General features: G+C 38.1%; 1 long non-coding RNA gene across 1 annotated transcript; it reads left to right on the forward strand.

Moving 5' to 3' along the window:
* Positions 1 to 17,693: 17,693 nt before the first annotated feature.
* Positions 17,694 to 42,835, forward strand: LOC309843872. Its single transcript, XR_014300388.1, has 3 exons — positions 17,694 to 17,874; positions 37,376 to 37,517; positions 42,631 to 42,835. It is a non-coding gene; the product is annotated as an uncharacterized lncRNA (long non-coding RNA).
* Positions 42,836 to 72,089: the final 29,254 nt, after the last annotated feature.

Raw genomic sequence — 72,089 nt, forward strand, 5'->3', positions numbered from 1 at the left:
TTGTCCCATGATTGTCATAAGGTATATTGGAGTTGAACAGACTGAAATTGAGAAAACCTGGAGATTACATGGAGAATATGAGTGTGGAGAAGGCTCATCCTATTCCCTGTGGGGATACATATGTGTGCATGAATCTAGGTTGTTTATTTTTTGAGAAAGAATAGGTGCATTTGTATCTATATGGGATAGTGAGTTGTGCTGATCGGGAGATGGTTTGGGAATTGTATTCTTGGAGATATGCTATTTCTCACTCTCAGTAACCTGAAACATCTCTAGTAAAACACATCTAAACTCATTAAAATTTTAAATAAAAGTGTTTTTCAGTAACTTTCTTAAACCTTATTATTCCATATTTTCTTCAACTAAACCTATCCTTTGACCAGTTATATTCATTTTATCCTTCTCCTTTATTTATAGTCTTTTTGCTGTCCACAGAGCCCTCATTTTCTTTCTTTCTTTCTTTTTCTTTCTTTCTTTCTTTCTTTCTTTCTTTCTTTCTTTCTTTCTTTCTTTCTTTCTTTTGAGATAGAGAGAGTCAGAAAGAGCACACGAGCACATGTGAGCAGTGGGAAGAGGGGCACAGGGAGAGGGAGAGAATCTTAAGCAGACGCCACGCCCAGGGTCCAACCCCACTGTAGGGCTTCAACTCACATCCCTGAGATCATGCCCTTAGCTGAAATGAAGTGTCAATTACTTAACCAACTGAACCACCCTGGTGCTCCCCCTTTTATTTTAATCTAGTTCTATTTCCTCCTTAAGCCTTCCTAAATTATACCTCCCCTTTCCCACCTGATAACTCCCATTTATATTTCAAGACACAGTCATGTTTTTGCTTCTCGATGCTTCCCTATCATTTGGGTTTCCAGTTCCCTCTGCAGCAGGGAGAAAAGGCAGGGACAGTGGAAAGATGAAACTGACATGCGAATTATCTCTGCCTGTGGTAGTAAGTACTGTTAGTCATTTCTGGTTTTCAGGATTCTTAACTTAATCACACACACAAAACTCCTTTGATACGCAAGGTAATACAGTTTATAGGGTTTGAGACTGAGGCTTAGAAATCTTTGGGAGACATACCGAGCCTACCACACTTACTCACTAGGACATACGATTATAAGGAAGTAGTGCTGTACATGTCTCTATCCTACATGGTGGTGGGCAGAGTGAAGGTGGTGGACAAGATCCCTATCTTAGGATTGAACCCCAGCTCTCCCTGATGTTAGATCACTGAATTTAGTTTCTTTGTCTTTTCACCACCCCAAGGGAGCCCTGCTTTCAATCCTTTTATCTGCCAAGTGACTTCATTAACTGTAGACTAACTCAGTAGTTCCCCAAAGTGGCTGCATATTACAATCAGCTGGGGAATTCTAAAAAGTCTAGATACCTGAGCCCACCTCCAGTCATTCTGATTTAATTCATGGTGTGTGGCTAATACATAATTCTCTTTTAAAGGACCCCCAGTGATAATGATGTGCAGCCAGGGTGGAGAACTATGAGCTCTAACCAAACTATAAAGAGTTTAGAGTTTCTTCCCCACTCCTTTAAAAAAGAAAGAAAGAAAGAAAGAAAGAAAGAAAGAAAGAAAGAAAGAAAGAAAGAAAAGCCTGCTATCTGTGTAGGTACTGGGAGTTCTTGTGAGAAGCTATCCAGCCTCTAGAATTGTAAAGGAATAAATATGTGTATTCATAAGCCATTAAATTGATGGCAATTTAACATACAGCAATAAGAATAGGAAACAGCAATAGGAAACATACATTGATAAAGCACATAATTAGGGAACAATGAACAAAAGTTTAAATATATTTTTCTAGTATTCTTTTCAGTCCTGATCCTGACTGATCAATTCCCCCTGTAGGTACTTCAAGCACCATGACCTCTCACCTAACACACTTATTCAAGTTCTAACTTTTCCTTTATTGAGACGATCATTTCTGACAAGACTTTGGACTCCATGAGGGTCAGGACCTTGGGTGTTTTGTTTTTCTCCAGGGTCTAACAAAGAACCTGGAGAATAGCAGACCTTCAACAAATATTTCAGCTAAAGAAGACAGAATTGGGTGTGTGGGAATCAGGAAATTTATGGACAAAGCAGCGTAGGGAGATGAAAGATCTGTCAGGGTTCCAAGGACAGTGTCTGGGTAGGAGTGGAGGAGAGGAGGCTGAGTAGCCTGAGAGTACCACGGGAATGTACGCATTGGCTTCAGGAAACCCTCAATCCACCTTTACATTTGGAGGTGTGTGTGGAATCCCAGGGAGAGGAAATGCAGAGTGAGAACTCTTTTTTTTTTTTTTTTTTTTTTAAGTTCCCTTCCTGATGTTTTCTGTGAGGAACTTTAAGTTTTATGACTTCAGTGCTTATAATTTCATAATTTTGTCACAACAGTCATTAATTCAATCCTAGAATGGAAAGAGAACATTATGATTAAAGGTATTTTTGAAGTTGAAATTCTTAAAAGCTGTCTTCTTGACACTTTCTCATATTTTTATAACATCAGAAATTATGATGTCCTTCCCTAGGTCTGTGCCTTTCTGGGTAAGTTAAGAATTTTCCCAGACTTTTCTTTAAATTCTTAATAATTTTGAATCAAAATATAAAATATAACATATATCTTCAAAAATATTACAACCCAAATCACCATCATCAGAATGATTCTGACATTTCTTCCTCATTTTTCAGATGTAGCTAAAATGTTTGGTTCTTATGAAAACCTTGCATTTCTTGTTTAAGAGTTTCTTTACCAGAATGAAGTTGTGATGTGTATCAGCATTACTATATATACTTAACAGCTCACTGTTCTGTAATTCAAAAGACTCAATTAAATGAACTGTTATTGAATGAAGACCTTAGCCATGTCAAAATTATGCTAGCCTTTATGAAACTGGACACTGATCCTACCATATGGGCATTTCCAGTAATTATAAGAGCAGCTTATACTTAAATTTTTTTTCAATCAATGATTCTCTTTTTCTCGCATCTATCTATCTATCTATCATCTATCTATCTATATATTTAATTTTACGGCAACCTTGGCAGACTGGACACAAGAGTTAGATTTTACTAATGACTAGTGTGTAGCCTAAGGCAAACCACTTGAATTTGGATCTCAAATTTCCTCATATGTCAAAGGAGGATAGTTACACTTATCTTGCAGGGTTTTGTGATAATTAGACTTCAACTATATAAAGTGCCAAAGTCCATGCTTACCATACGGTAGGTAATCAAGAAGTAGTTGTCATTATTATCCCTCCATTATTCCTTTTAAGGAAAATAATTCTTCCATTGGTTGAGTATGCCTTAATAAGGCACAATTTTTTTGGCACTCAGAATTGACTTCTTTAGGAAGTAGGAAGTTTCTTATCATGAGGTATATTTAATTATAAGTTTAACCACACAGGGCTTTGGTAGAGAAGATTAGGGTGTTTACTACTTAGCAAGTCCCAAATAGGACCTTTATTATCCCTTCGAATCCTGAGTTTCTCTTACTTGACTCAAGGCATTTTTCTAGTAAGTGGTGAAGTATGTCCCAGAAGTAGGCTGAAACTGTATCCAGTACAATGTGCATTCTACTTATGAAACAGTAGCAAATGTAGAAGGCTCTGTCTCTAAGGGAGATAACCAACAAGAATATAGCAGTCAACTAAAAAACAATCTTAAATAATAGGTTGCATTTGTGTGGTACACATTCACATTTATCTTCAATATTGTTTTGCTTTTTAACATCGTGAACAATAGGTAAAGTAATTTAAATGCTTTTTTTCCCCAGAAAAGATAAATGGCATAGAAAATTGGCATGGAATGGTCTCGAATAACGAATTGATTTTCTAGTGATGAAACTCCAAATTATAGATAGAATTGGGACAAAAATCTCCATCTCTCTCCTCTGGACAATGACTGCTTCTTTATTACATAGAGAGTAATAGCAAATAGCTGGCAAGTGGTAGAGGTGACCTTTCCACCTGGGTCTTCTGAGTATGGATTCATTTTCTTTTGGCCTTACCACATCACTTCCGAGTATTCGTAAATGAATTCTTAAATATTCCTAAGTGAATGACAGTGGCTTTCTTTATAGAAGAGTTCAGCAGGTAAATATATAGAGAAAATTCTCTGAATATGCTACAGGGCAATGTAAACATAAGGAATTAAAACTTCTTAGTAATATGGTTGTACCAGGCTTTACAACTGTCTGATTCGTGTATGTAGCACATCTTGGATTTATTTATGCCGCTTGGGATTCAATGTGCTTCTGGATCAAAATACTCCCGTTTCTTACTAGTTATAGAAACAATTTCAGCCGTGATTTCTTTGACCAGTGTTCCTGCACTGTCAAGATTCTCTTTCACTGCAACATATTAGAAGCGTATTGAAATTTATATCCTCCAAGTCTCTCAATCTCTTTCATTTTTTCATTTCTAACTTTTCTGTGGCATATTTCATGTAATTTCTGCAGATGTACTTTCAGACCAGATCCACTCTTACCTCAGTAAGTATGACCCAATGACTAAAGACACAAAAGCCCAAGATGGATCTATCCAATTGGCTGAGCCTGGAACACGTGATCACCATCTACCAGCCCCGAGGGCAGCAAAGGATTAACCAGATGGAATATTAAGCAGTTACAGGGCATTTGTGAATCCAGATCTTGCCTCCCATTGAGACTGATAAAGTGAGGAACCTTTTTCTTTTCTTTTCTTTAATTTCTTTCTTTCTTTCTTTCTTTCTTTCTTTCTTTCTTTCTTTCTTTCTTTCTTTTTTTTTTTTTTTTAACTTTTTATTTTTTATAAACATATATTTTTATCCCCAGGGGTACAGGTCTGTGAATCACCAGGTTTACACACTTCACAGCACTCACCAAAGCACATACCCTCCCCAATGTCCATAAAGATACAAATGATCTTTCTTTCTTTCTAAGAAGAAGGCTTGGATAACGGGAAGGTGGAAAAAAAATTAGACCCGTGTACAGGTGTACAGTGTCAGGTCTCCTGAGTTCACTGCTTCAGTTATATACACAATGGGACCAGGGATTTTGTGTTCACATGGAACTGTGATTCCAAAAGTGTGCTCCACAGGAGAGTAGACCCAATCGTTGGTGTTTCGTGGAATTTAGAGGGGTTCCATGGCCTTTGTATGTTTCGGAAACACTGCAGCCTAGAGCTTATACTTGAAGCTCCGCAGAGGACTTTTACATATGGCAGGTTCCGAGAAGTCCTGCAATAAAGAAGCCCATTTGATTCTGTTAATTGGGTCTCACTTTTATTTAATCGTGAAACATTTTTATTTCTGTAGCACTTATTATCTTCCCTAGGACGATCATTGAGAATTACTGGACTAGAATAATAAGCGTAAGGAGGATACATTCCAGGAGCAAAACCCGCACAGCCGAAGGCTCAGGCTCTAGAATGCGTTCATTGGCAGGCGTAGGGTGGAGCGGGGTCCAGCGTTCACGGAAGAGTTTTGGCAGCTCGGGCCCGTGTTAACGGCTTTAGTCCTGTCAGTATGCAATCCCTTCCTTCCGGATAAGCACACTTGCATAAGCGTTTTAAATGATCTCTGCCTTTTGACTACTGGGGAGCTCAGGCTATCTCCTTCGCAAATAACCTGGCAGTGTCAGTGAGTCACAAACATGAATGCATATCAGCATCGCCTGAGTCATCTTGTTAAAAATGTGAATTCTCCAGTTCCACTCCCGAGAGTCTCCATTAGTAGACCTGAGACAGGTTCTGGGCCTGTGTGTGTATGTATCTCCCACCTACTCACATAGGCCTTGGGGAGTTAATGCAGCCGCTCCCTAGATCAGCCACTGAGAGCCACTGAACGCCACCCAGCTTTTCCTCCTCTCTGACTTCCTTTATTTGCTTCCAAGGTTTCAGGCCCCATTCCTCTGATCATATAAAACTAATTTTCCTAATTTTTTCCCAGTAAAATTTTATGAGCCATGGCAATCAAATACTTTAGTAAGATCCTAATATACAGTTCACAATGCATTTTCATTATTTTGCAAATGATAATTACATAGCTATAAAGTTTGTTGAATATAATTTGTTTGGAGTGCTCCTGTGTAATTTATACCTAATGGTTCCTCTGTCTTTTCAGGATTTGTTGACATATTTATTTCCTATTCCACTGTAGTGTCACAGAACAAGTCAAGCTACCTTTGGATTTATTAAATAGTGACTTCTTGGATACTGTTTTATTTGGACAAAGCTTTAATTATCACCATTATTCTTCTATTTAGCCCTATTTAAATAATCCCAAACATTTTGGCGTGAATGTGAGCTAATGCCTGTAATAGTCTCTGCACTCTTACACAGCACTATTATTTTTTTTTGTCTTTAATTATTCCCCACTTCCAGTTGTAACAACCCCTCTATTGCTTAAAATAGAATTCCCTCAAAATATAATTTTACTTAACTTTAAAGAATGGGCTTAATATTTCAGACAGTTTCAAGGGTACATCTAAGGTAACAAAATTGCTCCATAATGTAAGGTATCATTATTAACTTTTGAATGCACTTTCTCATGAGTATTTTTCAGATCCTACAATAATAATATGGTGACATAGGGAGATAATATGATCTCCATGGAAAAGTGAAGGCTCCTTCAGGTCAGGAAGATTAAATTAATTGGAGATCACATATAGCCAGAACAAGAACTTAGGACCCCTTAGATCTAGTTCAGAACTCTTGTCTGAAATTATTGTCAAGGATTGGTGCCCTCAGGCTGACTTTCTGAGGAAGGGCCCTCTCTAACCTCTGTTGGTAGCAGAAAATTCTGCTTAAGAATTCCTTCTGTGTGGGAAGGACACTATTTCTTATTCTTGTAATGCAAGCTGTATATCATAGGAAAACAAAGAAAACAAACAATATGTAATTGAGTAGCTAGGAGAGGAGGTTAATTGAGAAAGATGATTGGATCAATTTTGAAATCACCCTGGAGTGTAAAAACAAAAGTCAACTCTATTATAATTCAACTCATTAAAATAAAGACTTATATATGTCACAGAATGCCATTAATTGAATTTATAACATTTTTTTCTCACACAGAAGTGTCACAGACCAAAAATTCCAGTGGGATCTAAACAACATTAAGGATCAGTTTTAGGCTCATGTTCTATGAGCATAGGTGTTTGAGGAGGAAGATATTTATTAAGGAATATTTTTTTTTCTTTGCTTTTGGAAATATCCAAATGTTACAGGTCTGATTTTTCAAAGAAGCTGAGACAGAGTTTTTTTTACCTGTCAAAGTGACAAGCAATAATGGCGGGGCCTTCACATTCCATCCTGCTCAGGTGGCAGATGTGGGCTCCCCTGGGAAGTCCCTGATGTTGGATGAGGTAGCTCTATGGGTCTCTGAAGGAACTAAAACCAGAGACTCCACACTCCACCCCCGGCTCCTGGCAATCCCTCTTTCCTTGAAGGAGAATCTGGGAGGCACATTTTTTTTTTCCACTATGTTCCATACCTTGGACAACTTAAATTGACTTCTCCATATACTTTCAGAAAGCAACTTTTGTAGGACACCAGTGAAATTCTGTGCCTTATGAGAATTTCAGGCCTATAATGAATAGTTACTGCCTCCTTTCTCTACGATCCATTCTAGAATTCTCCTTACCCTCAGCTACCACCTCTGCTGACTTCTGTGTTTTACTGTTATTGTGACTCATGGCTTCCCACATGAGGAGTCTAAGCCCCCATCCTCAATAGACAGAAGCCCATGAGCTTCAATATCAGACCATGGGTACTACACAAATTCATTTACAGTCACAACTGGGCAAAGCAGTACCAAGAGTTGCCCAAGTAGATCACTTAGATTTTACTTATTTTCTTCCTGGCCTTTAGAATATATCAGCAATCCTCCGTCCTCCTGATAATCCAGGTCAGTTACTGTCATTCTTGCTAAAATAGTTATTTCTCTTCTTGCCTCTAGCTTCTAGATACAAGGAGTTTCAAGTGACCGGCCAGCAGCTATAGCTTACAGTTCCCTGGTACTCTTGCTTTGTCCTTACGGGAAATGTGTCTCTTTTGAGTACCAGAGCTTCTAACTGAGGAATCAAGAGTTGTGGGAACAAGAAGCATGTAATCTCCCAGCAGAATATTGAAAATAATGGTGAGTAGGGTGATTCCTGCTCCCATTCTTGGGTTTTAGACTCCTTGCCCTCTTTCTACTAAAGGCAGTGCCGTATTGAGATCTTTGAATCTGTGCCTACACTGCAATTCTGGAGGAAGGCACTATCTGTGCATATGGTACCTCTGAGCCATGGAGCATTTCAGCTATGCATTCAGTAGGCCATCCAGTGCTCTACCAGCTTTTGGGTGGTGTGACTGCCCAATGACCAGGAGGCCCTGTACTTATGGTTTCATTGTTACACTATGCCTTTGCTGGGGAGTGGCCTGTCGGGTTGCATGCTAGTAGGTAAAACATTCCACAACTCTGGAAAACCGTGGTGCTGACACTATGTGGGTAGTGAAGCAAAACCGTACCCAGAATAGGTACCAATATCCATGGGGGAAAACTGCTGTCCCTTTCAGAATGAAGAAGAGGGCCCTGTGCAGCCAACTTTTCATCAAGTGGGCGTTTGGCATCACCAGGAAATACTGCTCTATGAACTATGGTCAGGAATTTTGTCTCTATGAGAGCCCTTAAGAGGCCCATAATATTAGGATGGCACTAATAGGGTTTTTTAGAATGTCGGAGTTACTATAATTCTTTTGCTGAGGCTTGCCCAAACCGTAAATAACATACTTTCCCATCACTGATAAATCCATCACTGTATGGTCAGCTCTACTCTATGTCCGATGCCGTAGGGCTGTTCACATCTTAGCTTGGAACATCTCCAGAGACCTTTCCTTCCTTAGGTCCCAATTAAGCCGAAAAATTTTGCATTGCCCCATCTAAGGACTAGAGCGGTATTATAGGTGCAGACTGTATTGACCCCAGAACCCAAAGACTCCCGCCAGACCTCTGAATCTTCATAGGGTTTATTTCCCAGTCTCTGGAGCTCATGTGTTTCACAAAGACCTATGGGATTCAGGCAACCTTGTTTTATCTGATCAGTGTAAAGCTATCAGTGCAATAGATCAATGTGATATTTGGTGGGACGTCTGTTGTCTGGACTATATTATAAGTAAAGTAGTTAATCTAGCCCTAGAGGAAACTATAAATGTATATTATTGTTTATTCTATGGAAATACAAGCTGTTTATGATTATCTTTTCTGATCAAGATAGAAAAGAACACATTTATCAGGTAATGACTGCAGGCTGTGTGTCTCAGGCTGTATTAATCATCTATTACAAAGATATTACATCGGTACTGGGATTCTGTAATTGGGCACATTGCTTGCTTGAGAGTGTGACCATTTACTACCATCCACCAGGATATGTCTGGTTTCTTAGGGGCCAGACTTTTGAAATAAAGGTAGATATAATGATTACCTACTCATCATTCTTTAGATCCCTACGGTAGCACAAATTTCTTACCAGCGAAATACTTATGGTCTTTGATAAATGAAAGTATTTGGTCCTTCCCAAGAACATAATCATCCGGTGGGCCTTCCAGTCACACATAATATGTGCATCTCAGCATGCCTGACTCCCTGAGGGTTTTATCCCCTTTTCTCCAGCATCTTCCATGTAATTCTGGCATTTCAGTCTCATCTACCATGAGCCATCACTTTCTCCATGGTTTGAGGGGTCCTGCTTAAGATGTGTTTATCGTAAATAGAAGACAAACAGATTTTCTTTTGCAAGTCAATATGAAAATCATTTTTCAAAATAGGTTGGTTAAGTGTAGTTACATTGATATAATAAGATGTTTGGTGCCAACTCTTATTTTACAATTAATGTGATAATTGCATTAAATTAATCATTTAATTTCTTTCTTCATTTGGTGGACCTTCTTTTATTTTCTAAAACTTTGATTTGGAAATTTGCATTTTGTTCTAATGTGCACTTTTATACCTCTATGATGTCCTCAACTTCCTTTTTTCTTACTTGATATTTTACTCTGTAGTGTGTCAATTTTAAGTGATATTCTTTGTCCCCATCTCAACTTTTCTTTCTTCCCATTTTTCACTTACATTCTGTTTCTCGGGATGTAGCCTTTCTCAGGATGTAGTCTTTCCCCTTCATGTTTTTATTTTTGTTTTAATCTTTCTTTCTTTTTTTGAAGATTATATTTTAAAGTAATCTCCATGCCCAATGTTGTGCTTGGACTCACAACCCCAAGATCAAGAGTTCCAGCCTGCATGGACTGGGTCAGCTGGGTGCCCCTTTGTTTTAGTCTTACATCAAAAATCATGTATTTTGAATTCTCCATTTCAACTTGTTTCCTTTAATTTCCCGAGTTATCTTGGGGATAACTGAAGTCCATCCATTACAGATTCCTCAGAAATGTGAGATCTTGCAGTAACTGAAACTGGTTTCTGTTTGTTTTTTCTTTTATAGTCTTGATATTTGAAAAACTGGCTGGATATAAAATCCTTGTCTTGTGCTTTGTCTTTCAGCTTATTGAAAATTATGCTCTGTTATTACTCCTGTGAAGTGAACTTTAACCTATTTCTCTTACTCTTATGAGTAACTAGAACTTATTATTATTTCTTGGTCCAGTGGCCCTGGGAATTATTTTAATTGACTTAAAAACCAAGAATTAATCCTTTTAGTTCAATGTTGACAGGTAGATGGTGGGACATTTCAATGTATAGATTTACATTTTCTCAGATTTATATAATGTCTTCTTGAATTTTTTTTTCCCTGTTGTTCTGCTCCTGCACATGTTTTTAGGAACCATAATTATATGCATATTGGGCCTTTTGGCTTGTCTTCCATTTTAATAATTTTTTTGAGATCCTTCATATTTCTTTCTTATTTTATTTTCTTTCCTGTATGTGTTTTACATTTTTAATGAACTTGATCAAATACTAATTCAGCTTTATTATAATTTATTCTTTGTCATATGATTTTGTCTTTTTCTGTTTCCTTTCTGAGTTAAATAAATCTCATTAAATTTGCTCTTTTTGCATATCTGTTTTCAATTTTCATTTCTGAATTTCTTTCTTTTTTTTTTTTTAAAGATTTTCTTTATTTATTTGACAGATAGAGATCACAAGTAGGCAGAGAGGCAGGCAGAGAGAGAGAGAGAGAGAGAGAGAGAGAGAGAGGAGGAAGCAGGCTCCCTGCTGAGCAGAGAGCTCTATGTGAGGCTTGATCCCAGAACCCTGGGATCATGATCTGAGCCAAAGGCAGAGGCTTTAACCCACTGAGCCACCCAGGAGCCCAGTTTTTGAATTTCTGATTATAGTTTTCTTTTTTCCTAAATAAATTGGTATCTTTGAATGCTGGAGGATATTTAATTCAGTTTAGAGTGCCATGCTACGTGTTATTTTGCTTTGGAGTTTTTTATAGGGAGAATATTTCTGAAATGATATTTTGTAATTTCAAGTTTTATTACAATAATTATGAAACCTAGGAGAGACACTACATAAAATGGGAGTAGAATGCCCATTCATCTTACCTACACTTCCTGGATGTATTTGAGGATTCCTTTTTAAAAAGGCTAACATTTAATTTATCCATTTTCTACCTATGTTAGGAATTATGATTGACTGAACAGATAAATTAATGAATTCATAGTAGAATGTCTTCAATCAGAATTCCTCTCCAAATCAGAAATTGCAATTCTTCTCCAAAGGAGAAAGCTCTCAAATCAATAGCCTACTTTCCATCTTGTGGAAGAAGGAAAAGAAAGCAAGGTAGACCTAAACCTAGTAGAAGAAAAACCATAAAAAAAGAGATTAGAGTGGAGGTAAATAAAATATAGAATAGAAAAACAATAGAGAAAATCAATACAAAAGAATGACAAGAAGGTCATTCTTTTAAAACATCAACAAAATTGTCAAGCTTTTAGCTAGACTGACAAAGAGAGAAGATCCAAATAATTGAAGTCAGAAATGTTTATTTTCATTGTTTTGACTCATCTTTCATTTACAGATAGGGATAATATGGCCAACTGCAAGGTTCTTTTAAATTCTTTACACTAGAAAGAAAACAAACAAAATAATTCTTATTAGCCAGAATAGGGAGAGTTCAATGAAGACCCAGGACACTCAGTGACGACCCCAAAAGTTATGCCTTTTTTTAGTAGGGTTAAATAAGTCATAAACCAAAATCATCTAGATCTTACCTAACAAAGCTTAAAAGCAAGTCATGAAAGGATTACGCTGATAACTTAATTGCTTGCCAAAATAAAATTTGACAATATGTAGGAATATAACAAAATGCAGAAAAGTAGACATTATAATACTTACAATATTCCACATCCAATCAACAAATTTGAGATATGCAAAAGAAATAAGAAAACATGACTCATGATCAGGAAAAAATCTGATCAATGGAAGCAAACCCAGGAATGACCACAATAATGGAACTAGCTGATAAGGATTTTAAAGCAGATGTTATAAATACATAAAAAGAGAAGGTAACTTGAATGGAATAAATATTTTTGCCTCTTGTATACATTGTCTTTACACTTTCTTGGTAATATCCTTTGGTGTAAAAAAGTTTTTCATTTTGATGAAATAAAATTTATCTATTTTTTTTCTTTTGTTATTCCTGTTTTGCTGTTATAGCTAGGAATCCCTTGCCAAACCCCAGTTTGGGAAGACTTATTACAATGTTTCTTATAAGAATTTTATGGTTTAGCTCTTATATTTAAGTCATTGATTATTTTGAGTTCATTTTGATGTGAGGTGGAGACCAAACTGTTGGAAGTGGAAATCTAGTTGTCCCAGAAATATCCATTGAAGAGACCATTCTTTCCCCACTGAATGGACTTGGCATGCTGGTCAAAATCAATTTCCCATATACTTAGGGGTTTATTTCTAGACCTTTCATTCTATTTTATCTTAAGTGGTATCCTTTGGTCTGTATGTCTACTTTTATGCCATTTGCACAAGGTTTCGATTACTCTAGCTTTGACAAAACATGTGAAATCAGAACTTGTGAGTCCTCCAGCTTTGTTCTTCTTTGTCAAGATTGTTTTGATTATTCAGGGCCCTTTCCAATGCCATATGAATTTAAGATTGGCTTTTCTATTTCTGCAAAAAAAAAAAAAAAAAAAAGCCATTGGAATTTTGATAGAGCGTGCATGGAATTGGTCATTCTCTGGGAGTTGTTTAGTTTACTGCTCTATCCCCAGAGTTGTGAAGCTTTAGTTTGGGTGCAGCTTGGTATTTAGACAAAGATTCAAGATAAACCCTCTGGGATTTTGATCCCTTTTGGAATTCTTATCCTACATACATATCTATCTTCCAGTATTTTGCCTCACAATTGTCAGCTGGATCCACATCCCTGAACTCTGATGGTTTTTTAATTCAGTGTGACTGCCAGTGAGCCTTTGTTCTGCATCTTTGGCCCTCCTTGTAGAAAGTGGCAGAAAACTGGAGCCACCATAGGGCTCACCTCCTTTGTTTCCTTTGTCTCAGGGACCATAGCCCTATATGATCTGTTGTCGGATATTTAAAAAGAAAAAAAAAAGTATATTTCATATATTCTGTCTAATTTCCTAGGTTTTTTTGTTGTGTTTATTTTGTGTGTGTGTGTGTGTTGTTTGTCTTTGTTGTTGTTATTTTGTTTTTGTTTTATTTTTGTTTGTTTTTCTAATGACAAGAGGGTAAATCTGGTACTGGTTCCTTCATTAAGGCTATAAGTGTTCAATTTTTTTGAAATGTAGCTATGAGATTTCTCTCATGTTTTCTGATTTGTGGTTTATTCTTTATACTTTTGTAATTGTAACAGCCTATAATTGACAATAGGGGTAACTGGGTGGCTCAGTCAGTTAGGTGTCTGTCTTCGGCTCAGGTCATGATCCCAGGTTCCTGGGATTGAGCCCCATGCCAGACTCTGCTTGGCAGGGAATCTGCTTCTTCTTCTTCCACTCCCTCTGCTCCCCTTGCTTGCTGTCTCTCTCTCTCTCTCTCTGTCAACTAAATAAATTTTAATAATTTTAAAAAAGATTCTTGACAGTAAAGATGACATCTTATACATCATTTTATTCCCTTTGCCTAGTAGAGGGCCTGGCATATTCATTCCCAATGAATGTTCGCTAAATCATTAAATCAGATGCTTTATCTATCACATGTATGCAATATTTTATTATCCTTAATGGTATTACTATGTGCTTGTCTCCTTGACCGCAAGTTTGGTAGCATATGGTTTTAATCTGATGTGTAAGAAAGACTTCTGTTTTTGGTAGAGCCTTGTATTTTAATGCTGATTTTTCCACATATTTGCAGTGATTTGGCAAAGTCAATAATCATCTGGGTCAGGTGTGTGTGTGTGTGTGTGTGTGTGTGTGTGCATGTGTGTGTGTGTGTTTTAAATATCTATGAAAAGAGAGTATCCCTGTACTGCTTACCACCTGAGGTTGCTGAAAGGACCAAAAGTGATAATAGATATGACTTCCCTTTGTGGAATAATATGTAGAAAATTTTAACCTCACTAAAACTTGAACCCTACCCATTAATTTTGTTATCTTCCATATCCATTCTATTCCAGAATATTGATGGATTCCTTACACATATTAAATGCTCAATGCATGTTGAATGAATTTGAATGCATGTACGGACATTGATGAAATTCAAACAAGTTTACTGTCTTTCGTGTTATTAGTGAGGATAACGCAGAAACTAATACTTCCCTCAACTTCCAAGGCTATCTTGAGAAACTGTAGAAATGGAGGTTCAGCTTCAGTTCCTGAAACAATCTCCACAGCAGTGTATACCAAATGAACTTGGCACATGTTGTGATTGTTTTATTTGTTTTATTTTGGTGGGAAGCATTGTTAATTAGAGCATTGCACAATTGGCCATACTATCTCTATCCCTAAATGAAAGATGAGTCAATGAAAATCAACACTGTGAAAGTAGACAAGACTTTACAATCAAGCTTTTTCAGCCAAGTCAGAGGAGGTAAGAGTATCCAAAGGGAAGAGTAATTAGATCCAACGTGGGAGGCGTGTACTTGAGAGACAAAGCTGAAATGGCAAAGACTGTCAAGGTGAACTGCTCAGAAATGTCTGATGGAGTATAATTGTTTCTTATTTTACCCAAAAGGGTATTTCCAAATTGCTGACTTGACACCTTTCTCTTCTTCATTGGAACATTTCAATGACTCTTACTTTTCAAACTATGCACAGTTCCCTGGAAACTTTGTACCCTATTGACTTTTATCAACCTTCCAGCTGGTACTATGGGGACATTTATCAAATGCCTGCTGTTGCAGAAACTGCTTTCGAATCATAGCAGGTCAACGGTAGGAGGGGCCTCAGAGAAGAAATTGTCCTGCCTGCATATTTTCCATTAAGGAAATAGATACCTAGGAAAGGATTCTGACCTCCACAGTGTCTTTGAGGTAGTTACTGGCACAAAGAAGACTTTGTTTTTCCACCATAGTACCCTACCCATTTTGTGATATAGGATGACACGGGGTCAGCTCTGCAAACACAGACATTACTTTCTTCACTGTCTCTTTTCCTCTTTTCTTTCTTCCCTCTCTTTTCTCTTTCTTTCCAGTTTTTATTTATGTCCATATCACTTACCAGTTTTCAAGCCTATGAGAATATTTTATGGGTGTGTGTGTTAAACCCATTACTGAATTTTTCTGATGTTATTTTATATAACAGTGTTTTTAAAATGGAAAGGTAAAAACTGGCATCCAATTTAGTGTCTCTCTCTCTCGCTTTCTCTCTCTCTCTCTCTCTTTTTTTTTTTTTTTGGACGGAGCAAGGTTGTGAATTGAAATCTCATAATAGATGTCTAAAGGACCAGTTCACTCGAAAACTGAAGTGCCCTTTTCTATTTTCAAATTCACTTCACTTTGATATCAAATGAAGCCCATTTGGTATAGAAAATTAAAGTAGCTGCATTTTTCCTCAGCACAGAGAAATCTTTCATTTGCCTCTAACCCTTTCCATTTTTCATGACAGCCATAGCATTTTCTTCTCTAAAACACAAACAAGTCAATGTAAGCATGACTGCCAGGCTAAAATGATTATGGGATAATTTGTGTTTGCCAGTCCAAACAAAATCAATCACAATTGTTTAGCATTACATGGCTAGGAGAGGGTATTTTGGACTTTCACAAAATAGGTTTTTCAGACACAGATAAGAGAAGAGACCATTGAACGCTCTCAGGTGTAGTTTGTAATTTTCAAATTTGCACCAAAAGTATCAACTATGCATATGGTGACTCAACTCCACTAGGTTAATGCAAACTAAAGACAGCCCAGCACTGTGATGTCATTAAGCATGAAATGATTGTCTCAGTGATAGGTTCCCAATGAGCAAGAGTATATAATGAATGTTTATGTAAAGTTTGAAATGACCACTCCAGTAACATAACTTGCAGGCCTGCAAGGATGGATGAAGATGACTTCACAATGAAATGGAAATCAGAATTGATGGAAACAAGTATATGCTGTATCTCTAGCCATTCGTATCCAAGTATACTCAATATGTATTGTTTCAAGAGTGAGGGTTGTTGGTTTCCCTTTTTTGGACTGTTTTCCACATCTGTCCCAGTTGTGTGCTCTCTTACAGATCCTAGAAGCCCTAGCTCTTCTCTCTTTGAGAGGTTCCAGGGATCTACTTTCCCCCAGGGCTGGTGTTATTCTGCCAATTTGGTCATAGTCTTGAGCAAGGAGAGATGAACTGATTTGGGGATGTAAGGATTAAGATAGATTATTCAGCTTGAAGAATCAGCTGAGTTGTTTTTGAAACTCTTCTGGAAAAGCAGACAAAATTTTCTAGGCCAGCTGTCCACAACTCAAACCATTTTCCTGTCTTTCTCAATTATTTTTCATCTTCCTGTGAAATGTGGTTTTATATATTTTGTGGCTTGGAAGATCTTAAAAGCAAAAAGGGGGAAAAGTGCCTCTTAATTCAGGTTACCTCAAAGCAGATCTCAAGATGGATATTTTTGTTTTAGTGAGTTACTGAGTGTGTGCTTTCAGGTGGGAAACCTGTAAGAGAAGGAAGGTGGAGGGCAGGAGAAGATGAGTAGCAATGTGGATTCCTCTGAAGTCCAGTGTTTCCACACGAACTTCTGAATACTAGTTACACTACATATTGTTGTGCTCAAGGAAAGGGGGCTGACTTTTATTCCCCAGTATGAGACAGATGTTGACTACAGACAGCTATCCTTAGACCACTGGAGCATTTATAGTCTCCCTCGCATCTCTCCTTGAGGTGGACGCTCTCATTGGCTGAAGGTTAATTCTGTGGGACGGGTGCAGCTGTGATTGGTTGGCAGCTCGCATTCACTGTAGCTGGAAATTAGGTTCGCCAGCCCAGCAGAGAGGCTCTGGGAAGGACCTCAGTACTGTCCACGAAAAAGAAAACAACTGATTGCTACATATAACACTCCTACATTTCTTTTTATAACCACATGATGCTTTTTATGATGGTATTTCTTTGGATTGATGTGTTTTCTTTAAGATTGTATTTATTTATTTTAGAGAGAAAGAGAGAAAGTGCGAGTGGTAGAAAGGGCAGAGGAGAGGGAGAGGGTGGATCCCAAACAGACTCCATGTTGAGTGGGGAGCCTCATCTGGGGTTCCATCTCAGCATTGTGAGGTCATAACCTGAGCCAAAACCAAGAGTCAGTTGCTCAAGGGACTGAGCCACTCAGGTGCTCTGTAACCTAGTACATTTTTAATTGAAACACAGTGTGTCTTCCTGCCTTAAACAGTTAACATATAATCCAGAATCATGTTAGGCTGTATAAATTGTCAGGTAAACAAAGTCCTGCACAGACAGATGTTGGAAGTAATGGCTGTGATAACTTCATTCACTTTCCAACATGTGAAGCATCAGGTTGGATCCAGGTACTTAGGAATTTATTTCAACTTACTGTCCACGGTGTATGAGTTTTGTTGTTCCTTGATCTTCCCCATCATACATGTCTTCAAATTTTCATTGTTAGCCCCTTATTAGGATGTTGGATCAGTTCTGGGAGATTCACCCTTATGGGTCCCAGCCCCCTGTGGACATTGTACCCTTACCTGGAGTGCCTGGGAGCTGTATCCTTGAGGTTCAAGGTCTGTTATAGATGGGATCAAGTATGGCTGAATAGCCTTCCTTCCTCATTTCTCACTTTTATTTTTTTTTAAAGATTTCATTTATTCATTTGAGAGAGACCAAGAGACAGGAGACAGCACAAGCAGGGGAGGGACAGAAGGAGAAGCAGACTCCCTGCTGAGCAGGGAGCCTGACTTGAGGCTGTATGTCAGGACCCCGGGATCATGACCTGCGCTGAATGCAGATGCTCAACAGACTGAGCCACCTAGGTGCCCCCATTTCTCACTTTCTTTTATCCTCTCCTTTATCTCCCCTTGCATCCATGCTATTTCCTCATTGTAGTGTCCCACTTTGTATTGAGTGGTATAGAACCCCTATGTTCAAGGTCACTTTCTGGTTGCATCACTGCTAAAGTATCTTTGTACCCTTTCATTTGCCTTATTTCTTTCATAGCAATAATTGCAGTATTGATTTTACTGTTTGTGTGTTTTCTCGGACTTTCTCACTCTTGAGGTTGGTGAGGTTGTCAACTTCACTGATGTATCCCTAGCACTTATCATGGGCATGGCATAGAGTAGTACTATATAAATATTGGCTGAATGAGTGATTTCTCAATTTGTCAGTTCCTGCTCCTCTCTTTTGCCCATTGTTGAGGTTTATGCATCATTTCTGGTAATTGCTCCTCTCTAAACCTTCTTCTAATCAGTCAAATATTCTTATGGTACCCAGACTATAAAATTAGCTGTTTATGTCTGATATTTTGGGATCTTGGCATGGGCTGCAGGTTGTGGGGAAAAAATTACTAATCTGCTTAACTGATTGTCAGTTATTTGTCTGTTAGAGCTCTTTGGTTGCTTTGCTAATTTTAGCAAAAGGGAAAGATCTTATAAGGCTATTGAGTCATTCCTAGGATCTATGTATGGAAACACAGAGCTAAGATAGAGTAGATGCTCATGCAGGTGTTAGAATTGCTCCTGTTGTTGTTGAAGACTGACTGAAACTTCCCTTCTTTGGGTTCCTTAACCAAAGAGAGGGTTCTTAATACACCAACATGAAGTCAGAAAAGGAATGGATCAAGCCACACCAGGCCATGAGAAGTGATAGTTTTGGGTAGAGAAGGTCAGGTAGCATCCTTTAAATCATGATATATTAACAGTCATTACCTCTGTCTTCACATAGGATCGATCCAGGCAGCAGCTCTTAGTAACTCCGTGTTCTAAATCATGCAAGTTATACAAAGTGACTTGCATACAGATGGTGCTCATAAGCTTGTTGAATGCATGACCAAAGGCTGTAACACACAGTTCTGGGCCTCTTGCTCTGTAAGTAGACATATCTCCAGAAATAGGTTCATAAGAGGCTTGTTACACATTCGTCATGCTCCAGAGCTTGCTTCCTTAGACACGCAGGAGATTTACAAGCCCCTGACCTGCCCCGGTGCCCAGTGCGTGGACTACAGCACTTAGACTCTCTTTCTTTAAATAGAGTGCAGTTGGCTTTGCACCTCCGTACCTAGAACTTCTTAAATTACTCTTTGTAAAAAGATTTAGCCAGTATGAAAAGTAACTAAAAGGGGGACTGAATGAGGGAGAAGAACAGCTTTGCATTAGCATGGCTTCCCTTCTGCTCTTTTTGTGGCTCTTCCCAAGAGTTCTATGAAAATATTCTTGAGCCTATGACATGCCAGCCAATTAGAAATACTGGTAAATTCTACTTAGTAGTTGCAATTACTGAAATATTGTGTGCCTAGGCAAGTCCTTATTGTAATGTACACAAGCTATGAAAATGTTATATGGCTTTGCTGGAGATTTCGCTTTTTCTGAGGTTGTTTAAATGATTTAAGAGCACATGTTTACAAAGTTTAAAGTAGATATTTCACGGGCTGGGTGGGGTCTGAGGTCTTCATACTGTTTTGGAGGGAGAGACAAGTTTTTTTTTTTTATTTATTTTTTAATAAACATAGAATATATTTTTAGCCCCAGGGGTACAGGTCTGTGAATTGCCAGGTTTACACACTTCACAGCACTCACCATAGCACATACCCTCCCAATGTCCATAACCCCACCATCCTTTAAAACCCCCCTCCCGAGAGAGGAGGAGTCAAGATGGCGGAGAAGTAGCAAGCTGAGACTGCTTCAGCTAGCCGGAGATCAGCTAGATAGCTTATCTAAAGATTGCAAACACCTGAAAATCCATCAGCAGATCGAAGAGAAGAAGAACAGCAATTCTGGAAACAGAAAAACAACCACTTTCTGAAAGGTAGGACCGGCGGAGAAGTGAATCCAAAGCGACGGGAAGATAGACCCTGGGGGGAGGGGCCGGCTCCCGGCAAGCGGCGGAGCAACCGCGCACAAAATCAGGACTTTTAAAAGTCTGTTTCGCTGAGGGACATCGCTCCAGAGGCTAAACCGGGGCGAAGCCCACGCGGGGTCAGCGTGGCCTCAGGTCCCGCAGGGTCACAGAAGGATCGGGGGTGTCTGAGTGTCGCAGAGCTTGCGGGTATTGGAACGGGAAAGCCGGCTGCAGAGACGGAGCCAACAGTAAGCTCACAGCTCGGTGTTACCTTGAACCGATCGCAGGCTCGGTGAGCTCGGAGCGCGGCCGGAGGTCAGGCAGACGGGAGTAACTCAGCGCTGTTCTCTGAGGGCGCACTGAGGAGTGGGGCCCTGGGCTCTCGGCTCCTCCGGGCCAGAGACCAGGAGGCCGCCATTTGTGTTCCCGTCCTCCGGAACTCTACGGAAAGCACTCAGGGAACAAAAGCTCCTGAAAGCAAACCCGAGCGATTACTCACCCCGGCCCCGGGTAAGGGAGGTGTAATTCTGCCTGGGGCAAAGACACTTGAGAATCACTACAACAGGCCCCTCCCCCAGAAGATCAACAAGAAATCCAGCCGAGACCAAGTTCACCTACCAAGGAGTGCGGTTTCAATACCAAGGAGAGCAGCAGAATTCCAGAGGAGGAGAAAGCCAACCACGGAACTCATGGCTTTTTTCCTGTGATTTTTTTTAGTCTTGCAGTTAATTTAATTTTTTCTTTTTCATTTTTTTTTTTTTTTCTTTCTTTTTCTTCTCGCCTTCGGGTAATTTTTTTTTTTTTTTTAACTGTTACCTTTTTCTTTTTTAACAATTTTTTACTAGTTTATCTAATATATATATTTTTTCTTTTTTACATTTTTCTCAGGTGTTTTCTTTTTTTAAAAAAATTTTTTTTTCTTTTCTTTTTTTTCTTTTCTTTTTTCTTTTTTTTTTTCTTTCTTTCTTTTTGAACCTCTTTTTATCCCCTTTCTCCCCACTCACGATTTTGGATCTCTTCTAATTTGGTTAAAGCATATTTTCCTGGGGTTGTTGCCACCCTTTTAGTATTTTACTTGCCCCTTCATTTACTCTTATCTGGCCAAAATGACAAGACGTAAAAATTCAATGCAAAAAAAAGAACAAGAGGCAGTACCGAAGGCTAGGGACCTAATCAATACAGACATCAGTAATATGTCAGATCTAGAGTTCAGAATGACAATTCTCAAGGTTCTAGCCGGGCTCGAAAAAGGCATGGAAGATATTAGAGAAACCCTCTCGAGAGATATAAAAACCCTTTCTGGAGAAATAAAAGAACTAAAATCTAACCAAGTTGAAATCAAAAAAGCTATTAATGAGGTGCAATAAAAAATGGAGGCTCTAACTGCTAGGATAAATGAGGCAGAAGAAAGAATTAGTGATATAGAAGACCAAATGACAGAGAATAAAGAAGCTGAGCAAAAGAGGGACAAACAGCTACTGGACCACGAGGGGAGAATTCGAGAATTAAGTGACACCATAAGACGAAACAACATTAGAATAATTGGGATTCCAGAAGAAGAAGAAAGAGAGAGGGGAGCAGAAGGTATACTGGAGAGAATTATTGGGGAGAATTTCCCCAATATGGCAAAAGGAACGAGCATCAAAATTCAGGAGGTTCAGAGAACGCCCCTCAAAATCAATAAGAATAGGCCCACACCCCGTCACCTAATAGTAAAATTTACAAGTCTCAGTGACAAAGAGAAAATCCTGAAAGCAGCCCGGGAAAAGAAGTCTGTAACATACAATGGTAAAAATATTAGATTGGCAGCTGACTTATCCACAGAGACCTGGCAGGCCAGAAAGAGCTGGCATGATATTTTTAGAGCACTAAACGAGAAAAACATGCAGCCCAGAATACTATATCCAGCTAGGCTATCATTGAAAATAGAAAGAGAGATTAAAAGCTTCCAGGACAAACAACAACTGAAAGAATTTGCAAATACCAAACCAGCTCTACAGGAAATATTGAAAGGGGTCCTCTAAGCAAAGAGAGAGCCTACATGTGGTAGATCAGAAAGGAACAGAGACCATATACAATAACAGTCACCCTACAGGCAATACAATGGCACTAAATTCATATCTCTCAATAGTTACCCTGAATGTCAATGGGCTAAATGCCCCTGTCAAAAGACACAGGGTATCAGAATGGATAAAAAAACAAAACCCATCTATATGTTGCCTCCAAGAAACTCATTTTAAGCCCGAAGACACCTTCAGATTTAAAGTGAGGGGGTGGAAAAGAATTTACCATGCTAATGGACATCAGAAGAAAGCAGGAGTGGCAATCCTTATATCAGATCAATTAGATTTTAAGCCAAAGACTATAATAAGAGATGAGGAAGGACACTATATCATACTCAAAGGGTCTGTCCAACAAGAAGATTTAACAATTTTAAATATCTATGCCCCCAACGTGGGAGCAGCCAACTATATAAACCAATTAATAACAAAATCAAAGAAACACATCAACAACAATACAATAATAGTAGGGGACTTTAACACTCCCCTCACTGAAATGGACAGGTCATCCAAGCAAAAGATCAGCAAGGAAATAAAGGCCTTAAACGACACACTGGACCAGATGGACATCACAGATATATTCAGAACATTTCATCCCAAAGCAACAGAATACACATTCTTCTCTAGTGCACATGGAACATTCTCCAGAATAGATCACATCCTCGGTCCTAAATCAGGACTCAACCGGTATCAAAAGATTGGGATCATTCCCTGCATATTTTCAGACCACAATGCTCTAAAGATAGAACTCAACCACAAAAGGAAGTTTGGAAAGAACCCAAATACATGGAGACTAAACAGTATCCTTCTAAAGAATGAATGGGTCAACCGGGAAATTAAAGAAGAATTGAAAAAAATCATGGAAACAAATGATAATGAAAATACAACGGTTCAAAATCTGTGGGACACAATAAAGGCAGTCCTGAGAGGAAAATATATAGCGGTACAAGCCTTTCTCAAGAAACAAGAAAGGTCTCAGGTACACAACCTAACCCTACACCTAAAGGAGCTGGAGAAAGAACAAGAAAGAAACCCTAAGCCCAGCAGGAGAAGAGAAATCATAAAGATCAGAGCAGAAATCAATGAAATAGAAACCAAAAAAACAATAGAACAAATCAACGAAACTAGGAGCTGGTTCTTTGAAAGAATTAATAAAATTGATAAACCCCTGGCCAGACTTATCAAAAAGAAAAGAGAAAGGTCCCAAATAAATAAAATCATGAATGAAAGAGGAGAGATCACAACTAACACCAAAGAAATACAAACTATTATAAGAACATACTATGAGCAACTCTACGGCAATAAATTTGACAATCTGGAAGAAATGGATGCATTCCTAGAAACATATAAACTACCACAACTGAACCAGGAAGAAATAGAAAGCCTGAACAGACCCATAACCAGTAAGGAGATTGAAACAGTCATTAAAAATCTCCAAACAAACAAAAGCCCAGGGCCAGATGGCTTCCCGGGGGAATTCTACCAAACATTTAAAGAAGAACTAATTCCTATTCTCCTGAAACTGTTCCAAAAAATAGAAATGGAAGGAAAACTTCCAAACTCATTTTATGAGGCCAGCATCACCTTGATCCCAAAACCAGACAAGGATCCCACCAAAAAAGAGAGCTATAGACCGATATCCTTGATGAACACAGATGCGAAAATACTCAACAAAATACTAGCCAATAGAATTCAACAGTACATTAAAAAGATTATTCACCACGACCAAGTGGGATTTATTCCAGGGCTGCAAGGTTGGTTCAACATCTGCAAATCAGTCAATGTGATACAACACATCAATAAAAGAAAGAACAAGAACCATATGATACTTTCAATAGATGCTGAAAAAGCATTTGACAAAGTACAGCATCCCTTCCTGATCAAAACTCTTCAAAGTGTAGGGATAGAGGGCACATACCTCAATATCATCAAAGCCATCTATGAAAAACCCACCGCAAATATCATTCTCAATGGAGAAAAACTGAAAGCTTTTCCACTAAGGTCAGGAACACGGCAGGGATGTCCATTATCACCACTGCTATTCAACATAGTACTAGAGGTCCTAGCCTCAGCAATCAGACAACAAAAGGAAATTAAAGGCATCCAAATCGGCAAAGAAGAAGTCAAATTATCACTCTTCGCAGATGATATGATACTATATGTGGAAAACCCAAAAGACTCCACTCCAAAACTGCTAGAACTTATACAGGAATTCAGTAAAGTGTCAGGATATAAAATCAATGCACAGAAATCAGTTGCATTTCTCTACACCAACAGCAAGACAGAAGAAAGAGATATTAAGGAGTCAATCCCATTTACAATTGCATCCAAAACCATAAGATACCTAGGAATAAACCTAACCAAAGAGACACAGAATCTATACTCAGAAAACTATAAAGTACTCATGAAAGAAATTGAGGAAGACACAAAGAAATGGAAAAATGTTCCATGCTCCTGGATTGGAAGAATAAATATTGTGAAAATATCTATGCTACCTAAAGCAATCTACACATTTAATGCAATTCCTATCAAAGTACCATCCATCTTTTTCAAAGAAATGGAACAAATAATGCTAAAATTTATATGGAACCAGAAAAGACCTCGAATAGTCAAAGGGATATTGAAAAAGAAAGCCAACGTTGGTGGCATCACAATTCCGGACTTCAAGCTCTATTACAAAGCTGTCATCATCAAGACAGCATGGTACTGGCACAAAAACAGACACATAGATCAATGGAACAGAATAGAGAGCCCAGAAATAGACCCTAAAATCTATGGTCAACTCATCTTCGACAAAGCAGGAAAGAATGTCCAATGGAAAAAAGACAGCCTCTTCAATAAATGGTGCTGGGAAAATTGGACAGCCACATGCAGAAAAATGAAATTGGACCATTTCCTTACACCACACACAAAAATAGACTCAAAATGGATGAAGGACCTCAATGTGCGAAAGGAATCCATCAAAATCCTTGAGGAGAACACAGGCAGCAACCTCTTCGACCTCTGCCGCAGCAACATCTTCCTAGGAACAACGCAAAAGGCAAGGGAAGCAAGGGAAAAAATGAACTATTGGGATTTCATCAAGATCAAAAGCTTTTGCACAGCAAAGGAAACAGTTAACAAAATCAAAAGACAACTGACAGAATGGGAGAAGATATTTGCAAACGACATATCAGATAAAGGACTAGTGTCCAGAATCTATAACGAACTTAGCAAACTCAACACCCAAAGAACAAATAATCCAATCAAGAAATGGGCAGAGGACATGAACAGACATTTCTGCAAAGAAGACATCCAGATGGCCAACAGACACATGAAAAAGTGCTCCATATCACTCGGCATCAGGGAAATACAAATCAAAACCACAATGAGATATCACCTCACACCAGTCAGAATGGCTAAAATCAACAAGTCAGGAAATGACAGATGCTGGCGAGGATGTGGAGAAAGGGGAACCCTCCTACACTGTTGGTGGGAATGCAAGCTGGTGCAGCCACTCTGGAAAACAGCATGGAGGTTCCTCAGAATGTTGAAAATAGAACTGCCCTATGACCCAGCAATTGCACTATTGGGTATTTACCCTAAAGATACAAATGTAGTGATCCAAAGGGGCACATGCACCCGAATGTTTATAGCAGCAATGTCCACAATAGCCAAACTATGGAAAGAACCTAGATGTCCATCCACAGATGAATGGATCAAGAAGATGTGGTATATATACACAATGGAATACTATGCAGCCATCAAAAGAAATGAAATCTTGCCATTTGCAACAACATGGATGGAACTAGAGCATATCATGCTTAGCGAAATAAGTCAAGCAGAGAAAGACAACTATCATATGATCTCCCTGATATGAGGAAGTGGTGATGCAACATGGAGGCTTAAGTGGGTAGGAGAAGAATAAATGAAACAAGATGGGATTGGGAGGGAGACAAACCATAAGTGACTCTTAATCTCACAAAACAAACTGAGGGTTGCTGGGGGGAGGGGGTTTGGGAGAAGGGGGTGGGATTATGGACATTGGGGAGGGTATGTGCTTTGGTGAGTGCTGTGAAGTGTGTAAACCTGGTGATTCACAGACCTGTACCCCTGGGGATAAAAATATATGTTTATAAAAAATAAAAAGTTAAAAAAAAACAAAACAAAACAAAAAAAAACACCTCCCCCCCAGCAACCCTCAGTTTGCTCTGCGAGATTAAGAGTCTCTTATGGTTTGTCTCCCTCCCAGTCCCATCTTGTTTCATTTATTCTTTTCCTACCCCCAACCCCCCCATGTTGCATCTCCACTTCCTCATATCAGGCATGTTTTGCTTTGGGTCATGGTTCTGGTCATAAAATTGGTCCAGTTTGTGAGTGTTCATGGGCTGATTGACAAAAACCTCTCTGACTGCCTGGTTTCTTAGTGAGAAATTCCGGTTATTAGTTGTAGCAGAGGAACCACTATATCAAGGCAGAAGGGAGAAAATGGCTTAGAAGAATATCAAATTTAAATGCTACCACAAAGATATAATTAGTCCACGTGATTTTCCCATATGGTAGAAAGTGTTTTTTTGGGTTAATCAGTTAGGAGTAATTACTCAGAAAATATCAAACTTCTCTGGTGCTAACAGCAATAGTTCTTCTATAGAAGGGTTCTAGGCAACAGGAGATCCCCAGAAATCCCCAGAAATCATGCACAAACAGCTATATATACATAGCTGCAGATTTCATTAGATTTTGAAATATCTCTTGTCCAATAAGTTTAGTATAAACTGGCCTACCAGAAAGCTAGGTTATCAAGGATGGCAATGACTATCTCACCCAGGCCTTGATTCAGTCCTTTGACAAATATTTACTGAACCCCAATGATGGTGGAAAGATACTAGTCAACAAGCAACAGGTGAACGCTGTATTTGAAAAAGGAATAGACTAGTAATAACAGATTGCATATTGATTCATGCCATTATTTGTACATATCACATACACACACACACACCCGTCCAACTAGGCAATTAGTACCTAAAATGAACTTCAGGTTTTTTTCTATTGTTCTTTCTATATGTTTTGAATTTTTTTTTCACTCTGTATTGGAACTCATTCTCCAAACGTATTGATTCCCCTGAATCCAGAACTGTCAGTATCTTGATTCCACTAGTAGAACTCATCCGAGCACTTTTGATCTGATGGTCAATGCTGCTTCTATCTAGTGCTCTTGATACGCAGCAGTTTTAGCTAGGATTTTATTTTACTCACTCCTGTGACAATAGCTATTTCTGTCCTTTTGAGGTAAGTGAACCAACCCAATACCTTGAGAACTAAAGTTTTGGATCCTACCCTTGTCCTCACTCACCCTTACACCTGGTTTTTGTGTTAAAAGAGCTCTGGCCAGTGCAATTCGGAAGTAGGCAGGGATCTTGCTGGGAAGCCCCTTTTTCTTCTGCATTAAATTTTCTCAGTCTTATTCTCCTTTCAGGTTCCAGATCTACAAGGTCTTTTATGGGACCCTTATGCTTTTCAATCTATGCTGATGTTTCCCAACTTTTTCCCCTTAGGCTCTCATAAGGAGATTTTTTTTTTTTGGACATTAATGCACCCCTTCCCCATGAAATTAAATACTAAGGAATACGATTTTGTTATGGAGGGCAACGCTCTGGCATAAGCATTGTAATGCCTAAAGTTTGTCTATACCCATGAAACAATTTTCACATCCTCCTAGGCAGTGTTGTCCTGCTGAGAATGAATGACAAAGCCTACCATGTGACAGAATCACCCAGAGGGCTTGTTAAATTCAGATCGTTGTGGCTCACCTCCAGCCACTAGCAAGTAGATGTTTATATATTTTTAAAGTCTGTATTTAGATATAATGTGAAAAAGTGAAAGAGGAATTTTAGTCAGGACTTTAAAAATTGTGGATAATTTCTAATTTCTTACATAATATCTTGTCTACATACCAGGTTTCCTTCCAGAGAGCTCCTAGGAAGGTTGAGACTTATTTTCTTTTCAAATTACTAGTATTGCATTAAAATATTAAGAGAGAGAGAATCATATGGACTAATATATCATAAACCTAAATGCAACATTATGGTCCAAAAAAAAAAAAAAAAATAGATGCCTTGTTTTCCCACAACCACAAGCAAGTTTTATATATTTAATCAGTTATTATCATAAATATGTTTGTTTTCCCTAAAGCCCTGAATCAAGTGATTTATAACATATGGCTTAAATATAGTGAGTGCTATCATAGGACTTATTTAGATACAATTTAGTTATTCTTTAATTTTCTTTCTTTCTTTTTTTTTTTTTTTAAAGATTTTATTTATTTATTTGACAGAGATCACAAGTAGGCAGAGAGGCAGGCAGACAGAGAGGAGGAAGCAGGCTCCCTGATGAGCAGAGAGCCCGATGCGGGACTCGATCCCAGGACCCTGAGATCATGACCTGAGCTGAAGGCAGTGGCTTAACCCATTGAGCCACCCAGGCGCCCTATTCTTTAATTTTCTAAACCTTTAACAATATAACATTTAAATAAGGAGTTGGCTTAAAATAAACAATGATGTCTTAAATTTAATATGAGTAGTTAGTAAATGATAGTTAAGCGAAAGGTAGATTGTTAGACAGAAAGAAATTTAAATAAAACATGCCAGAGTAAATGGAGAAACCAAATAGAAAGAACAGATAACGAGCTTTGAAAATATTTGACCGTAGAAGTTTGACTAAGAAAAATGTGGCGATTAGAATGCAGAACAGAATAAAAGTGTAATTTGATCTGACAATGAAGAAATGATATAATAATACAAATTGGGAGAAGAAGGGCAAAAGAAATGTCTTGGAGTTATTTCAGGCAAAAGTCCAATAAAATAAGAAACTCTAGTGTACAAAGACATAAAGGGCTATGTTTTGCTTTCATCTTTGATATTTAATTTTCTATGGTGAAGAGGGTAGGTTTCATCAACCAGTTATGGAGAGAAGTGTAGATTTGTCAGTTTTTTCTGGTAAACCCATTCAGTTTTGCTGAATTTTATTTGAAATGATAATTTAAATATTTAAATGACACTTCTTTATACATTTGATCTAATTAAAGACATTGTTTTATACTTTGTAATTGCAAACGCTTTAAAAAAACTTTCCCTTTTCTGCTTAAAATGGCTTGTTTATTTTATAGTGCTGGTAGTTGTTTGGAAACACTTAGACTGAGGGAAAAAAAGACTTACTGGGGCACACAAATCTGTAGTTGAGTTAAAATCCACAAAATATGAATATTATTTAAATTCATGTATAACAAAACTAATTTGAATAAATATTGAAACCATAAATGATAAGCCTGTTTAGTAAGTATCTTCATTAAGTTATGTTCAATTATTCTTTTTATAAAATGTTTTTAATTCTTTTTTTTTTTAAGATTTATTTATTTATTTATTTGAGAGAGAGGAGGAGAGAGAGAGCATGAGCGAGGAGAAGGTCAGAGGGAGAAGCAGACTCCCTGTGGAGCTGGGAGCCGGATGTGGGACTCGATCCCGGGACTCCAGGATCATGACCTGAGCCGAAAGCAGTCGTCCAACCAACTGAGCCACCCAGGCATCCTAAATGTTTTTAATTCTTAAAAGCAAACAATAATAGTGCTCCTTGGTATTTACTCAAATGAATTGAAAACATATATCCACACAAATCCCTGTACACAGATGCTGATAGCACTTTTATTCATAACTGCCCAGACTGGGAAAAAACCAACATGTCCCTAGTAGCTGAATGGATAAATGAATGTGATACATCCAGAATATGGAATATTATACAGCACTAAAAAGCAATGGGCTATCAAGCCATGAAAGGGCATGAAGGAATCTTAAATGCATGTTACTTAGTGAAAGAAACCAATCTGACAAAGCTACATACTGTATGATTCCAATGACATGACATTCTGCAAAAGGCAAAACTATGTCAACACTATAAAGATCATTGGTTTCCTGGGGTTAAGGAGGGGGGAGGGATGAACAGGCAGAGCACAGAAAATTTTTATCAAACTATTCTGTATGATACCTTGATGGTGGATGCATGTTATTATACACTTACCAAAACCCATAGACCTGAGCCAAAACCACAAGTCAAATGCTTAACTTACTGTGCCACACAAGTACCCATATTCTCTTTTAGAACTCCAAATAGGTAAATATTTGACCTCCTCTTTTCGTTTTCTACATCTCTCAACACATCTTGGAGACTTTTTTCATCCACCTGCCTGAGCTGCAATCTGGGTCATTTCATTTATTCAGTAAATATTTATTGACCAACTATCATATGCCAGGAAGTGCTTATGGTGTGGGAATAGAACAGTGAATGTGATAGACGTAGATACTGACTTTATGTATTTATGTTCTAGTTGTCTATTTTCCCATAGAAAGAAATACACAGTGTGTGATTGATTGCATAGCATTTGAGTTTGTGTGAAGTGCCGTGCAAAACAGTAAAGCATAGTAAAGGGAGGTGGAGTTTTAGAAGCTCGCAACTTTATCTAGGGTAGACATGGAAAGCCCATTAAAGCAACATTTGGATAGAGCCCTGAATGATTAAAGAACGGGAGGAGAATGGTTGGAACAGACAGAGAGGCAAGTCCTTGTCCATGCAGGAATATGCACATCATGTCTGAGGACCTACAAGGAGAGTAGATTGGAGTGGGCAGAAAGAGAGTGTAAGAACTTGCATTAGGGAGGTGATCAGAAATAAGTCTTAACTTTGAAAGGATATTTACTTTGGTAGGATCTGGACTAAGGTTTGGCATGATCTCAATAACAATTTAAATTTGATCTCATATACAATTCATTTGCTGCATGGAGAAAAGCAAGTAGAGCCACTAGGAGACCACAGAATGCAATGCCAACCAGAGCAACTACATCCAACTTTCTTTTTATCGGAAAAACAAGGAAAAATTTGAATTGCTGCTTACTAAGATAAGGAACACTGTGGGACAGGCAGGCGAGGGGGAGATGAATAAGTTCATTTAAATGTTGTAAATCTATTAGACATCGAAGTGGAAATGTTGAGGCAAACAGAAGGATATATGAATTGGGAGTTCACTGGGGAGGTCTGACCTGGGGGTATAAGATTACAAGTTTTAGTATAAGCTTCTGTTTGGCAGTGGAGCTAGATGAAACCACTCAGAGAATAAAGTGTAAATAGCAAAATAGCTCAAGGACTGAGCCTCAATTCACTTTAATATTTAAAGTTTGGAAGATGAGGGAACACATGAGAAATTGAAAGTCATGGCTACTAAAATTAGGGGGAAAAATCAAGAGAGTATGTTCTAGAATCCAAGTTAAGAAAATATTTCAGGAAGAGAAAGCACTCATCTGTGGCAAAGGCTTCTGATAGCTCAAGTAAGATGAACAATAGAAATGATACTTGAGACAAGTATCTGGGGCACTTAGTCAGTTGGGCATCTGACTCTTTCTTGGTTTTGCCTCAGGTCATGATCCTAGGGTCCTGAGACTGGACCTTTGTGGGGCTCATGCTGGGCATTGTCTCTCTCCCTCTGCCCTTATTGCTCCTGCCTCTTGGGGTTCATGCATGTGCACTCTCTCTCAAGTAAGGAAAGAAAAAAATAAAAAAGAAATGATCCTTGGTTGTCTTTCTTTGTCTGTTCTTTTGTTTTGTTTTGTCTTTTTAATGTGCTGTCACAATAACCTGGGCAGGGGCGCCTGGGTGGCTCAGTGGTTTGGGCTGCTGCCTTTGGCTCGGGTCATGATCTCAGGGTCCTGGGATCGAGCCCCGCATCGGGCTCCCTGCTCCGCAGGAAGCCTGCTTCCCTCTCTCTCTCTCTCTGCCTGCCTCTCTGCCTACTTGTGATCTCCGTCTTTCAAATAAATAAATAAAATTTAAAACAAAACAAAACAAAACAAAACAAAAAAACAATAACAATAACCTGGGCAGGAGCTCTGTAGGTGGAGGGTGGGGATGAAGTCTTGTTGGCACCTGATCTCTCAGTTCCCAGTTCACACTTCACTGATTCTCAGTGGGTGTTCTCTGTACCCAGGCAACTATGTGATACAGATCACCAGGGAACTCATTAGAAATGCACATTTCTGGGCCCCAGCCCAGAGCTGGTGAGTTAGAAACTGACAGTGGAAAACTCACAGCCAAGTATGTTTTCACAAGTTCTCCAGGTGGTTCTCATGCACAATGGTGTTTTAGAACCACTATTCTCAATGATAGATATCAGCAAATTCTCTTAGAAAAGCTTGACATCAGTGCCCTTCATGCTTCCTGTTCTGGCTTTCAGCTTTTTCTTTTAGAATAGGCTATTATATCTTACCTAGATTTTCTACGTGATTTGTAGCAGAAGTGTTTTCAGGATGCAGTGTGTGTGTGTGTGAGTGAGAGGGAGAGAGAAAAAGAGAGGGAGAGAGAAATATATAAATATATATATCATATTACCTATTTTTAAGTTTTTTTATTTTGAATTAATTTTAGACTTCTAGAAAAGATGCAAATTAATCCAGAAAATTCTTGTATACCTGTTACCCAGCTTCTCCCAATGTTAACCCTTATACAGCAATAGTCCAATGATCAAAATCAAGAAACTAACTTTTGTGCAACACTGCTCACTCAACTACATTCTGAACTCAGATTTTACCACTTCTCCACAAACGACCTCTCAGTTCTCAGATCCAATCCAGGACCCCACACTGCGTTTATTTGTGGGTCTCTTTGGCCCCCTCAAATCCAAGAGACATCCTCAGTCTTTCTTTACCTTTCAAACCTTGGCACTTTTGAAAAATGCTGCTCAGTTACTCTGTAGAATGTCTCTCACTTTGGGTTGATCTGATATTTTTCCATGATTAGAATGAAGTTATGCATTTTTGGGCAAGAACACACAGATGTAACATTGTATGCCATTCTCTGTGCATTTGAATTATAGTACCTTCCAAAGTTGTATTTTGGGTGTGACTTATTTCCTGATATCTGTCCCTGGAGTTTAATTTTTTACTACATAAATCCTCTCTAAGATGGATCTTCTATCCAACATCTATTTTAATATTGTTAACATAAAGTAGTTTCTAGCAGATCTGAAGAAAACACAAAACAAAGTCTAGAGACTTTGACATTTAGGCATAAAAGAGTTCCAGTAAATTAAGAATGGTCCTTCAGGAATCTCACTATCCTCCTCCATGCAAGTGGTGGGAGAGGTCAGTGCTAATTCTGCTAGAAAAAATGTTTCACCCTATTTTGAGCATTAAGGCAGATATTGATTTCTCTTACACTATCTTAGTACGGTCTTTGTGGAGTAGACATTTTCCATCATCAGACTCAAAGGCAGAAGCATGTTCTTGAGACAAGGCAAAGGAAGTTCATGGATGCTTTAACAGGATTTATGAAGTCTACATGAGGCTTAAGCAAATAGAATTTCTCCACAAAATTCAGCCTACCTCACTAATTGATGACTCTGGTTTTGTAAGAAACACATCAAATTAATATTTTAAACTTGCTTGGTCTCTCTTTTGTGCAATTTTCTTTTAGGAACCCCCCACGGGGAATTGAGATGGGTGGGGCTAAATAGACTTTGAAGACTTGGACTTGGGTTCCATGCCAGATATTACCCAGTTCTTGACAGAACAGAATTTTTTTCATAAGATTTATTTATTAATTTTTTTGACACACAGAGAGATCAAAAACGGATAAAGAGGCAGGGGGAAGCAGGCTCCCTGATGAGCAGAGAGCCTGACCTGGGGCTTGATCCCAGCACCCTGAGACCAGGGCCTGAGCTGAAGGCAGAGGTCCAACCCACTGAGCCACCCAGGCACCCCCACAGAGCAGAGTTTGAAGAGAGAAACTATATCGTTATTATTGCAAGGGTATGACTTGCCTTTAAATCAACCAGCCTTTCAATATGACTGTTCAGTGCTGCCAGGGAGAGCTGGATGGAAACACGGCACTGTGCTTCATAGCCGTCAGTACTCACCCGACTCTGGTTTAGAGGGGAATTGTAGGATAAGTATGCACCTGTTCTAGGGAGAAGACTATTAATCCAGTTTTAAATTTGCTCAGTTGGAGATGCTTATGATACAGAAGAGATTTTATATATAAAACTAAGCATAAAGTTTGAAGACGGACATAGATTTTTGTGGAAAAATTTTGTTAAACAAGAAAAATTTAGTAGGATATAAACTTGATTTTTTTTTTAAATAATTGCCTATAATCATGCTTTGTCAAATCTGAAATAATATATGGTAGATACTATAGATTTTTGGTAATTTATAGGTATTAAAATGTTTAGGTTAGAAAATGTTATATATCCACTTCATGAAATATTATACAAACAAAAAAGAATGAGAATATGTTTTATATTAGGAAATGAAAGGACTTGCACAATTAATCACAGGAATTTGGTAAAACTTGTTACCCACAGGAGATGGAAAAGATGAGATGGGATAGTATGTTGTCATTGTTCAGATCATTGCAACATATAAATGGATTATTGTTTTAAATTAAAAATAAATAAAATTTTAAAAATGGCTTAATACTTAACCATAAAAAAGAACGAGATCTTGCCATTTGTGACAACACAGATGGACCCAGAGGGTATTATGTGAAATGGAGTCTCTGAGACAGAGAAAGACAACATATGACTTCACTCACCTGTGGAACCTCAAAGACAAAAGAAATGAAAACAAACAAAAAAAGTGGAAACAGACCCATAAATAAACAGTTGCCAGGGGGAAGGGTTAGAGAGGGGGCAAGATGGGTGAAGGAGAGTGGGAGACAGAAGTATCCAGTTAGGAAATGAACAAGTCATGGGAATACAACATACAGCATAGGGAGTATAGTCCATGGTATTGTAATAGCATTGTATGGTGACAGATAGTAGTTCGCCTTGAGGTGAGGATAACATATAGACTTGTCAAATCACTATGTTGTATACCTGAAACTAAGGTAACATTGTGTGTCAACTACATTCAAATAAAAAATAATAATAAAATAAAATAAACTAATAGGGCTTCGCATTATAAAATCAAAGTCCAGTCCAGTGTAACTTCAATTCCAGTCTCTTCTCCTTTCCCCCTGCAGTGGCATTCCAGATGCCTTGTAGGCTGGGAGATCTCACTGGGAATGGGGACATGAACTGTTCACTCATGATTCTTCCCACTCTACCTTTTGGAATGAGGGAATTATGGTCTGTTTTCACCTTCCCTTCGTTTTCACTTCTCATCTCTCTTCTTTGAAGTTCAGAATCTGGAAGAAGAAAGAAGAAATGGAAGAATGTGACTTTCAAAATCAGCTGTCAGGTCCTTTACCTTAGAGGTTACTGTGTCTCTGGCTAAACCTAACTGGCCAGAGATGCCTGTTTTGTATCCAAATTCTACTCTCTGGAGGGGCATATGTATCCTCTCTCCATTGTCTGACATGGGAGATTCTGGTTTGACATTCATAACCCTGCTCTACTCCTCAAGAATGCCTCACCACCTTTGGATGATGAAATCCTCCTGCCTTTCTTCTCGGATAAGATCCTTGCAATCCAGCTCAAGCTGTACTCTTTCATGCACACTCTCCTTGGCATAGTGCACACTCACACATCTCTGCTAGACCGAAGTGTCACATCTCATCTCTGTCCTGACAGCATTTTTTCTGTTTATGCTTCTGCTTATATAGGTTTAAAAGGCAAGTCAGCAAGTCTGCTGCATAGACAAACATCAAATCATGGAATAAGATATCAGTCACCCACCCTGAGGACAGCTCCAATCTCTACAAATGAAATTTCCTGGAGCTTCCCCATCTACCTTGTTTTCAAGGAAGAATCCTTTCCTTTCCTTCCCAGAGAGGGCAGGGCAAAGCTCCAGGAGCTACACAGAGCCAGTAACTCAGAACTGCTGTCCTCCTATTCTTTTTCTGGTCCTCCTAGTCTTCAAATACAGAATGGGATGGAAGATGGGCTGTGACTGAGATGGAATAGCAAATTTTGTTGTTGTTGCTGTTTGTTTGTTTTTGTTCTTTGTTTTGTTTTGTTTTGTTTTTAAGAGATGGGGAGGAGAGGAGTAAAGGGAGAGGGAGAGAATCTTAAGCAGGCTCCATGCCCAGCACAGAGCCCAAGGCAGGGCTCTATAGCACAACCCTGAGATCATGACCTCAGCTGAAATCAAGAGTTGGACACTTAATCAACTGAACCACACAGACTCCCCCAGAAATTGTTTAGTGACCTTTCCAAATATCCTAAAGATGGTGTCTCTCACTGGTTGTTTGGGTTTCTTTCTGGAATAATGACTGCTCATGCCTCTGTTTTCTCCATTGGTTTCTAGTCACCTATTGTGGAGCAATAGGAAATATTTCAGTTAATACCTCAGTAAGATTGAGCCAAAAAGTGTATATGTGTTTACCTTGCCTTTCAGGACAAATACTAGTGCTGTTGTGCACAAGAGGAGATGCTATAAGTGCCCACTGAATAAGGATGAGAGGTAAAAAGAGGGACAAGTAAATAAAAGCATGAAATAGCAGGTCAGTGTATGGCTAGCCCATTTAAAAAAAATAAAGCAAAAACATTTTCTTCAAAAGGGTCACTTGACATTAAATAGGTAGAAGTACAAAAAACATCTTATGGCCAATTACAAGTTAAGTAACAGAGCATATGATGGAGAGAAGGAAAGGAGACCTAAGTTAATGTTGACTTGCTCTAGTGCTCTATTGCTTGTCTACTAACTACTCCAAAATCTAGTCACTGCAATCACATTGCACAAGGAAGTCTCCCAAATTCCGAGTGTTTTTCCTATTATGTTGGAAATACAGAGTAAAACACAATAGAGCATGCTAGGGAAAAGGACTCAAGTGCTGAATTTGAAGCCAATTTAAGTGTTTCTAATATCAAAATCTAATGCCTGCAAAATGTGCTAAATTTGCACAAATAGTTCACCTGGTTTCATAGGCTTTTTTGTTTTGTTTTGTGATAAAACAAAGTAATCTACCATTTCATCATTCCTAATTCATCTCCTACCAGGTCACTGTGAAGTCTCACCTGATGGGACCCATGTCACAATGACATTTGCAGCTGTTGGGCTGCCAGCCTGTCATGCAGTGGGAATTCATCCATCCCAGGACAGTAGAACCACCAGAGTAAAGAGGAGACAGTGACCACTCAGGCAGGTACCTCTTACATACGCATTTTTTTAGAAAATGGTAACTTTTCAAAAGCCAGTGCTAGGGGCGCCTGGGTGGCTCAGTGGGTTAAGCCACTGCCTTCGGTTCGGGTCATGATCTCGGGGTCCTGCGATCGAGCCCCACATTGGGCTCTCTGCTCAGTGGGGAGCCTGCTTCCTCCTCTCTCTCTGCCTGCCTCTCTGCCTACTTGTGATCTCTCTCTGTCAAATAAATAAATAAAATCTTTAAAAAAAAAAAAAAGCCAGTGCTAAGGAGTTGCCAACCCATGAATTCACTAGCTGAAGATGGAATTAGTTAACCATGTTAGAGTGGCTTCTGCCTTTGACATTGCAAGTAAGTTGACAAGTTGAAGTGAATTTTTTTCATTTTTTATTTCTTTTCAGCATAACAGTATTCATTGTTTTTACACCACACCCAGTGCTCCATGCAATCCATGCCCTCTCTAATACCCACCACCTGGTTCCCCCAACCTCCCACCCCTTACCCCTTCAATACCCTCAGGTTGTTATTCAGAGTCCATAGTCTCTCATGGTTCACCTCCCCTTCCAATTTCCCTAAACTCCCTTCTCCTCTCCATCAACCCTTATCTTCCATGCTATTTGTTATGCTCCACAAATAAGTGAAATCATATGATAATTGACTCTCTCTGCTTGACTTATTTCACTCAGCATAATCTCTTCCAGTCCCATCCATGTTGCTACAAAAGTTGGGTGTTCATCCTTTCTGATGGAGACATAATATTCCATAGTGTATATGGACCACATCTTCCTTTTCCATTTGTCCGTTGAAGGGCATCTTAGTTCTTTCCAGAGTTTGGCGACCGTGGCCATTGCTGCTGTAAACACTGGGGTACAGATGGCCCTTCTTTTCACTACATCTGTATCTTTGGGGTAAATACCCAGTAGAAAGATTGCAGGGTCATAGGGAAGCTCTACTTTTAATTTCTTGAGGAATCTCCACACTGTTTTCCAAAGTGGCTGCACCAACTTGCATTCCTACCAACAGTGTGGGAGGGCTCCCCTTTCTCCATATCCTCTCCAACACATGTTTCCTGTCTTGCTAATTTTGGCCATTCTAAAGGTGGTATCTCAATGTGGTTTTAATTTGAATCTCCCTGATGGCTAGTGATGATGAACATTTTTTCATGTGTCTGATAGCCATTTGTATGTCTTCATTGGAGAAGTGTCTGTTTATATCTTCTGCCTATTTTTTTATATGATTGCCTGTTTTGTGTGTGTTGAGTTTGAGGAGTACTTTATAGATCCTGGATATCAACCTTTTGTCTTTACTGTCATTTGCAAATATCTTCTCCCATTCCGTGGGTTGCCTCTTTGTTTTGTTAACTGTTTCCTTTGCTGTGCAGAAGTTTTTGATCTTGATGAAGTCCCAAAAGTTCATTTTCGCTTTTGTTTCCTTTGCCTTTGGAGACATATCTTGAAAGAAGTTGCTGTGGCTGATATCGAAGACGTTACTGCCTATGTTCTCCTCTAGGATTCTGATGGATTCCTATCTCACATTGAGGTCTTTTATCCATTTTGAGTTTATCTTTGTGTACAGTGTAAGAGATCGAGTTTCATTCTTCTACATATACCTGTCCAGTTTTCCCAGCACCATTTATTGAAGACACTGTCTTTTTTCCACTGTATATTTTCTCCTGTTTTGTCAAAGACTATTTGACCATAGAGTCGAGGGTCCATATCTGGGCTCTCTACTCTGTTCCACTGGTCTATGTGTCTGTTTTTATGCTAGTACCATTCTGTCTTGGTGATCACAGCTTTGTAGTAAAGCTTGAAATCAGGTAACGTGATGCCCCCCGTTTTATTTTTGTTTTTCAACATTTCCTTAGTGATTCGGGGTCTCTTCTGATTCCATACAAATGTTAGGATTATATGTTCCAGCTCTTTGAAAAATACCAGTGGAATTTTGATTGGAATGGCATTAAAAGTATAGATTGATCTAGGCAGTATAGACATTTTTACCACGTTTATTCTTCCGATCCAAGAGCATGGAATGGTCTTCCATCTTTTTGTGTCTTCTTCAGTTTCTTTCATGAGTGTTCTGTAGTTCCTCGAGTATAGTTCCTTTACCTCTTCAGTTCGGTTTATTCCCAGGTATCTTATGGTTCTTGGTGCTAGAGTAAATGGAATCGGTTCTGTCATTTCCCTTTCTGTATTTTCATTGTTAGTGTATAAGAAAGCCACTGATTTCTGTACATTGACTTTGTATCCTGCCACGTTGCTGAATTGCTGTATGAGTTCTAGTATTTGAGGGGTGGAGTCTTTTGGGTTTTTCATATAAATAATCATGTCATCTGTGAAGGGAGAGAGCTTGACTTCTTCATTGTCAATTTGGATACCTTTTATTGCTCTTTGTTGTCTGATTTCTGTTGCTAGGACTTCTAATACTATGTTGAACAAGAGTGGTGAGAGTGGGCATCCTTGTTGTGTTCCTGATCTCAACGGGAAGGCTGTGAGCTTTTCCCCATTGAGGATGATATTTGCTGTGGGTCTTTCATAGATAGATTTGATGAAGTTCAGGAATGTGCCCTCTATCCCTATACTTTGAAGCGTTTTAATCAGGAACAGATGCTGGATTTTGTCAAATGCTTTTTCTGCATCAATTGAGAGGACTATGTGGTTCTTCTCTCTTTTCTTATTGATTTGTTCTATCACATTGATTGATTGGTGAATGTTGAACCATCCTTGTAGCCCAGGGATGAATCCCACCTGGTCATGGTGGATAATCATTTTAATGTGCTGTTGGGTCCTGTTTGCTAGGATCTTGTTGAGAATCTTAGCATCCATATTCATCAGTGATATTGGTCTGAAATTCTCCTTTTTGGTGGGGTCTTTGCCTGGTTTGGGGATCAGGGTAATGCTGGCTTCATAAAAAGAGTCTGGAAGTTTTCCTTCTGCTTCAATTTTTTGAAACAGCTTCAGGAGAATAGGTGTTATTTCTCCTTTGAAAATTTGGTAGAATTCCTCAGGGAATACGTCAGGTCCTGGGCTTTTGTTTTTTGGGAGGTTTTTGATCACTGCTTCAATCTTGTTACCAGATATCGGTCTATTCAGGTTGTCAATTTCTTCTTGGTTCAATTTTGGGAGTTTATAGTTTTCCAGGAATGCATCCATTTCATCTAGGTTGCTTAGCTTATTGGCATATAACTGTTGATGATAACTTCTGATGATTGTTTCTACTTCTCTGGTGTTAGTTGTGATCTCTCCCTTTTCATTCATAATTTTATTAATTAGGGCTTTCTCTCTTTTCTTTTGGATTAGTGTGGCCAGTGGTTTATCGATATTATTGATTCTTTCAAAAAACCAGCTTCTAGTTTCATTGATATGTTCTAGAGTAGTAGTAACGGTTCCTTGCGAGAAAGGGCCAATGCCTTTGTTTGGTTAAAGATTCCCATACTTTTATCTTGAAGCCTTCATGGTTTCTCTGATTTCCATTATTGTCTCTTCCAATAATATTCAGTGTATGTGCCCACTATTTACATTTTGTTGAATTAAAGAAAATAAAAACAAAATTTTATTGTGATTTTTAAAGTCTTTATTTACCTAACTAACTTTGGTTGAGTGCTGAATGCAGAGTACTGAGAGGAGTTTAAGACAATCCTTCTATTTGATAGCTTCAAAGGAAGGAGAGGATAGGAGAGGGAACCAGACAGTGATTCTGAATGGAATGTACCATGAGAGTGTCATGGGTATACTGCTATGTGAGTGAGGAGGAAGGATGCCAACCTGAGACTGGGCTCTTAGGAAGTATGTTCTACATGGAGATCTTAGAGCCTTACTTCTCAGAGATTTACTTCTACCTCTCATTTTGTCCCCAATTTTGGCCCCCAAATTTGATACAATATCCTTGTTTTTTTTTTTTTTTTTAAGAGAAAGAGAGAGACAGAGAATGTGCATGTGGGGAGGGGACAGACAGAGGGAGAGAGAGAATCTCAAGTGAACTCCACGCTCAGTGTGAAGTCCCCAACTGAGGCTTGATCTCATGACCCTGAGATCATGACCAGAGCCGAAATCAAGAGTTGGTAGCTTAACTGACTCAGCTACCCAGGTTCCCCTCCTTGAGTATTTGGAACAATGTCTGGCACTCCCTGAAAACTTCCTTTATAAATATACAAATAAATGAGGGGTTTTCCCCCCTAGATACATAGTTGCCTAAGTGCCAGAAACTTAAATGAAATTATTCCTTATAAATCAAAACTAAAACTTAGTTTAACCTCTTATTAGGAACAATATAAACTGTTCTGGCAATTCCTTTAATGTTACCTTTCAGTGCCTGATCTGACTTGTAAACAAAAAGCCCATATAGGTTGTGATTGACCAGCAAACTTCTTTAACAACCATCTGCCCTGCAACGCATTTCCTATTCCATCTGCTATGAAATGAGCATGATATATACACAGAGCGTTCCTACAGTTTTCCTGGATAACCAGCTTAGAAAGAAAGTCTGTAAGCACAGCAGACATGATGAATTAATGTCAGAAAGCGGCAGGATACAACTCCAGAATAAAAAAAAAATACTAATAATCACATTACACATGGAAGTGCTGTCAGAAATAAGACAAAGAGATGAAGCCCCTAGTTCCCTGTTTGAATAAAAATACCAGGAAAGTTACATTTAATTTTAATGCCTGCAGTTTAGTTGCATTTAGGTTGTGCTATTAAATAATTGTCCTCTTTCTCCTCTAGACAGGGAGCTAGTGATAGCACTTAAATCAATTCCAAAGGAGGATTGGAAGAGGAAAGAGAACTCATTTTTATTGAAGATCTACTAGGATCCAGGCAGTTTATGCTAATATTTTTCAGTTTTCTTTTGCCCTTCTGCCTTCCTTCACTCCACTCTCTCCTTTCCAAACCTTCTCATTCTTCCTGTAGTTGGGGCTGCCCATTGGCTCCTGATATCTTCTCCCCCTTTTTACTTCAGTAATAGAACAGTTATGTTAGCTGGACAGAGAGCTGTCCCAAATGAAGACTGCTAGGTTCTGGCCCATGGTAGGATGTAGAAACGGGTGGGAACTGGGATATATCTTTTAAAGGTGGGATGCCATGAATACTTCCTGATTCCTTTTCTTCTTCTTAGGGACCGATGTGAGGATGATGGCCAGAATTGAAACAGCTAAGGACTTGGAAGCAGAAGCTGCACTTTTAGGTTAGTAAAACAAGGAGGTGGAAGAAGGCAGGATCTTATAATAAATCAATTCTGTCTCCCATGCTTGGATTTCTATGAAAAAAGAAACATCTAGCTTGAAACACTTCTGCTTTGAGTTTTGGTCTCCAACGGCAAGCCCAACATTAATACACTTCATCATTTCATTCATATAGTGTTGTGTGATTCATTAATTTGTTAAACACAGTTGCTCACAGGTGAGACAAGGCATGGACACACAAGGAGCATAGTTGAAGATCGGTATGCACGGATTTCTATTCCTTCTACAAGTCTATTAGCCATGTGATCTTGAGAAATCATTTCATCCTCGGACTCTAAATTTATATGCTTAAATCATGAGAAGTGTAGAGTGCTTCTCAACGGGGCGATTTTCCCCCTCAGAGGACTTTTAGCAATTTTTGACAAAATTTGTGATTGCTACCATTGAAAGGTGGGGTGCTACTGGCATCTAGTGGGTAGAGGCCAGGGAATCTGGGGAGCAGCCTATATGACACAGTACTGCCACACTACAAATGATTACTTCATTCAAAATGCCAATGGTGTTAGAAGTTGAGAAATCCTGGTTAGACAAAATTTCTTAAACTCAGTAATTCTCCTTTCTTAACCTCAGTAATTTCTATAAGATTGGAAGTATTCATTCCTCAGAATTATTGTTATGCTCCTTGTGGTGACTTTGGCAGTAAGAAAAACCCTTAGATAATGGAACAAAAACAGGGAAATTCATTTCCCTTGATGAGGACCATTGTCACAGTTGGTTGAATCCACAGGGTTTATTCTCTCTTTCTGCTCTTCTCTGCTCTCCTCAACATGGTGGCCATGTGTCCACACTGGATCTTTTTAGGATTATAAAATGGCAGCCATTGTTCTGGATGTCACATTTGAAGAAGAAAATATATAGCAGAGGAGACTGATTTTTTTTCTTTCTGTGTCTATTTTTATTGGTAAGAAAAGAAATCTTTCAAGATAATGCCAAGAGACATTTCCTAAGAACTCATTAGCTAAAATAAAGTCTGTGTTATCTTGTTTGTGAGTGACCCACAACCTTTCACACAGAAGGAGATCTGGTCTGAAGACGAAGCCAAACTGCTGAGGATGATAGAGGGAAAAGATGGAAAAAATCTGGGTCTTGGATAAAATCATTTCATTGCTGAGCTACCTAACCTTAGAAATATCATGCCCCATCTCTACCTTCAGCTCAGGTCATGATCCCATGGTTTTGGGATCGAGCCCCGCATTGGGCTCTCTGCTCAGTGTAGAGCCTGATTCCCCCTCTCTCTCTGCCTGCCTCTCTGCCTACTTGTGATCTCTATCTGTCAAATAAATAAATAAAATCTTTAAAAAAAAAGAAATATTATGCCCCAGAACTTTTTGTTGTGTGAAATAAATTTCCCTTCCCAAGTACTACTGGACCTCAATCACTGGCAAAAGGAATGAGACCACTGTTCTCTCGAGAATGCATTTACTGATAGGACTGGTGTGAGGGTTCCTCTCTTTTCCAGGACACAGCTACATGGAAAAGGGGGAGTGTTTTAATGGAATCCAGGTTCTGTTAAAAATTACAAAGGGGGAAGGATGGTTGTTAAATAGGAATCCAACAGTGGCTGTTATTAATATTTACCATATGATAAACACTGTATGGGAGCTGTTTTTTTTAAAAATTTAATTTAATTTAAACTTTTTTTCCAGTGTTCCAAAATTCATTGTTGATGCACCACACCCAGTGCTCCATGCTAGGGTTTAAAGGTAAATATGGCAGAATCCTTGTGCTCACAGAGGTCCCAGCATCCTGGGAAGGAACATGAATAAGCAATGAATTGTACCAGGTGATTCGGTGAGCTGTGGCCTCTAAGAGTGCCAGACAAAGCTTACTTTGGTAGCAAGCATAAGGAACAATTGCATTAAAGCAAGTCAGAAGTACAAATGAACTTAGGACTTGAAAATAGACAATAATTGTATTTTTGTTGTGATTTGTGTGAAGTAACACGAAAATTAATGGGGACAATTTTGAAAAGAAATAAATTAAAAAGGCAGTGAGTGCATCCTCAGATTCTAGGATATATATTACAATGGCCTAAAAAACATGGAAGAAGAAAACTTATAAGAAGTGCCTCTTCGTACACTGAAAAGACTCATTTGCCTCTTTGCTATCCACCCTGTACTTTTGTAATCTTTCACACTATATAAGGGTCCAATTTATATAAATATAATACACATAGTTTGTTTTAGAATATACAAAAAATGTATGAAATTCCCAAGCATGCCATAATAAGCCACAGTGATTTTTCCATTTCCTAAACTAGTCAGGTATTGTGATGCTAGTATGTAATTTCACACATTTTGTCTACTATATTCTAATTTGTTTGCTAATTCTATCATATGTTTAGATTCTGCTTCACCAGCTAGGCTGAAAGATTTTGAGGTCAAGCACTGGAAGATAATGGTGATCTGTGTTCCACCCATAATAGCAGGAAATATGGCAGGAATCGAAGGCAATCAGAAGAAATGGAATCAAGTAGAAAAATCTCTTCCAGTGGCTGTGATAATGCTGCTAATGAATCAGACTTTTGTCACTGAACTCTTGTCTATCTTCAGTATATAGCACATTTTAGCAGAATTAAAACTAGTGCTCTAGTTTTGAGCTCTTAATTTTATTAATAATGAATATGGTAACTAAAGGAACAAAGTGAGATGCTCCAAATCCCTTAGCTAATTGGATTGGGAGTGGAGACAAGATCCCACAATGCAAATATCTAGCTCTAGATCAACTAAGATGCCCCACGTGAGGACAAGCAAAGCTGAAGGTAGGATTTAGAACTGTTAATAGGACTGTTTCTGTCTTTCTACTTATTTCCTTGTGAGTGGTGAGAGATTACCTTTTTGGTCAAGATTTGTGACTCGGAAGTCTGTCATATACTGTTTTATTCAGTATTTATATTAAGCATCACTGATCTAGAAATGGAATATCTCCAACAGAGTTGAAAGGACTCTTCTGCTAAATATCTCTCCAGTGTCTCGGTTAGCAGTGAAATTTCAGAACATTCAATTTGGCCAAGTTAGAAGTTCTTAGCTGTTGTCTTTTCTTTCCTTTCTTTTTTTCCCCTCAGTTTTGCAGAGGGAGGCTTGAGATCTATTTTAACATAATTATTTTTGACAGGCCAACTGTACCAAACAGGATGAAATTATAACCTTTTCAGTTAATTGTTGTGATTATCTACTTAGCATAATGTACTTGCCTGTCACATTAAGGAGATGCCTGCTGTGGGGGCTGCAGCTGGTAGTTAGGTATGAGGGGTAAGTCTTAAGGCTTCATTAAAACACACACACACACACACACACACACACACACACAACAAAGCAAAGCTGATATGCCTTTGGAGATACACTAGAAGAGGATCAACACCTGGGTAACTGGTCAACAAATTAAAGTTTTCTGCAGATGAATGAATTATTAGACAGTCTCCCAGTCTGACTTCTTTCTATCTTAAAAACCAGAAGCACAAGAGTGAATGAGGGATTTGGTGGCCCATGAAGGACCATTTTCGAAGGGAACACCATAGGGAGGCGGCTGCCTAGGTAGGTCAGGATTGGAGGTGAGGAGAGATGGAGAAGTTCCTGAGAAAATGCGATGGAGCCTAATGAAAAAGGAAGTAACCTCAGTAACATCTTCCTGATGGTGGGAGAGAAGTGGTCTTTAGGTTCATGGCAGGTAAGAGCGCAAAGGGAAAAAGGAGCTGTGGAAAAGAAGAGGACAAGCAGAGAAAGCAAATTTGGAGAAAAAACCCTTTGGGACATTGTTCCCATCACATCAGTTTCATCCGAGCACTCCTTTGTCTTTTATTTTGGTCCAGATACATTACTGGGATGAAGGACAATCAGGACATTCATTATTAATTTTTTTTCATGAAGGGATAATGTCCACATTACAATTTCAATTTCTATTAGCTAAGGACAAGGAGAATCAGGACTCATGATTATATATAGGTCCAGGACCAGGAAATCTCATGTCTAAGGACTCTCTTGATGTTTGCTGTGAGAACCAGAGCCTTCTTTTTATGGGTCCACCCTTGAAACTATAACCTTATTCTAATTGGCTTCAATATTATTCATAACTCGAAGATAATTAAAGTGTGTTCAAGACTTTAGAGAGGGCACCAAAAGTCAAATCCTTACTTAGGGATCCCTCATATATTGCTTCTATGGTGTCTGACCTCAGAAAATATCAGTATAATATATTTTGGGCTTTGTAGCTCAATAACCTGGTCTAGTTTCCTTGAAAGAGTTGGTAAGTTTTGCCTTTCTCTCTTCTAAAATACAGATGTGGGATTCAGGTAGCTCTCCTTCATTTGGTACAGAGCAGAAGGGGAAGTTAAAGTAATTTACAAATGTCTAATATTTCCCATTTGAAGAAATTTCCTAAACTCCATATTGAAAAAAGTGGGTTTATTTTATATGAAACATGGTGGGTACTTTTGTACCTTTGCAGAGAAATGTGATTAATCCATTCATTAATAGTTATTTGTTGTTTTCTTGTATATGCCGGGAATTATGCCCTGATTGTATCCATTCGTTAGGCTCCTGTTCACATAACAAGAAATGGGGCTGAGGGTGTGGACTTTATGTATCTAGTATATATGTTCATTTAACTCAAGAATTCATTTGGGAGAATTAATGGTAATAAAGTTCAATGGGACAATGATCTGAAGTTAGTCCTGGCAAACTGCTTTAAAAAAAAAAAAAAAGTCTACTTGGTTATAAGAGGCACTGGAAGGGAAAGGGAGATGTGGTTGGAGGCAGAGCAGTCCTGGCATTTGAGAATGTGAGCTATGGAGCTTGATAGGCTGGGTTTCTATCCATGCACTGCCATATGCTCCCTGGGTGACCTTGGGCAAGTTCTTTAACTCTTTATACCTCAGGTTCCTCGTTGTTGCGATTAGGGCAATCATAATGCTTATCCAAGGGATTGCTTGAGTTCAGTGATACAGCATAAATAAACTGCCTAGAAAATCATGTGGTCTGTATTAAAGGCTCAGTAATTTTTAAATTACTGATCACAGTAGTCTCATTTTGTATTTTCCAAGACTCTATTTTGCCCTTGAAAAAAAAAAAATAGACATTTCCTTCTCTTTGGTGAGGGCCAGGGCTCAAGATCAGGAAAGAACTGGATTAAATAGTTAATAGTAATTTTGACATCAGGAGAAGTGAATAATAACACGACTCTCTGACTTTGTCATCCTAATGTTCTTTGAAGACTGCTCTTGTGTTGGATGGTGTTCATTTTTCCTCAGCTCCATACTTGTCTTGCTATAGACTGTTCTCTAACAATGGAGCAAGAAGGCTGCTTAGTACATTTATGTCAGATTTCTGCCAACAGGAAGTACCAACAGGAAATTGGCCGGTAGGACAAGGAGAAAAGAAGGTGCCTCTGGTCAGTGATGGCAATAGGAATGGTGGCAGCATTGGCATTTTAGCATGAAACATTAGCACTCTAGATGAGGCAGGGCTTGATCAGATTTTCAACACTGAAATGAATTGCATGAGAAGGTAAGACACATTCCCTGGAAATCCTGCTGTGTGGAAGTCACTGATTATAACATCTACCATGTCATTCTGAAGCAGTTGGTTATAAAGAATAATATGTTGCTTTTGATACCCCTTAGAAGACAACAACACCTTGGGAGATTGGACTGTTTCCTTACTGGGTATGATAGATGCTTTTTTTTTTTTTTTTTTTTTTTTTAAGTTCTATGTATTCATTTGAGAGAGAGAGAGCATGAGGGCAGAGGTTGTAGAGAGAGGGAGACAAAAAGACTGCCCACTGAGCAGGGAGCTGGACATGAGGCTAGATCCCAGGACCCTGAGATTATGACCTGACCTGAACATTTAACCCACTTAGTCACCCAGATGACCTTGATTTTTGCTTTGGACCTATGATGAATATATCATGCTGCTTTCCTCACAGCAAGAATACTGAGGTCTAAAAATCAAGAGTGGGAACAAGAATGACTCATTCACTAATGCGCTTAATAAGACTCACAAATATTTGCTTCCCATCCCCACAGTTTTGGAACTTTACTGATTTAGGGATTTTTGTCCCCAGGAGGGAAATTTATAAGGATCGCAATACTATGTTCAATAAAATTCAAGTTGAGACTACTACCTGGTTATTTTGAGCTCCTCATGCTGTAGAGCCTAGAGGCAAATAATGGGATTACTGTACAGGTGGGGGTTTATTTATTCTGTTATCCAGTGGAAATAAAATAGTTGCTATTAGAGGCAGGGAAAACTAAGAAACCCAAGGGATTCTCTGGGGTGCTTCTTAGTACTTCCATGCACAGTAAGTAAACATTAATGAAAGATTACAGAAATCCAATAAAAGCAGAGCCCATAAATAACCAGAATCTTCAAAAATAAATATTTAGGTCAAACACCAGACAAAGAACACGAAACAAGTTGGAATATTGGCAAAGAGAATATGACATAAGTCATCGATTAAAGGAAATTATAAATATCAACTATGTTCTCATAGATAGTTACAGAAACGAGGTCTGTAGTGACTACTCATGTTTTCCTATATGCATATTTTATATATTTTTCATTTTTTCCTCTCCCCCTTTGCTACTATATTATGCAGGAAGCATTTCCATTTGTTCTTTAGGTAACAGTATATCTAGTGGGCTTATAAGTAACTTAGAAATAGAATTAATAGTATCCACTCACTTATTTGACCTCATGTATGGTCTTTTTGGGGGAACAAGTATACTTATGGGGGTTAACTGCTTTTTGCTGTGCAGAAAACTGATGTCATTAAGGTTGTTGTTAAGAAGTGAAATTATGGGAGGCATGGTGGGTATGGAAACGAATTGCCAGGAATGGACTGTGCCAAATGGTATCCGTATTATCTCAGCTCCGTATGAACACTTTTATAATTTTCCCTTGCCTACCAGGGCTGGAAGACTATAAAACATGTCTCTCCAAACCCCCTTGCCAGCTGGCTTCCTGTCATGTTCAGCCAATGGGACGTACTGGAGTGAGATTACAAGGCAGGAGAGTGGGAGAGCCATCTTTTCCTACTTCCTGGCAGTGCTTTCTAACGTGGCAGTGGTACCACTGGCAGAAACAGTGGCGATGCTAGCATTGGTTACTGGCAAGTGTGTGCCTTGGTTCAGGATTAGGCAGCTCAGATCTGACCCGGCCTTTCAAGGGGGCAGCGGTCATGTGTTCTGGGTGGTGACATACCTTTGTTTCTTTAGCCCTAAGGGAGGTAGCAGCCACCTTCAGTTACGAATTTGGTGATAAATCTACCTTCCTTTGTTGCTCTTCTGACTCTTTCATCTCCATTAAGCCAAAGTCTTACATTAAACTCAATTGTTAAAAGTACCTAGAATTTTCCTTATCGTTGTGGACTAATAGAGTCTCACCAAGATGGCGTTTTCCGTTGCCCACCATTCCTTTATCCTCTGTTTGAATTGACTAAGACGATTGCAGAACAAACTCAAAGTGATAGAATGGAGGGCTGGCGGGGGAGAGAGGACCTGCTACCCAGGACCAAGCACCATCCACTTGGGAGCTGGACCACTAATTCAAAGCACTCATAAGCAGTCCTATGGTGTTTCTGAAGTCATCTTTAAAATTCTTTCTATATCTCTGGTTTAGGAGATGGAATTATTGGACTTTACTCTTCTAGAAGCTTTCCCACATTGGTTTTTCAGAGATAGGATTGGTAGATAAAATATAGAATTTCTAGTAAATTTGAATTTCAGAACCATATTGCATAGAACATGCTTATAACCCCAAAATATTATTGTTTATATTAAACTTAGATTTAATTGAGGCATACATGCATATTTCTAAACTTATATGCATATGCATGCATATATGTGTATCTTTATTTATATATAATTTTCTTTTTTTTGGTAAATCTGACAATCCTACTCTAAGAATTTCAGTAGAGTTTCTTTAATAAGAGCTCCTCATGGTATAACACAACTGTATGATATGAGGCTTTATGCTGTATGGGCCTAAAAACACTTTGAATGTGTTTACTCTTCAGCAGAGAGTTAAAGATAATAGACTTCTCAAATCCAGTGTTTTCTTTCTAGGTTCCTACAGTCCAACAGTAAGGGGATGGTACCCAACATTCAAGCCAATAGTTCTCAAGGTCCCTAACTAGTAACATCAGCACCACCAGGGAGTTTGTTAGAAATACAAATACTCAAGCCACACTCAGACCAGCTGAGTCAGAAACTCTGGGGCTGGAGCCCAGCAATTCATTTTGACACACCTTCCAGGAAATTCTAATGCAAGCTGGAGTCTGGGAATCATGGACCAGCCTAGTCAAACACAGAGTACCTGCAGTGCTATCTCCTAGTCCTCTCCCCATGATGGAAGTTTTCACCTATGACGATATTATTTCTCACTCTTTAAACATAGAATATTTCTCATATTTCTCATTCTTTAGGCAAGAACTACTAATTTATTTCTCAATGCATTATCAGTCTCAGAGTATCCTTCTAATTTCTTATCTCCGACTTTGGAATCTCAACTAAAATCCTTTTTCTTTCCCAGAACAATGATTTATATTCTGAAATAACTTTGCTTATAGCACACAATTTCTTCAGCTACACATTTCCTTCAGAGATGGATTAAAAAGGCCTAGGCTGATAGTGAGTTAAAAAGAGCCTCATGTGTTCTGAGTATCATAAATTCACACCTGAAAGCATTGAAATTCATTAGCCAGAGGGTCTCTATAATGGTAAAATTTAAGACACTGTGGAAGGTAAGTTAAATAAATTATCTTGGCTAGGAAAGATTTAACAGTGGCCTGCAAATCACATTGAAACAAGTAACAGTTTATTATGTCTATGCATAAATTGTGCTTTTGGTCTGTTGCCTCAGGGAAATCTGGGACATAAAATTCTTGTGGTATATCCATTTGGGTTGATTTGGAGATTCTGATAGAGACACTGTTTGAATTCTCAGAGAAGAAGTCTCATTTCCCAATAGGTAAACAATTCTTGAAACAAAATCATTATAAATTACAGTGTGGCTTATTTACCATCAATAGACACCCCCTTAATTAGGTGTTGACTGGATCAATTGCAAGACAGCACTGGGTCGGGTCAACGTTTGAAAAAGAATGATGACAGGTTGCCTGGCAAGAGGCCAGTTCTAATGAATAAAATTGAAGTGATTTCTTTCTTACTGCAGAGGCAGGATTCATGCTTCTGGGAGAGAGGCTTTACCTGAACCAGGGGTGTTGGGCAGAGCATATGTTGTAGAATTGGTCACAAAAGATGAGGACAACTAACCAACCTCATTACTGATAAAAATATTATTGAAATGAGATAGCATTTTCAATCTATATGATTGACAATTTTTTTAAGTGACTAAGGATTTGGGACTATCAGGGATGTGATGAGGTCTAAGCTCTTCGATTCCTCTTATAGGAATGTTGATTAACACAAATTTTATGAAGGTTAATTTGATTATATACAGCAGGAGTCTTTCAAATAATTCCTTTGACCCAGTAATTCAACCTATTGTTATTTATCTTAAATAAATAACTAGAGACGGGTAAATATTTATGTCCAACAAGTTTTCTTGGAGATTTTTAAAATAGCAAAAACTTGGAAATAGCTAGCTTGATGTCTAATGATAAGATAATGACTAAATAAATAATATGCTTATGAGGCAGAATAATTATATGGCTATTACATCAGTTTTATATAAAATTCTTATGATATAATGTGACAAGGAAAGCAGGATAGAATATTTGACATATAAATACCTCAGTTTAGTGTATATACACACAAATATTTTTCCAATAAAATGGAGGAGAACAAAACATGTCAAAATGCTTATAACTGTTTTATCTAAATGATAGGGCATTGAGCATCTGCAGCTCATTTCCTAAACATGTACCACATCTATATTTTCTAAAATTTATAAAATAATAATTTATTATGTTTAAAATAAAAAAGAAAATTATAGTATTTTATTTAAAAATGTTTTGACATTTCCCCAAGAATTCCATGATTAGGTCCAATAATTTATTTATTCATTATTTTACAAAACAAATGTTTACTGAGTGCTTAGTGTGTGTTAAGAACAATAATACCTATGGAAGCATACTTATTCACACATAAATAATCTCAGGTAGTGATAAGTATTATGAGAAGCAAATTTGGAGCTTACGAAAGAAAAGAATAGGGAAAATGATAGAGTAGGGATATGTGTGTGTGGTTAGGGAAGGCCTTTATTAGGACACTTGAAGGAAATGGAGAGGCTGGTCATATAGTTAGGAAGGGAAGAACATTCCACGCAGAAAGAAGAGCAGGTATCAAAGTCCTTGGGTTGAGAGTGTGTTTGGCATGTTCAAGGTAAACAGTGATATGTGACTGGGAAGAATTGAGCAAGGGAAATTGTAGGGGAAAAAAGCGGAAAATGAAGCTGAAGCCAGAGTATATAGGAGGTTTTAGGCCATGAAAAAATTGGATTCTCTTCTGAGTGAGGATGAGAACCGATCTAAAAATTCTGAGCAGAGAGGTAACATGATTTGACCTGTTTCAAAAGCATTACTCTACCGATAGTGTGAATGGATATGCCATAGAGGGGACCAAGGGAGAAGAGAGAAGACCAATTAGGAGGCTTTCAATATAATTCACGTGAAGGACAGTGATGATTTTAACTAGGATGGGAATGGTGGAGCAAGTGAGAAATGGTCCGATTTTGGATGTTGTTGAAAACACAGTCAATTAGAGTTTTTGGTGAAATAGATAGAAGGCACATGTGCCCACATGCACAAAAAAAGAAATCAGGATCACAAGATTTTGGTCTGAACAACTTGAAGAATATAGTTACTTTATGGAGATAGAGAATATGGTGGGAGGAACCAGACTGATGGCTGGGAGGGATGGGCAGAGGGTCAAGAATTCTCTTTTATAGTTGTTTAATTTTAGGTACCAGTTAGACATCTCAGTGGGGAAATAGTAGAAGACAACTGAATGCAAACATCTGAAATGTATTGACAGAACATGACTGGAGACATATATTTGGTCACTGCAGTTCTACAAAGAGTTCAAAGGGATGATCTAAACTAAGATGTTGAGTGCAGATTGAGAACGTGTCTGAAGGCTGACACTTAAAGCTTCCTAATGTTAGAAGTTAGGCAGGTAAACAGGAATAGTCAAAGGACATTAAGCATCTGCAGCCCATTTGAAACAGTTATCTGGGGTAGAGATTCCTGGATTTTAATGTATATGTTCGAATCACCCGAGTTTCTTGTTAAAACGTAAATTCTGATGTGAGTATGGGTACTTGACAGGTCCCTTCTTGGTTTTCAGGAATGTCTACCTAATCAGTATATAATTACTGATGATAAACTCCCATTAGGTCTCTTCCTGGTGCTGTGCCTTTAACCTCCACTTCTACGTCCAGGAACTATCAGTGCCATGACCACAGTAAACAATACTAGAATGACTACCATTCCTTTAACAACATCATGCCAATTACAGCTGGTGTTACCTACCAGTCCTGTGTTTGCTCTCTTCTCTGTTTTGTTAAGTGCTACAGACTCATTTGCTCATTTATGGTTTACCATAATTCTATGCAACTGGCAGTTTTATTTCCATGGGAGAGTTGAAAAAACTGTGACGTAGATAAGTCCAAGTCTTCCTCGACCAGCTGTTTCAGTGTTGTGAGCAGCCCCACAAGCAGCATTCCCCTTTCCATATAATGGAAAGTTATACGATGGCACTCTTTAATGCTTTTTCCCCTTTTATAGACATTACTTGTGTTTTAATTTCCTTTGTTCAGAAATACTAGGGACAAGAAAGGGAAGCAGTATAATTAGCTTTAAATAACATGAATCCCTGTGACTTTTGATAAATAGAAGTGTTCTTTGGTCCTGCCTTTTTCTGACCTGAGTTATAATCTCTTCCAAATTAGTTGGCACTGGGCCTGAAAGGATGCCCTTGCTTTAGTTTGATCTTCTGAAGTAGAGTACTTGAGATTTTAAATATCAATGGGCAGTTTGAGAAAAAGAGGACTGATCAAGGGATAGGTATGTGACCTCAATTTCTTCAATCTCTTTGAAGTTGACTTTGTTTTCCTATAGGACTATAAAAAATACCGAAACTAAAACAGAAACCTGCACTTTTGTCATAGCCAGATAATGTGTTTGAACTGCTTGACCTGTCTTGGTGAAAAGAGAGACCAACTGAATAATATGATCAGATCTATCGAAGAGGAATATTCAAGATGATAAGGCACAATAGGACAACACAAATAAGGTATGATAACATCTTGCTGTGCGTTTATTTTACAAGAGGTTTGAAAAAAACAATGGAGTAGTACTGTTCATATTCTTTCAATTTGCTTATTGCCTTAAACATTCTTTTCTGGACACCTTTTATTGGTGACCATCCTTACTAAAAATTTGAGACAAATTTTTTTACACAGCAATACATGGTATGAATGTCATTGAATCTTGTTCTACATCAGTCTGTCAATACTTACTGTTTAATATGTAGGCTACCTAAAAAATTCAAATTATACATAATAAGAGGTATATACCATTATATATTAGTATTTGCAGACATCTGGGATTATTTCCTTAGAAGAATTTCCTACAAAAAAATAATTTTCTACAGATTGAATTTCTGATTAGATCTTAAAAGTCAACTGGATATTTTTTCCTGTTTTGTAGAAGATTATTTGCCCATAGAGTTAAGGGTCCATATCTGGGTTCTCTACTCTGTTCCACTGGTCTGTGTGTCTGTTTTTATGCTAGTACCATGCTGTCTTGGTGATCACAGCTTTGTAGTAAAGCTTGAAATCAGGTAACGTGATGCCCCCTGTTTTATTTTTGTTTTTCAACATTTCCTTAGTGATTCAGGGTCTCTTCTGATTCTGTACAAATTTTAGGATTATTTGCTCCTGCTCTTTGAAGAATACCGGTGGAATTTTGATTAGAATGGCAATAAAAGTGTAGATTGCTCTAGGCAGTATAGACATTTTGACCATGTTTATTCTTCCGATCCAAGAGCATGGAATGGTCTTCCATCTTTTTGTGTCTTCTTCAATTTCTTTCATGAGTGTTCTGTAGTTCCTCGAGTATAGTTCCTTTACCTCTTTGGTTAGGTTTAATCCCAGGTATCTTATGGTTCTTGGTGCTAGAGTAAATGGAATCTATTCTGTCATTTCCCTTTCTGTATTTTCATTGTTAGTGTATAAGAAAGCCACTGATTTCTGTACATTGACTTTGTATCCTGCCACGTTGCTGAATTGCTGTATGAGTTCTAGTATTTGAGGGGTGGAGTCTTTTGGGTTTTTCATATAAATAATCATGTCATCTGTGAAGAGAGAGAGTTTGACTTCTCATTGCCCATTTGGATACCTTTTATTGCTCTTTGTTGTCTGATTTCTGTTGCTAGGACTTCTAATACTATGTTGAACAAGAGTGGTGAGAGTGGGCATCCTTGTCGTGTTCCTGTTCTCAATGGGAAGGCTGTGAGCTTTTTCCCATTGAGGATGATATTTGCTGTGGGTCTTTTATAGATAGATTTGATGAAGTTCAGGAATGTGCCCTCTATCCCTATACTTTGAAGCGTTTTAATCAGGAACAGATGCTGGATTTTGTCAAATGCTTTTTCTGCATCAATTGAGAGGACCATGTGGTTCTTCTCTCTTCTCTTATTGATTTGTTCTATCACATTGATTGATTTGTGGATGTTGAACCATCCTTGTAGCCCAGGGATGAATCCCACCTGGTCATGGTGGATAATCATTTTAATGTGCTGCTGGATCCTGTTTGCTAGGATCTTGTTGAGAATCTTAGCATCCAATTTCATCAGTGATATTGGTCTGAAATTCTCCTTTTTGGTGGGGCCTTTGCCTGGTTTGGGGATCAGGGTAATGCTGGCTTCATAAAAAGAGTCTGGAAGTTTTCCTTCTGCTTCAATTTTTTGAAGGAGAATAAGTGTTATTTCTTCTTTTAAATTTTGGTAGAATTCTTCAGGGAATCCATCAGGTCCTGGGCTTTTGTTTTTTGGGAGGTTTTTGATCACTGCTTCAATCTCAATGAGAGACCAAATATCGGTCTATTCATGTTGTCAGTTTCTTTCTGGTTCAATTTTTTTTTTTTTAACTTTTTATTTTTTATAAACATATATTTTTATCCCCAGGGGTACAGATCTGGTTCAATTTTTGAAGGTTATAGTTTTCCAGGAATGTATCCATTTCATCTAGGTTGCTTAGCTTATTGGCTTATAACTGTTGATAATAACTTCTGATGATTGTTTAAAGTCAATAATTTCATCAAAAGCCATGTAATCACCAAACCAAAATGATGAAAATTAAGGTACTTTCCTTGAAATTTAAAGAAAGTAATGCAAAAATATCTTTTTTTCCTGTGTTACTTGTGTGGGATTGGCACTAAATGTGGCGTTGGAACAGGGCATTGCTATATGTGAATTTCCTGGATAACAGAAACTGCATTTGCAAAATTCTGACATTTTCTAAAAACACTCACTGGGTTAGACTCATCAGTATAAACAATCAGTTTCTTCTAATTGTTCCAAGTATTCTGTATATAGTACATTGTATACACACACACACATACACAATGCTTTAATAAATTGTAGGATGATGGTTAGTGTATGTGGCAAGAGGGGCATTTAATGCCTCTTGGATCTTTAGGTTTCCTATGATATTTTGCACTAGAATGATTTTATCAAATGATAACATGGCTAATTAATGACAAATCTATTTTTAGACCCTCTCCACTCTGATGCTGCATTTTCTTAAAAACATTAGAGTTTTAGTCTCATAAACAAATCATCATCCTTTAAAATTAAATGACTTAAAGAGACAGGTAATATAAGTAATTTTGGTGAAATGCATGTGTGGAATGTATTTATTTTTTTCAAAAATTACTGATGAAGTTATTTGGAAGCATTGTTTTTTGTAAACAGATTTTTTAACCGAGTTTTAAAAATCTCAGTTTTATGCTGTAAAATGTAGCATGCTTTATTTTTTAAAATATTTATTTATTTATTTGAAAGAGAGGGAGCACACGTAAGCAGGGGATAGAGAGAGGGGAAGAGGACAGACCCCCTGCTGAACAGGGAGCCCAACTTGGGGCTTGATCCTGGGACCCCAGGTTCATGACCTGAGATTAAGGTAGATGCTTAACGACTGAGCCACCCAGGTGTCCCCCAAATGTAGCATATTTTAAAGAAAGTGGATCTTTAAAAAAAGGTTATTTGATAATTCCTTTGTGAAGAACTTATTATGATTCTTTAAATCTATTCCAGCACCAACATACTCTGAAATAAAGAAGTTCCAGACATAGAGGATGCTGGCATTTCACAGAGCTTTCCAAGTGGCAATTCTATACATCCTGTGCTCTGATTCTAGAGACTCACAGGGAGAATCATTACATTTTAATTATGGGTATTTTCAGACTGATGGGATTTAATAAATCATGAGACTTAAAAGATGGGCAAGTTAATAAGGTAATGAAAATTTGTTTGAAAAGCTTTTAAAGACTGCTTTGCAGGAATAAAAGTGAAGAGCCATCAGAAAGGTTGATCAAGAAACCCAAAGTTGATTAATTTATCCTACTATCATTTTGAGGTCAAATACTTAACATTTCATGGCAGACATTGTGTAAGTTATTAGACACTAGAGCCAGAAGCGGTCTTCCAAACTAGTTAGTTCCATTGTCCCATTTTAAAATGATGAAGCTGAGGCCCGAGGACTCCCTAAAGGACATTGACAAATTGTGATAGATCTAGAATTAGATTCTATGTCCCCTGATTCTCAAACCAGAGCTCTCCCACAAGTGGGTTTTCTTGTGAGGCCCGTGGCCAGTAACACACGTACCACGTGTCTACTTTCATTGAAGGGTATGTTGGATTGACTCTTCCTGATGACATTTGAGTGGATAAGCAGTATTAATGGCTTCTTCTCACTAAACCCAAGTGAAGGGATAGATTACATTACTTGTCCCCTTCTGTCTGTAATTCCCATTTTCTTTTTATCTGCCTGCAGGCCGATTTTTGGTAGCGGCATTTAATTTTCAGGCAGTCTGTGATTGGATCTATAGGTCTTTCCTTCTACTACCTTTTCTTTTTGTCAGCTGCTACACCTTCTCTTTATCTTCATGGTCATGAGATATTTCATCTGCTGAACCCTTTGCTCATTTGTAACCTATCACTTGATTTTATTATTTTCTCTCAGTCTCAGGCTCGTTTTGAGTAATGTGTTTTTCTCACTGTCTTTTCTCGTAGGGAAATAAAGAGGAAGAAATACAAGACAGAGGAAGAAAACATCCTTTCTGAAAAGAGTGAAAAGCCAATCTCAGTTCACCCAGTGCTGTGTCTTGTTTTTCTTCCCCTTCTTTATTTTTGGAACTCCTTTCAGGATAAGTGAAGAGTAATCTCCTGCATCCCAGATTATATCTGAATTCTCAGACATTTCCCAGTTACTCAGGAGTTCTCTGTGTTCCTATCAATTTCAAAAATACCATGCAAGAAACAAAACAAATCAAGAAATGAAATTAAGAGGAAATTGTGCTAATTAATTTCCCCCCTTTTCTTGTCACTATCTTATTAAATGTGTGACTGCATTGTAAAACTTATTACATACCACATTAATTGCTATACTCATAATAGAGCTATTTTTTAAAGAAATCATTTGTAGACTGGCTGATTGTCTTGATATTTTGTTGCTTGAGATATATTTGGAAGTAATTTCTGACCCACGCAGGAGAGTAGTCCCACTATTTTATGATGGCATCTTATTTTCTGACTCTCAGTCCCCATCTGATCTGAATGACCTTGTCATGAAGGTGAACTCTAGGACACCTCAGAATATTTACAAAAGTCAAATACATGCCTACAGTGGCAAGCTAAGGTTTGTGATCATTGATGCGCTATAATTCAATTTGTTGTAAATCACTGTTTATAAGCTCTAAAGACACACATTAACCTGAGCACACACCTTCACCATGGCAGACATCTGTGCAATTGTGTCTTCATGAAGTAAATGCCCACCGTGCCCACCATCAGCTTAAGTGGCTTCTGAGAATGACAGAGATGACAGTCTTTATGCATTCTTTATCCATTAATCTTTTAGATAAAATAATGTCATCTTATATATTTCTATCTCTAAGATTGTTTTTTGTAGGGATTCACAGAATTCCCAAAATAAACAGGATTTGTTCTGAATGTTTAAGGGGGCTGCCTCACAAAATACCTTATCTTCAGACTCAGTGTCAACATGAATCAGTGCTTTCAGAGTCTGTCTGTCCTTTTATCTCTCATCCCACCCTCCTGACCCCTTTATCTGTTTCTTCTGCACCTTGGGCTGTCTAGGTGCTTCCTTGTTAAGTCAATCTCTTAACACTACAGACATACTGTTCCAGATTTAACTTACTCTGTTCAGTTATTTACACCACACCGCTTAGCACAGTCCTCGGATCCTCTTTTTTTCTCACATCTCTTGTCCAGTCCATCAGTAGATTCTGTGGGTTCCACCTTCAGCTTCCTCCACTGTAATCACGGTGCTCCGTCATCCCTCTGCTACACCCCTTGTTCTTTCTTGCTTTTCTTTATGCCCACCCATAGCATTTATTACCTGAATATATTTGCTTATATATTATCTGTTGAATAGTTGTTGAAAGAATAAATAAATGAATAAATGGAAAGATATTAACAAAATACTTAAGAACATAGTCTTTGATGTAAAATATATGTAAGATCAAGTGACTGTATAATCATGGGAAAGAACTTTTTTTTTTTTTTAAGATTTTACTTATTTGTTTGTTAAAGAGAGAGTGAGAGAGCATAAGTATGGGGGGCAGCAGGGAGAGGGAGAAGCAGGCTCCCTTCTGAGCAGGGAGCCTGATGTGGGACTTGATCCGAGGACCCCAGGATCATGACCTGAACCAAAGGCAGACGCTTAGCCGACTGAGCCACCCAGGCATCCGAGGAAAGAACTCCTTTGCAAAAAAGGAACAATAATATTGATTTCATAGGCTGGTTATATGAATTAAGTCCTTTGTAGGGTGAACTGTTTATCAAAGTTCCTATAGGTAATGAAGCTTACATTGAGCTCCCCTATGGCTACTTCTCTTGCTGCCCCTTGAATTTGTATCTTTACTTTGATAATAACAGACCAGAAAGTTCAGTGGCCACTGCCAGTGATGCTCCTTCCCTTCTCCCAGGATGTCAAATTGGGGAGCCATCTGCTCCTCTGGGCCCACAAGGTAGTATTGGTTATCACAAAACTGTTCAATGGGTACTGAGGAGGGCACATGCTGTGATGAGCACTGGGTGTTATACTTATAACGAATCATTGATCACGGCATCGAGGACTACTTCTGTACATCCAGTGGCTATCCGGTGAACATAAAAAAAAAAAAAAAGACTGCTGAATTTTATCTTTGTGATGTACCTCTTATTTTACTAACTATTGAAGAAAATGAACAAAGATATAACTGCTGCCCCTGTTGGCTTTTTACTGTTGAAATCAAATCAGGAAATCAATAAAATTGAAAGAAAATATATCTTTAAAATCCCCTTGAAGCTGACATCTTCCAGAGAAAACTTGAGTTTCTGGATTGAGGATATTTACTATCATGGCCAGATGAGTAACTGCCTCTTCTAGTTTGCATTTTTCTTTCCAACGGAAATAAATACCCATCTGCCAAATGGATATCCCAGCTCAAATACACTTTACTACACCAGAGGACTTCTTTGTCAAAATAGGTCACTTGGATCATTTGGGAGTGATTGCAACAAACGATATGGATAGATACAACTACCCCAGGCAGAGCCACCCCTGGCTAAGTAAGTGCTAGCTTTGGGCTGGGCTTTGTTCCAGATTTTGATAAAACGTTCCATCAATAGACCCTCAGAGCAACCCAGTGAGTGAGATGTTATTTGTTGTATTTTGTATACTCAACACAAGAGGCGTGGTAGGGTTAGTACAACTAGCAAGTGGCAGAGGCTGGATTTTACAGTGAACCTGCCTGGGCTCTTGCTATAATCACTCCAACAGTGACCTGAACCATTTGTAGTACATGTCTGATAGTAGATGAATTTAAAATGTATTGGTTGCAAGCAGAAGGTCAGTGAATCAGGATTAGTGCTCCTCTTTGCCAGGTGCCAGAACCTTCTTGATCCCATCTGCCAGTGGAATCTGGCTTTGCTTTTGGATTAGTGTTACCTCCTCTAGATGATTTCTGTGGTGAAGAGATGAGTTCTTCAGAATTAGTGTCCTTTTTAAAAAAGTCCCGTGATAAAAATAATCTCAAAATCTTAGTGGGTTGCTGCAATAAACATCTATTTTATTCTCATAATGTGTATGTGGTTTGGCTGATTTAGGCAAGACTTGGTTGGGCTCGGTTAGACTCCACACTTCTGGGTGAGTTCCGGTTTATGCCTTTGCTACCCGGGCCATGTTCCTTCCATGGTGGATTTCAGAAATGCAAGAGAGGAGCAGAGTCTGGAATCCGCTTCAGTCTGGAATCAGCCCACTGTCACTCTGGCTAAAGCAAATCATCTTCAAAAGCATGGACCATATTCTCCACTGTCATGGGGACACTGCAAAGCCACTCAAGATCATGGATGTCTAATTCTACTGGATGGAGACAGTGAAGAAGGAATAATAATGTGCCAACAGTTTCTGCAGTCCAGAGAGTGACTCCACAGCCCACACTCTGGTGGCATGGATTTATCTATCCAAAATGTTGGTGAGAACATTTATGCATGGCAATTTAGTGACGATGACATGTCTGTGTCAAAAACAAAGGGAACAATTTTTGGCATACTGAACGGTCAATGTTTAATGTTGTTTTTCATGCTGCAGTTCTATTTTTTTATATATATTATTAGCTTTTTCATGCCCCTTTGATTCATAGGAATCAATGGATTCTGATCACTTGTTTTTTCCTTAATAAAAATTTTTAAATAAGTATTTATTGAACTACTACTCTGTGTTGACCTTGCCCATGAGTGATATAATTGATCTGGTTTTCATTTGCTTGCTTATTTAGTTTCTGTGCATAGTCAGATCTGGTCTCTGATGTCTCCTCTAACTTGTCATGGTTAGCTTCCTTTGACTGCAGCTGTGCCTGAGTGGCCTTGGATGGCTGGTGATTAATTTTTGATCTCTACTAAATCTGTGAATTTTGATTCTCCTGACTTGCTGGCTTTTGTAATTTTTCATTCTTTATCCTTTAAAAACTCTTTCAGTTGCAAGACAAAGAAAACGCAATGCCAACTGGCTAAAGCAAGGGGAGCTTACCTGAAGATTCCAGGGGTAAGGACAGCTTATTGCAGAATTCAGTTCCCTCTCTTCCCCTTCCTGGCATTTATCTTGCGGACTCACCTCTAGGCTCATTCTTATCATTCGAAGACAGTACCCCCTTTTGGAAGCCAAGGGCCTTGGCAGTTCTATACTAAATAATCTTAGTTAAGTTACTCTTCTCTAGAAGCTTCTGTGTAAGTTTCACTGCATAATGTTGTTTCTATTGGGAAACAAGTCCATCTCTGAACTAATGGTTATGGACTGGAAAACTACTCTCTCTTCAGCCTACGCAGCCTGCTCTACTCCAGGGGGTGAGGGCTGACTTAGTCTCATCTGTATTCATGGACTAAAAGTAGGGGACTTGTGGTTAACAAAAATCACCCTGGGAGGCAGGGTGGCTCAGTTTATTAAGTGTCTGCCTTCAGCTCAAGTCGTCATCCTATAGTCCTGGGATTGAGCCCCACATTGGGTTTCCTATTCAAGGGGGAGTCTGTTTCTTCTTCTCCCTCTGCTTGCCCCCCCCCCAACTTGTGCTCTCTTTCTCTCCCAAATAAGTAAATAACATCTTCAAAAATATCAATATTTACTTTACTTTTTGTCTTTTCTCTATTGTTTTTAAAACATTTGGTTTTCTGTCTGTCTTTTCTCTATCGTTTTTGGGGCATTTGGTCTAAAACAGTGCTCACTGAAAGAAAAACTCAGCAAATTACAGTTTAGGTGTATCTGTACAGACCGAGGTTCTGGGTTCTGGTTGAGAACTTCCTCTCTCCTCTCCATCTACCCCAGTCTCCAGAGATCTAGCTCATGAGATGACTGACATTGGTTACATGCATTTATTCCACTGAGTGGAGCATTTAGATCTTATCTTTGGGACTCTAAGGATCCCAGTGTCAAATGAACAGTCTTTGATTTCTGCAAACACTTAAATGCATTAATTTAGACTGTTCCAACAACAAAGATGAGGTTGCAGAACACTTATTATTCCAGGTCCATTTTGCAGACAGTTCACAGATCGAGGCTTTCAGTATCTTTTGGAAAATATTATCTTCCTTTTCCCTCCAATCCCTCTCACTCTAATAAACTATTAATATATTATGATCAACGTTTTAGTATCTATTGCTGATTATGATGATACTAATGTGTATAATATTTCACACCACTGAGCATTGTCTCACCTATTGTTTTATTTAAATCTTATAAAAATTCTGGGAGGCAAGTATTATTATCAGTTGAAGGCCATTTGAAACCTATAAAAAGTCACACAAGAACTGTGAGGTTTATGTTCTCAGATCTCACATTCAATACTCTTTCCCACTAGTGCTACCCAATAGTTTAAAAAAAAAAAAATCGACTCAGCCAGGAGCCTTGAGAAGAAGAAATAGAGACTTATAGACACCTGGCAAAATAATGATAAGTGAAATCAACAAAATAAGTTTTGTCTTTGAAGTGGATTTTATTTGATCCAGTTCTATCTTCAGAGGAGAGATAATTAACAAAACTACCTATTCACAAAAGGCACAGATGTACTTACATTTCAGAAGTTTGAAGGGGTTATCTAGGGGTCTAAATCAATTATTTCACCTTCTCTGATTTTCAGATTCACCATCAATGTACTGTTAGAACAGACTGTATCTTAGAAATTTTACCATGTATTAAAGATCATGGGCTCTATAATTACTAATTTGTCTTGAAAAATAATAATGCTAGATAATATATTGTTACAACCATACATTATCTAGTCTTGTCTGACTAGACCAGAACAAATAAATTATTTTCAACACCACTTCTGTGGTTGTGAACAGAAATATTTTATTTGCTTTGTTCTTTACTGATCTATAGAATCAAGAAATGTAAATGGTATTGCACATGTAAGACTATAGAATCTTCTTTATCCCAAGGATTATTTATTCTTCTTGGTAAATTGCTGTAAATAACCACTAATTCCTGACTTAATTATAGCACTATTCATTGGAAAATGACTTTGCATATCACTAAATTATACTACACTTACAACTAAATTGTTCTTGGTCTTCTTGTATAAATAAACCTACAGAGTACTTCCTCTAAAACATTGCTTTCTTCTTTTCCAAGCAGTACTGATAATTGGTGGTTCAGGGCCCTGAATATGGATATATGGTGGCAAATGTGAACAGAAGAGAGAGCATGTTTTCTTAGTTTCACTGAATAGAAAAGGACTAAGATGAAATAGAAAAAATATTTTTTGTGTGTTTATTGCTTTTGAAAAACAAATTCAAAGTGATACATGTCATTCCAGATATATTTAAGTCTCATCTAGGCCAGTAAGCCAGCAGCTGCTGCAGTATTGTAGGGTATCAGAGGATAGAAGGCTCTACCCACCACTTTTCTGTCCTACACACATAGTTGGGAAGGCAAGCTACACAAAAGAGAAACAGGGCTCTCAGTAGTAAAGTGTATAGTCAGGAACTTTTTTTTTTTTTTAACCATTTTTTTTTTTCTTTTTCTTTCTTTTTTTTTGTTTGTTTGTTTGTTTGTTTTAACAGAGAGACACAGTGAGAGAGGGAACAAAAGCAGTGGGAGTGGAAGAAGGAGAAGCAGGCTTCCTGCAAAGCAGGGAGCCCAATGTGGGTTGACCCCAGAACCCTGGGATCATGAACTGAGCCAAAGGTAGACACATAATGATTGAGCCATCCAGGTGCCCTGATTTTGTTTATTTATTAGGGAGAGAGGGAGAGAGTGTGTGTGTGTGCACATGAGCAGGGGACAAGCAAAGGGAGAGCGAGAAGCAGACTCCCTGCTGAGTAGCTCAGGTCTTGATCTCAGGACCCCGAGATCATGACCAGAGTCAAAGGTGGGTGCTTAATTGACTGAACTACCCAGGCACCCCTGCAATCAGGAATATTAATGTCATTTGCATATCTTTTTCTTTCTTTTTTAAAAAATTTAAATTCAATTAGTCAACATATAGTGCATGATTAGTTTTAGATGTAGTGTTCATGTGTTGCAAGTAACACCCAGTGCTCCTCATGTCACGTGCCTTCCTTAATGCCCATTTTATCTTTTTATTCTGTTGTGATCCAGATAACCCCTAACCCAAGTGCCATTGTGGGCCTCTTTGATTTCTGTTACCTGATAATTAAGGTCAATTAAAAGAATGCCTTTAACCTTAGAGAACTGGGGGACCTAAGAAAAAGGAACTTCCCCTTTCTGAACATATTTATATAGTCAGTAATGTCAAAAAGAACTTGATATGCAGATATAATTGAAAAGAAAAATGCATTGATAAGGACTGACAACAGAGCAGCATGGGGCCTGGTGAAGTTACCTTCGAGAGAGGGAAGCTGGCTTCTCTAGGTAGCCAGGGCCACCTCGCTGATGTCAATGTTTGGGAACTGGATTTAGTTTATAAAAATTCAAAGTTTCAGGGCCAGATTTGTCCCATTCATTTACTTTTCTGATTTGTTTGCTTGTTCGTTTTTCAAAAATTATTGGTCTTCAGCACTACATGGTACCAATTCTTGGAAAGCCTTCATTCTTCCCTTAACTTTGTACTCAATAATTTGAAGGTATCATAGTAACTTCTCATTTGTCATTAAAATTTAGATTTGGAACTCAGAAAACTTAATTATTTCAAATATTCACTAGTTATATTTATTATGAAAAGAATAGCTGAATCAACAAACATTTCTCTCTCTCTCTAAAGAGAGGTATCTTTCCTCCCTCTGTTCTTTCTTTCATTACTCCCTCTTTTCTTGTCAAAAATAAGAAAGGAAAACTTAGCCTTATGTTGTGGCTTCAGGAATCCCAGGAAAGCTCCCCCTTAGGGGTCCTGAGGAAGGTTTTCTGGAGGTGATGCATGATCAATTCTAAAAGGATAAATAAAACACCAAAGGAAGGAATTTCAAGAAAGGGAAGAGCAGGCACAGAGACATAGTAGAATGCCTAGGGAATGACTGTGTTTCTGGAGAATGCAACAGGCAGGAGAAGAGGCAGGGGCTTCCAGATTGAAGAGAAAGAAGGCATATCAATAAACCATGGAGCATTTCCACCTCCCCCCCCCACTTGCCCAGGCCCAGCATTCAGTCCTGGAGTGGTTACCGTAACATTTCAATCTGAACAACCTGAAAAAGAATCACACAATTGCCAAAAATTGTGGGGGATTCTTCCATCCTGGGCCACATTCAGAGATGGGCCTTATTTAATTGTGTCTCTGAAAGGTGAGGGTTGTAAGAATATTTTAAGCAGGCTGGAAAAAGACACACAATGATTACAGCCTACATGAAAATGATGTAGAAACCCAGCAATATTCTGTATGGTACCTATCAGAACAGGTTAAAAATGTTTGTTGGGTAGAATTCAAGAAATATGCTTTATTGAATGCCAACAGGAGCCTCAAGCATACATCTGTGACTATTGTTAGCCATTTCCAGTTATATTGGCCAACACATGGAAGTTCAAGTATAATAAAATAAAATCCAGTCTAGAAAATCCTTTACATTTTTTTGGTTTTAATTTGTGTAACTAATTTCTACTTATCAATAAAGTTGGAGTCTCCATTTATGTAAAGAGAGAAATCCTCGTGCTAGCAGTGGAATAACCGTTTTTGTTCCATACACTTTGAGCCTTTATTTGCATTAATGTTATTGGTAATAAAATACATCATACCAAAAAAAGCATATACGGAGAACAGGCATAATTTAAAAGCTATTAATAATATGAATCTTATTTTGTACATTAGAACATTACCAGTGTCTCTGAGGCATCCAGATTACCGTTCCCCAATCTCATGCCCCACCATCCACCCAGAGGTAACTGACCACTAGCCTTACTTTTGTTTTAATAATTTCCTTCATTTCATTATAGTCTTGCCACTTATGTACTTATAAACTATTCCATTTTTTTAGTTCTGCCCCTTTTCTGAAATGTGCATAAATGAAACATCACTGTGTACGTGTCTAGCTCCCTTGCAAGTTTTACTTAGCATGATGTTGCTGAGAATTGGGTCTGTAGACATAGATAGCTCTAGGCCATTCATTTCCACTACTGTACAATTTTCCCTTATACAAACAGTCACAGCTTACTTGTCCATAAGGTGGTTTCCATTCATGGGTGTGTTTCATTACAATCAATGCTCTTAATGTGCCCTGCTAAGTTATAAATCATGTGTATGTTTAGCTGTATTAGGTAATATTAAATTATTTTTGAAATAATTTGTTACAAATTTTTCATTGTTCCTAGAAGTGGATGAGAGTTCTCTGTCTTTTGGGAGACTTTTTATTTATTTTTTGTCAAATTGGAAGAGTGTTAAATCATTGTTTTTTAATCAGCATTTCTCTGATAATTTACATCTTTATTTATGTGTTTTCTAAAAATCCTTGTTCACATCCTGTGTCCGTTTTTACTTAGGTTGATTGTATATGGATGCATAGAGTTTTTAAAAAGCCTAGGAAACAGTTATGTTTTCCAAATATTTCCTTATAATTGTGGCATCTATCTATCTACCTATATATGTATCTTCTGATAAACAGAATTTCTAATATTTCATATGGTTGATGATATCAAACTCTTCTTTATAATTTGTACTTAAAAAAATTTTTTTTTGAAAGAGAGAGAGGTGGGGGAGGGTCAGAGGAAGAGGGAGAAAGAGACTCTTAAGCAGTCTCCAGGCCCAGCAAGGAGCTGATCTGGGGCCCAATCTCACAACCCTAAGATCATGATCTGAGCTGAAATCGAGAGTCAGACCCTTTTCTGGCTGAGCCAGATTATAGGCTGAGCCCCTATAATTTGTGCTTTTTAAGAAATCTTAGATTTCTTCCTAAAGGTTTTTAAACTTCATGTTTTTCTTTTTACTTTTAAGTCTTTATTACATTTGGAGTGTGTGTGTGTGCGTGCACGCGTGTGCATGCATGGGTGGGTGCAGTGTGATGTGTGATATAAAATAATCATTAACATATTTTTAATATTTATAGTCAATTGTTTCTGTGCTATACACAGTGATCTGCAATTTCGGTTCTAGTTACACATAGATGATTTTTTGTTTCTAGAGTTTTTTGGTTTCATTGATCAGTCTATCTATATGCCACCACCACATTTTACCATTACTATACTTTTAAAGTGAAGTGATACTATTCAAGACAATTCCCCATGCCAGGTTCTTTTATCCCAGAAATACATCAGCTATTTTAAATCCTTTTATCTTCTATATACAGTTTGGACTTTGGCTTTTCAAATTCCATTAAAACCAGGTTGAAATTTCTTTGAGAAATTCTTTGAGTCCAGATAAATGGGGAAAAATCAGCATTTTGCAATACCGATTTTCCACAACTAGGAACATAATATATATTTATATATTTTTTAATTTAGATTCTTTAGATACCTTTAAATTGGGTTTTATAACTTTAATATATGGGTATTATTTTTCACATTTATTTTTAGGTTTTTATTTTGTTGTAACAATATCTGGAACATTTTTTCAATTCAATTTTGAGGTAATTATTGTTGGTCTATACAAATGCAATGAATGCAATACATGTTTCTTTTTATTTGAGAGAGAGAGAGAGAGAGCATATATATATGGAGGAGAGGCAGAGGGAGAAGAAGAGAGAGAATCTTAAGCAGGCTCCATGCCCAACACAGAACCCAAGGCAGGGATCGATATCACAACCCTGAGATCATGAGCTTAAATCAAGAGTTGGATGCTTAGCTGCCTGAGCCACCCTGGTGCCCCTGCAATAAACTTTTATATATTCATCTTATATCTGGAAAATCTTTTAAACTATTCTTATTTATTTTTCTTATTTGTTGATGAAATTGGTTGAATTTACAATATAGAGAATCAATCTGTGATTAAAAACAATACTGTTCCTTCCTTTTTAATTTCTATACCTCCTTGTTTCTTTTTCTTATGTTATTACACTGATTATGACCTCTAACATTTACATACAGTAGGATACTATTTTTTATCAAATGTATCAGTCAGGATAACCTTGGCTGTTTAAACAAATAACTTCAAAAGTTAATCAGTTTAAACATTAGACTGTATTTGTTGCTCTGCTCACAGACAGTTCTGTTACCCGGTGGTGGTGGGCACTTTGCTACATTCAGTAACTTCCATCATGTGGGTCTTAACCCTCAGAGTCCAGTCAACTTAGTAGGCAGATAAAGAAAGTTCACAAATTACAAGTGAGAGTTTATGGGCCAAGTCTGGAAATTGTGCACATCTCTTCCTCTCCCAATCTAATGGCTAGAAATCTATCACGTGATCACATCCAGTCATAAGGGAGGTTATAGGGGTAAATCTTCTGTGCAGAGCTAAGAGAGACCAAGGATGCTGAAAGGTCCTGATAATACCTGTCGTGACATTTTGAGAAATTTACTTTATATTCCTTGTTTGCTTCTTGCATCTATTTAGGTGATCATGTGGTTTTCTTTTTAATATGCTAATTTGAAAAATTACACTAATGCACTTTCTAATATGAAAAGCAATTTTATATCCAGGGAATAATCTTAGATTTTTGTATTTAAAAAATTAACAATCTGAGGGGTTTGAAGTGGCGGGGGCGGGGGTGGGAGGTTGGGGTACCAGGTGGTGGGTATTATAGAGGGCACGGATTGCATGGAGCACTGGGTGTGGTGAAAAAATAATGAATACTGTTTTTCTGAAAATAAATAAATTGGAAAAAAAACAGATGAATGGATAAAGAAGATGTGGTTCATATATACAATAGAATATTACTCAGCCATCAGAAAGGATGAATGCCTACCATTTGCATCAACATGGGTGGAACTGGAGATGATTATGCTGGGTGAAATCAGCCAAGCAGAGAAAGACAATTATCATATGGTTTCACTTGTATGTGGAACATAAGGAATAGCATGGAGAATCATATGGGCAGTGAGGGAGCTCTGAATGGGAAGAAATCAGAGAGGGAAACAAACCATGAGAGACTCTGGACTCTGGGAATCAAATGGGGGTTACAGAAGGGAGAGGGTTGGGGAGAAGGGGTAACCAGGCGATGGATATTAAGGAGGGCACATGTTGTGATGAGCACTGGGTGTTATGCACAACTAATGAATCATTGAACACTGCATCAAAAATGAATGAGGTACTATATGTTGGCTAATTGAACATAATAAAAACACAAATAAAAAAAATTAAATACAATTTAATTCCGATTTATTGTATTTAAAAAAAATTTTTTAATGCATCTCTCCTTTTTATTTGTTATTTTTGTTCGTGAAATTATAGTTGACACACAATGTTACATGCTTTGTTTGGAATTTTTGTGTCTACATTTGGGAGTGAGCTTTGCCAATAGTATTCCTTTCTCATTAACATCTTTGTTTGATTTTGTTACTGAGGTTGAATTAGACTTACATAATTATCTGAGGATGTTTTCATCTTTCACTGTTTTTCCAATGGAGCTTATCCACTTATTGAATCATTTGTTCTTTGATTACAAGGCAGAATTCAGGAGATATTTGAATGTGTGCTAGAACTAACAAAGAAACTTCTCTGTGACTATTTTTCATGGTCACAGCTGGTAATTCATAGTTTTCCAAGAATTATTATTTTTTTTTAATTTTTTATTTTTTATAAACATATATTTTTATCCCCAGGGGTACAGGTCTGTGAATCACCAGGTTTACACACTTCACAGCACTCACCAAAGCACATACCCTCCCCAATGTCCATAATCCCACCCCCTTCTCCCAAACCCCCTCCCCCCAGCAACCCTCAGTTTGTTTTGTGAGATTAAGAGTCACTTATGGTTTGTCTCCCTCCCAATCCCATCTTGTTTCATTGATTCTTCTCCTACCCACTTAAGCCTCCATGTTGCATCACCACTTCCTCATATCAGGGAGATCATATGATAGTTGTCTTTCTCTGCTTGACTTATTTCGCTAAGCATGATACGCTCTAGTTCCATCCATGTTGTTGCAAATGGCAAGATTTCATTTCATTTATCTAAATCTTTGCATATGTAGAGAAAATATTGCTTATAATAAATTCTTATATATATATTTAACATCTGCTGTGTCTGTACTCATAGCTTTCTTTCATTTCTAATCTTTTG

Source organism: Mustela nivalis (genome assembly GCF_964662115.1).
Source record: "Mustela nivalis genome assembly, chromosome: 11".
Lineage (NCBI taxonomy): Eukaryota > Metazoa > Chordata > Mammalia > Carnivora > Mustelidae > Mustela > Mustela nivalis.